The 72,089-nt window shown below is 42.2% G+C and overlaps 1 long non-coding RNA gene and 1 other non-coding gene across 2 annotated transcripts; one reads left to right on the top strand and one right to left on the bottom strand.

Moving 5' to 3' along the window:
* The first annotated feature begins 16,022 nt into the window (after window positions 1–16,022).
* LOC114812229 lies at window positions 16,023–36,286 on the top strand. The gene is made up of 4 exons (XR_003759877.2): window positions 16,023–16,180; window positions 27,903–28,020; window positions 34,524–34,638; window positions 36,270–36,286. It is a non-coding gene; the product is annotated as an uncharacterized LOC114812229 (long non-coding RNA).
* LOC114812304 lies at window positions 16,712–16,849 on the bottom strand. The gene has a single exon (XR_003759960.1). It is a non-coding gene; the product is annotated as a small nucleolar RNA SNORA7 (small nucleolar RNA).
* Window positions 36,287–72,089: the final 35,803 nt, after the last annotated feature.

The raw sequence follows: 72,089 nt of genomic DNA on the forward strand, positions 1-72,089 counted from the left end.
GGCTCTGGGAGGTGGAGCTTGGACAGTCAAAGGAAGTTCAATGATGTGCCACTGCATTTGGATGATGATAATCAGTGAATGACATTTACTGAGTGCTTACTGTGTGGCGGGTGTGTGCTCCACAATGTGGTTAGGATGAAGGGAGGGAGCACAGTGGCTGAGGGGAACATGGTGACTCAAGGAGTAGAAAGACAGTTCAGACATAGGGGCTAATTTTAGGAAGAGCCTCATCTGCATGGCATATGGAGAACAGCTCTGAGGTAGAAGTTGAAGGAAGATCTGGGTCTGATCAGTCCAGAACACCACAGGGAGACCTAAGGAGGGATAGGGATGATCCTAGACCGAAGAGGAAACAGGGAATCCAGGATCAGTGAGGAAGTGAGCATTCCTTCTAGCTGAATTTCCCACTATGGTGGTGTTCAGCTGTTTCAATCAATCGATGAATGGTATTCATCGAGCCCTTCCTTCCTGTGTGCAGACCTCTCTACTGCATCCTTGGGAGAGCAGACTACCAAAAAGTAGGTATAAACAGTCCCTACACACAAGGATCTTAGAGCTAGAGGGGACTAGGGCTTTTTATAATAACAACATTTATTTCTATTAACGTCTATCTCCCCTTCTAGTCAGTAAGATCACTGTGAGCAGGGAATGTGGCTATCAACTCTATTTATTGTACTCTACCAAAGAGTACAGTGCTCTGCATGTAGTAGGTGCTTAATAAATATCACTGCTGATGGTGGTAGTGGTAGTATTTATCAAGCTTCCACTTAGTATAGTGCACTGTGCTGGGCGTTTGGGGAGTTTGGAATGAAGATCCTCGGAGACTTCAACATCCATATGGATGTACCCGACGACTCCTCTACCGCCCACCTGCTATCCCTCCTCGACTCTGCCGAACTCCTCCTCCACCATACCGGACCCACTCACCGACTCGGTGACCTCTCGATCTCGTCATCTCCTACTGCTGCACTATCTCCTCCCTCACCAACTCTGAAATCCCTCTCTCTGACCATAACCTACTCACCTGCCTCATCTCTCACACTCCCTCCCCCTGCAAATCTTCACTACTGCCCCACAGAGACCTCCGCTCTCTCCATCCCATCCGTCTTTCCAATAGCATCTCTCCTCACCTTGCCGCCCTGTCCTCTCTTCCCACTCTCAATGATCAGGTCTCCGCTCTCAACTCCACCCTCTCTACTCATCTTGACTCTCTCGCCCCCCTTTCCCTCCGCCGCTCTCGCTCCACTAACCCACAGCCCTGGATCACCTCCTCTGTCTGCCTCCTACGCTCCTATGCTCGAGCTGCTGAGCGCTGCTGGCGAAAGTCCAAGCACCAAGCCGACCTCACACACTTCAAATTTATCCTTTCCTGCCTTCACTCTGCCCTCTCCTCCGCCAGGCAAAACTTCTTCTCCTCCCTCATCGACACCCATGCCCCGTCACCCCCGCCGATTGTTCCGGACCTTTAACTCTCTCCTTAGGCCCCCTGTTCCTCCCCCTCCCCCATCTCTCACCCCCAATGATCTGGCCACCTATTTCCTCACGAACATCAACACAATCAGGTCTGAGCTCCCCAAAGTCACCCCTCCGCCTCTCCCCTTCCCCCCACCAACCCTCTCCCCTACTTTCCCATCCTTCCCTGCAGTATCTTCAGAGGAGATCTCCTCCCTCCTCGCAAGTGCCACCCCCTCCACCTGCGCCTCGGACCCCATTCCCTCTCACCTTATTAAAACCATCGCCCCTGCCCTCCTACCTTCCTTAACTTCTATTTATAACCACTCAATCTCCAAGGGCTCCTTCCCCTCTGCCTTCAAACATGCCCACGTCTCCCCCATCCTAAAAAAACCCGCTCTTGACCCCACTTCCCCCTCCAGTTATCGCCCTATCTCCCTACTACCCTTCCTTTCCAAAATCCTAGAATGAGTCGTCTACACTCGATGCTTAGAATTCCTTAACTCCCATTCTCTCCTAGACCCCCTCCAATTTGGCTTCCGTCCCCTCCACTCTACCGAGACTGCTCTCTCTAAGGTCACCCACGACCTCCTTCTTGCAAAATCCAATGGCTCCTACTCCATTCCAATCCTCCTTGACCTCTCTGCTACCTTTGACCCTGTCGACCATCCCCTCCTCCTCCATACCTTATCTCACCTTGTCTTCACGGACTCTGTCCTCTCCTGGTTCTCCTCTTACCTCTCTGGCCGGTCATTCTCGGTCTCCTTCGCTGGAGCCTCCTCCCCCTCCCATCCTTTAACTGTTGGAGTTCCTCAAGGGTCAGTTCTTGGCCCTCTTCTGTTCTCCATTTACACTCACTCCCTTGGTGAACTCATTCGCTCTCACAGCTTTGACTACCATCTCTATGCAGATGACACGCAGATCTACATCTCTGCCCCTGTCCTCTCCCCCTCCCTTCAGGCTCGCATCTCCTCCCGCCTCCGGGACGTCTCCACCTGGATGTTGGCCCGCCACCTAAAACTCAACATGAGCAAGACTGAGCTTCTCATCTTCCCTCCCAAACCCGGTCCTCTCCCAGACTTCTCTATAACCGTGGATGGCACGACCATCCTTCCCGTCTCTCAGGCCCGCAATCTCGGTGTCATCCTTGACTCATCTCTCTCGTTCACCCCACACATCCTATCCGTTACCAAGACCTGCCGGTTTCACCTTTACAGTATCGCCAAGATCCGCCCTTTCCTCTCCACCCAAACGGCTACCTTACTGCTACAGGCTCTTGTTATATCCCGGCTAGACTACTGTGTCAGCCTTCTCTCTGACCTCCCTTCCTCCTCTCTCGCCCCACTCCAGTCTATTCTTCACTCCGCTGCCCGGCTCATCTTCCTGCAGAAACCATCTGGGCATGTCACTCCCCTTCTTAAACAACTCCAGTGGTTGCCTATCAACCTCCGCTCCAAACAAAAACTCCTCATTCTAGGCTTCAAGGCTCTCCATCACCTTGCCCCTTCCTACCTCTCCTCCCTTCTCTCATTCTAATACCCACCCCGCACGCTCCGCTCCTCTGCTGCCCACCTCCTCACCGTCCCTCGGTCTCACCTATCCCACCATCGACCCCTGGGCCACGTCCTCCTGAGGTCCTGGAACGCCCTCCCTCCTCACCTCCGCCAAACTGATTCTCTTTCCCTCTTCAAAACCCTACTTAAAACTCACCTCCTCCAAGAGGCGTTCCCAGACTGAGCTCCTCTTCTCCCTCTACTCCCTCTGCCAACCCCCTTTACCTCTCCGCAGCTAAACCCTCTTTTTCCCCTTTTCCCTCTGCTCCTCCACCTCTCCCTTCCCATCCCCACAGCACTGTACTAGTCCGCTCAACTGTATATATTTTCATTACCCTATTTATTTTGTTAATGAATTGTACATCGCCTTGATTCTATTTAGTTGCCATTGTTTTTACGAGATGTTCTTCCCCTTGACTCTATTTACTGCTATTGTTCTTGTCTGTCCATCTCCCCCGATTAGACTGTAAGCCCGTCAAACGGCAGGGACTGTCTCTATCTGTTGCCGACTTGTTCATCCCAAGCGCTTAGTACAGTGCTCTGCACATAGTAAGCGCTCAATAAATACTATTGAATGAATGAATGAATGAATGAATGAAGAACTGACATGTTCCCTGCTCATCACAAGTAATCTATACTCCAAAGGGACATTGCTTGTAGAATAATAATTATAATAATAATAATAGTATTTGTTAAGTGCTTACTATGTGCCGAGCACTGTCATAAGCTCTGGGGTAGATACAAGGTTATCAGGTTGTCCGATAACTACTCTGTGCCGCCTTGCCCAAAGTCACACATCTGACAAGTGGTGGAGTGGAGATTTGAACCCATGACTTCTGACTCCCAAGCCCATGCTCTTTCCAGTAAACCACACTGCTTCTCAATGTAAGCTCATCGTTTGCAGGGACTGCGCCTGTTATATTGTACTCTCCCAAGCTCTTAGTACAGTGCTCTGCACACAGTAAGCGCTCAATAAATATGATTGACTGACTGCCCACTAAAAAGTGAGGCCGAAAGAGCTTTGCAAAAGGTTTCATGACCCCTAGGTCAACCTTTCCCTTACTTGTTCTTAGTGGGGTGGGGCTGCTGGGGAAGGTTGAGAGTATTCGAATCATTAGGAACCCCCAGGCTGTCTTCCCCTCACCCCACAGTGTATTCAAGAAGCAGCCTGATCTAATGAATAGACCACAGGTCTGGAGTCAGAAGGACCTGGATTATAATCCTGGTTCCGCCATTTGTCTGCTGTGTGACGTTGGGCAAGTCACTTCTCTCCTGTGTGCTTTAATTACCTCATCTGTAATAAATGGGATTAAAACTGTGAGCCCCACTGGGGACATGGACTGTATCCAACCGCTCGTTGTGGGCAGGGAATGTGTCTGCTTATTGTTATTTCGTACTCTCCCAAGCGCTTGTACAGTGCTCTGCACATAGCACATGCTCAATAAATACAATGGAATGATTGCAATTGAATTATCTACCCCAGCACTTAGAACAGTGCCTGGCACATAGTAAGCACTTAACAGATACCATAAAAAATTTTAATCTTATTTATTTCCTGTAGACTGTAAATTTACTGTGGGCAGGGAACATATCTAAGAACCATTGTATTGCACTCTCCCAAGCACTTAGTATATTGCTCTGCACACTGTAGCACTCAATAAATACCACTAACTGATTGATTCCTTTTAACATAATGAGGGGGGTGAACCAGGGGAATGGAACATTCCAAACTAAGCCCTTAATCAACAGGTATAAAGAATGTCCGTATGTCCTGGGTGTCTGAATGTGCATGGAAATGGTGATTCTATTAAATTAATGAGTTTATCACCTCTCTTTACTCGCATGAGCAATGTTCGGAGACAGATTTAAAAGCTGACAGTCCAATGAAATATGTTCAGTGAAGCATAACTGGGACACTTAACTGGAAGCCAGGCCGGCTTTATTGCTGTTGATGGCAAAAGATGTTTATTGCTTTAATATTAATTCCCAATATAGTCAGCATTCTAGCACGAGAAGGATATCCAAGATGATTCTTTGAGATCATCATAATGCACTCATTATTCATTCATTCATTCATCCATTCATTCAATAGCATTTATTGAGTGCTTACTATGTGCAGAGCACTGTACTAAGCGCTTGGAATGAACAAGTCGGCAACAGATAGAGACAGTCCCTGCCATTTGACGGGCTTACAGTCTAATCGGGGGAGACAGACAGACAAGAACAATGGCAATAAATAGAGTCAAGGGGAAGAACATCTCGTAAAAACAATGGCAACTAAATAGAATCAAGGCGATGTACATTTCATTAACAAAATAAATAGGGTAATAAAAATATATACAGTTGAGCAGACGAGTACAGTGCTGAGGGGATGGGAAGGTAGAGGGGGAGGAGCAGAGGGGAATAGGGGGAAAAGAGGGTTAAGCTGCCGAGAGGTGAAGGGGGGGCAGTAGAGGGAGTAGAGGGAAAAGGGGAGCTCAGTCTGGGAAGGCTTCTTGGAGGAGGTGAGTTTTAAGCAGGGTTTTGAAGAGGGGAAGAGAATTAGTTTGGCGGAGGTGAGGAGGGAGGGCATTCCAGGACCACGGGAAGATGTGGCCCAGGGGTCGACAGTGGGATAGGCGAGACCGAGGGACGGTGAGGAGGGGCGGCAGGGGAGCAGAGCGTGCGGGGTGGGCAGTAGAAAGAGAGAAGGGAGGGGAGGTAGGAAGGGGCAAGGTGATGTAGAGCCTTGAAGCCTAGAGTGAGGAGTTTTTGTTTGGAGCGGAGGTTGATAGGCAACCACTGGAGGTGTTTAAGAAGGGGAGTGACATGCCCAGATCGTTTCTGCAGGAAGATGAGCCGGGCAGCAGAGTGAAGAATAGACTGGAGCGGGGCGAAAGAGGAGGAGGGGAGATCAGAGAGAAGGCTGACACAGTAGTCTAGCCGGGATATAACAAGATCCTGTAGCAGTAAGGTAGCCATTTGGGTGGAGAGGAAAGGGTCGATCTTGGCGATATTGTAATTCCTTAATTCCCATTCTCTCCTGGACCCCCTCCAATCTGGCTTCCGTCCCCTCCACTCTACCAAGACTGCTCTCTCTATGGTCACCCATGACCTCCTTCTTGCAAAATCCAATGGCTCCTACTCCATTCTAATCCTCCTTGACCTCTCTGCTGCCTTTGACACTGTCGACCATCTCCTCCTCCTCCATACCTTATCTCACCTTGGTTTCACGGACTCCGTTCTCTCCTGGTTCTCGTCTTACCTCTCTGGCCGGTCATTCTCGGTCTCCTTCGCTGGCGCCTCCTCCCCCTCCCATCCTTTAACTGTTGGAATTCCTCAAGGGTCAGTTCTTGGCCCTCTTCTGTTCTCCATTTACACTCACTCCCTTGGTGAACTCATTCGCTCTCACAGCTTTGACTACCATCTCTATGCAGATGACACGCAGATCTACATCTCTGCCCCTATCCTCTCCCCGTCCCTTCAGGTTCACATCTCCTCCTGCCTCCAGGATGTCTTCACCTGGATGTCGGCCCGCCACCTAAAACTCAACATGAGCAAGACTGAGCTCCTCATCTTCCCTCCCAAGCCCGGTCCTCTCCCAGACTTCCCTATCACCGTGGATGGCACGACCATCTTTCCCGTCTCTCAGGCCCGCAATCTCGGTGTCATCCTTGACTCGTCTCTTTCGTTCACCCCACACATCCTATCCGTTACCGAGACCTGCCAGTTTCACCTTTACTCATTATTCTACCACTCTTTCTTGTAGAGAGACATTCCCTAACTTTCAGTCTCAGTTCTTTTATTACTCTGCAAGCAGTGTGTCGGATAAATAACATTAATTGATTGATTGGGTGAATTTGTTCTTGTGTATTTTACAGATTGAAGAATACTACGGGAAGCCCAGCAATAGATTGAAATGACTTGTGTGACTAGCAAGGATGCTAAACTGTCCTTTGTCAATCTCTGCCCTGGGCAACCGTGACAAACATGGATGTTTTTTCAGGCTACTTTATTGTACTGTTCCTGCTGCTGTTATTGCTGTCAGTCTATGGTATTTATTGAGCACTTATGGTAATAAACACCTGGGAGAGTACAATATAACATTCCCTGCCCCCAAGGAGCTTATAGTCTAGAGGGAGAGACAAACCTTAATAAGTAAGTAAAATACAGCTATGTACATTTTTGCTTTGATGCTGGAAGTGGAAGGGGTGTTGGAGTCAAGTCAGGGAGACACAGAAGGGAGATGAAGGAATGGAAAAGAGGGCTTAGTCAGGGAAGACCTCTTGGAGGAGATGTGCTTTGATTACTTTGATTACCTTACGGCTTTGAAGAGGGACAGAGTTATTGTCTGCCAGTTATAAAGAGGGAAGCCATTCCAGGATGGCTGCTGTTGCTGCAAGTGACAGGAGTAGCATTCTTGCCCTTTCCTAACATGAAGCAGGTCAATCAATCAATGGCATTTATTGATTGATTTTTTTAAAAGTATTTCTTTAGTTCTTACTGTGTGCCAGGCATTGTACTAAGCACTGGGGTAGATAAAAAGAGAAGCAGGTTGGATACAGTTCCTGTCCCACCTGGTGCTCACAGTCTAAAATGTAAAGATGATGATTTAATCCCCATTTTACAGATGGGGTAAATGAGAGACAGAGAAGTTGAGTGACTCATCCAAGGTCACACAGCAGACCTCTGACTCCCACATCTATGCTCTTTCCACTAGGCCATTCTGTGTACAGCACTGTAATAAGTAGTTGGGAGAGTGTGGTACAGTCTGCAGACGTGATTTCTGCCCTCAAGGAGCTACCAACATAGTGAGAAGCAGAGTGGCCAAAGGAAGCATTTGGCCCTAGCGGTTATCAGGCCCTTTGATCGGGACCTAGGTTTTAATTCTAGCTCTGTCACTTACCTGCTGCATGATCTTGGGCATGTCATTTCATTCATTCATTCAATAGTATTTATTTCACTTAACTTCTCAGTGTCTCAGTTTTCTCATCTGTAAACTGGGGATTAAATTCCTGTTCTCACTACTGCTTAGACTGTGAGCCCCATGTGGGACAGGAGTTCTGTCCAACCTACTTATCTTTTAATTTACCACAGTGCTTAGTAGAGTGGCTGGCAATTCACCACCTACTTCTCACCCACATCCTACCTCTGGTCTGGAATGTTCTCTCTCCTGATATCAGGCAGATAATTGCTCTTCCCTGCTTCAAAATCTTATTGAAGGCTCATTTCCTCCAAGAAGCCTTCCCTGTCTAAGCCACCTTCTCCTCTTCTCCCACTCCCTTTTGCATCACCCTAACTTGCTCCCATCATCCATTCTCCCTCCCATCCCCATAGCACAATGTATATATCTGTAATTTATTTATTTATCTTTGTATATTAATGCCTGTCTCCCTCTCTAGACTGTGAACTCGCTGTGGGCAAGGAATGGGTCTGTTGTTGTATTGTACTCTCTCAAGCACATGGTACAGTGCTTTTCATACAGTAAGCACTCAGTAAATATGATTGAATTAAATGAAATTGAGTTGAATTGAAAAAAAATCATTCAATAAATGCCATCAATTGATTGATCCACCCCGTGTTGGGCAGGGGAGAGAATGACATTCCCGTCACTTGCAGCAGCAGCAACAGCACCAGAAACTAGTCTGAAAACCCAAGTGGGCCACCAGTCATCAAATTTCCTCCCAGTTACCCAGGGCTGAAAGTGACGAAGGACAGCTTAGCGTCCCTGCTAGTCACACAAGCCATAATATTCAATTGTTGGATTTTCCATGTTGTTCAGCAATCTGCCAAATGCCAAGAACAAATTTCCCCAATCAATCAATTGATTAATTTTATCTGTCGAACACTTACTGTTTGCAGAGCAATAAAAGCGCTGAAGTGAAGCTGAAACTCACTTAACTTCTCAGTGTCTCAATTTCCTCATCTGTAAAGTGGGGATTAATTTCCTACTCACTACTACTTACACTGTGAGCCCCATTTGGGACTAGGGCTGGGTCCTCCCTGATTATTGAGACTCTCTCCAAACTCTCTCCAAAACAGTGCTTGGCACATAGTGAGCACTTATCAAATATACTGATGATTATTTTTTAATGTTGGTGATTTTTACAATCTAGTGGAATTTACAATCTGTTGGTATTAAGCCCAAGTGCCTTGGGACAGTCACTGGCTCTGTTCTAAGCTACCTATTGGCTCTCCCAAGTGTTTAATACAGTGCTCTGGACACAGTAAGTGCTCAATAAATATGACTGACTGACTCCATTAGCCACAATGTTCCCCTTACCATTCTGACTGGGATGCCTCTCAAAGAGTTTGCAAGAAAATCATGGCCAATCTCCTCTATTTAGAAAATTTAGCCCCCTGAAAAGATACAAGAATCTTTCAAGATTCCACTGTCACCCAGGCATTCATCTAGAACTGAAGGTTGAGGAAGGCAGAGGTTGGGGGAGAAGGCTTTACTGAATCAATACTACTAATAATAATGCTAATTGTTAAATTCTTACTCTATGCCAGGCACTGGAGTAAGCACTGGGGTAGATACAAGTAAATCTGGTTGGCTCAGTTCCTGTCCCACCAGGGGCTCATGAACAGAGAAGGGAAGTGACTTGCTCAAGGTCACACAGCAGACAAGAGGTGGAACAGGGATTAAAATCCACATCCTTCTGACTCCCAGGCCCGTACCCTATCTACTAGGCTATACTGCTTCTAGAAGCAGCGTGGCTCAGTGGAAAGAACACGGGCTTTGGAGTCAGATGTCATGGGTTTGAATCCCGGCTCGGCCACTTGTCAGCTGTGTGACTTTGGGCAAGTCACTTAACTTCTCGGTGCCTCAGTTACCTCATCTGTAAAATGAGGATTAAGATTGTGAGCCCCACATGGGACAACCTGATTCCCCTGTGTCTACCCCAGCACTTAGAACAGTGCTCGGCCCATAGTAAGCACTTAACAAATACCAACATCATTATTATTATTATTAAAATGACTAAGGATGTGAGTTCCCAGAATAGAGCAACAGGCTTCCACACTGTATGCTCAAAAGAGGGAAAAGATATTTATTCAGTACATTCACTATGTCCTGATGTAATCCTTTATATGTTATTAGAGTCAGACAGGCTTATATGTCAACAATCACAATATTACATTGTACAAAGAACAGAAAAGTCAATTAGTATTTAAAATCCCAACTTTCCTTATATATTTTTCCCTTAACCCAGTCTGGGGTCCAGTTCCCTCCAAATGTTTTTGTAAATGACAAAAGGGATCACTCTGTTCTCAGCTTCTGTATTCTTCACTTCCATCAGCATAGGCTCAGCTATGCAGGCCACTTTGTCAGAGAACTCTCCCACATTGTCAGTCAATTAATCAAATAATGACATTTATTGAGACTTTATGGGTGCCGAGGATTAAACTAAATTCTTGATACTTACAAGCCTTATAAGCAGCATAGTGTAGTGGACAGAGCATGGGCCTGGAAGTCAGAAAGTCATGTGTTCTATTCCCGGTTTCACCACTTGTCTTCTGTGTGACCTTGTGCAAGTTACTTCCCTTCTCTGGGCCTCAGTTACCTCATATGTAAAATGGGGATTGAAACTGTAAGCCCCAAGTGAAGCTGGGACTGCGTCCAACCCAATTTGCTTGTATCCACTCCAGTGCTTAGTACAGCTACTGGCACATAGTAAGAACTTAACGAATACCGTAATTAGTATTATTATTATTAACCACCAGGGCTTTGAAAAACCATCCTCCTCATCCACAGCCCTAGTTCGTCTTCAACTGGCATTGGTTATACTCCCCATGATGTCAAAGGAAGACACCAGGGATGCAGAAACACCAATAGCCTCCCAACAGCCAGAACCAGGAATATCTGTAATATATTTATTCATATCAATGTCTGTCTTCCCCTCTAGACTGTAAGCTCATTTTGGACAGGGAATATGTCTGTTTATTGTTATATCATACTCTCCGAAGTGCTTAGTACAGTGTTTTGCACTCAGTAAGCAAATAAGACTGAATGAACCAGAAAACTCTGTGAGAGATTCCTTGGCCAAGAATACCACAGTTCCAATCTCCCCTTTCACATAATGTGGATGCACAGGGGCTAAGTGTGCTGGCTGGTAAGGACAGCATTTTCCTCCTCAGGTCTGGAACAAGGATCAGGAGGGTGATGAAGGGGGAGGTGGGGCTTGGCTGTCCCATGGCTCACCTTGCCCTTGGATGCAGGAGCCCCAGTGGTGTTGGAGGTGCTGTGGTCCCTGAGTCTGAGCGGTGGCCCACCCTGTCTCTGCTCCCATGTCCCTGACAACCACAGGAAGCCTTGGGACCCTCACGGATGTTGTTCTGAACAGCTCCGCTCCGAGACGGTTTCTCTTCAGTGAACTCCTAGAGAGCATTGCAGTCCAGAAAAGTGATTCAGACCATGTTTTCCAGCCATTTAAGACACAATAGCAGCGCAAGTGCAAAAGAGGCGACTTTAAGTGAAGCTGCTAAGAATCTGGGGGAGAAGCTCAATATCGTATTTGGAAGCTCTTTCAGTCTGTCACCTCTTTAACTCACCAACTTCTGTACACCCTGGTCTCCCTTACATCAGGTATCTCTAATGGCAGTAAAATAAAAATCTTCCCTTAAAAAGCTTTTTTTTTCCAAATATTCTTCCAATATCATTGCTGCCTATTCTCTTTTTCTAGCTCCTAAAGGTGCCAGAGAATAGAAGACCACTACCTCTTACCTGGCCCAAACCTTATTCCAGAAGGAAGCTGCATCTATACTCCCCTGCATGAAGAATTGGACAAATACTACATACTAACCTCCTTGAGGGCAAGCGTTTGGTAGGAACTCCATAAAGGTGAATGTTGTCGATGATGGCATTCAGCCCACATTTCCCCATTCCTCAAAAACCTCCAGTGGTTGCCCATCTACTTCCACACCACTCCAATGCCAACTTCCTCACTTTACCTTGATCTTGTCTATCTCACCACTGACCCCTTGCCAAGGTCCTGCGTCTGGTCTAAGTACAGTATTTGGCCTATTGGAAGCAAAATCTTGTGCTCAAAAGGAATGCAGCTTGAGCCTGTTAATCAGCTCATAATGACATGTATTATGCATCCCCAAAAACAAACAGAAACTCCTTACAATTGGCTTTAAAGCATTCACTCACCTGGCTCCCTCCTATATTACCTCACTCATATTCCTACTCCAGCGCAATCTGCACACTTCAATCCTCCATTGCCAACCTATTCACTATGATTCAATCTTTTCTACATCACCTCTGCCTCCTCACCTACATCCTGCCTCTGACCTGAAACTCCCTCCCGCTTCATATCCCACAGACTATCACTCTCCCTTGGCTTCAAAGCCTGATTGAGAGCATATCCCCTCCAGGAGATCTTCACAAAATGAACCCTAATTTCTTCTTTTCCCTCTACCACTCCCTTCTGCATCACCCTTGCACTTGTAGTTTCACCCTTTTTTTTTACCCCATCCTCCATCCCACAGTACTTATATCCTTATGCATAATTAGTTTATTTATATGAGTCAATCAGTCAATTGTATTTATTGAAGGCTTACTGTGTGCAGAGTACTGTCCTAAGTGCTTGGGAGAGTACAATATATCCATGAACAGACACATTCCCTGTCCACAATGAGATTAGAGTCCAGAGGGGGAGACAGACATTAATAGAAATAAAGAAATTACAGATATATACTTAAGTGCTGTGGGGCTGGGAGAGGGAATGAATAAAGGGAGCAGGTCACAGCAACCCAGAGGGAGTGGGTTTAGTCAGGGAAGGCCTCTCAGAGGAGATGTGCCTTCAATAAGACTTTGAAGCAGGCAATAGTAATTGTCTGTTAATTATCATGATGGAGGGTATTCCAAGCCAACGGCAGGATGTTTGTGAGAAGTCAGCAGTGAGATAGATGAGACCGAGGCACAGTGAGCAGGTTAGCACTCTGTTATATTGTACTCTTCCAGGAACATAGTTATAGTGCTCTGCACACAGTAATCACTCAATGAATATGATCAGTTGCTTGACTGATGGATGAATTCTCTGTTGTTGAGGAATTTCTGGAAGTGCCCACCTCAAATCTTATGCTAGAGGGTAGGAGCTTCCAGCACTTTGCAGAGAGTAAGAGCTGAATCCCTACCACATTCATTACCAGAGTAATTATGGCATTTTCATTCCCAGCTCAGCCAGCAGAGGAATGTCAACCAGGATATGGAGTGGCATAGGTTTCTCCTTCTTAGGTGAGAGAATGGTCTTTCCCATTAGAATAGTAGTGAAGTTTTAGAGGAACTGTATTTTATGCAGTTTTTTTTTTAATAAGAAGTAAATCTGTGCTTGGATGGAGGCTCAAACCAAACTTGTTTGATAGAGTAAAATTCAATCAATAAAGGATATCTGAGTGATTATTCTGTGCAGAGCACTGTACTGAGTGCTTGGGAGAGCACAACAGAACAGTGTTGGTGGACAAGTTCTCTGTTCACAAGGAGATTACAGCCCAGAGGAGTTCACAGACCAGAGGAGCTCCCATTAATGCACGCATGACCCCCACCAAACCAAAAAACTCATTCCCTGATAATAATAAAACACCAGAATAATGGGCAAGTGTCAAGATGATCTGAAAAGCCAACATCTAAGGAATCTTTCTATTATTAGTCACACCCGTCATCTTAGAAATGATTGCCTGTCGTCTGTTATTTCATTAAGTATTAAATCTTTGCCCTTCCAGCAGCAGTCAATTTGCCTTGTGACTTCAAAGAAAATTCATTTTCAATTCCTTTTTGAAGGATGTAATTGCCAAAATGGAGTGTTCCTTTTCATCCTGGATCAAAATAGAATATCTGCATGTGAAATCCACTGTAATCAAGATTGCCAAGTCATTAACTGGGTGGCAGGACCCCTCTTGGAAAGGCCACTCACATCTTTTAGATTGAATGATCACAGAGGATATCTACCTCTACCTTGCACCCCAAAGTTACTGTGGTAAATGGTTGCTTCCATATTGGCATTTGCATTGCTTTTGTTAAGGCTTAGTTACCATTGCCTTCAGAGAGATTTTTAATACATGAGTGATTTGTCGGCATAGCAGCCAAGTATATATGAGACTTTGGTTTCTTCCATCCTCACCATGGGGCATTTCAGCACCAAGACGTGCACTTTGTAAACCTTACAGAATAAGCAGTAGGCAAGATGACTTTGTAGCACAATTAAGAATAGAAAGCCTTAATATTATAAATACTTATAGCATTTGTTAAGGGCAAATTCTGTGTCTGTACTAAGAGAGGGAGACAATAGAACATACTCAAGTTGGACAAAGCCCATATGGGGCTCAGTCTAAGGGGGATGGAGAATAGATCTTTAATCCCTATTTTACAGACAAGGAAACTAAGGCCCAGAGAAATCAAGTGAATGGCCCAAGATCATACAGCAGATAGGTGGCAAAGTCAAAATTAGAACCCAGGACTCCTGATTCCCAGGCTTGTGTTCTCAATAAATCAATCAATCTATCTATTGAGAGCTTACTGGGTGCAGAGCACTTGAGAGAATACAATATATTAGGGTTGGTAGTCACGCTTCCTGCCCTCAACAAGTTTAGTGGGGGAGATGGACATTAATATAAGTAAAAAAAAATGATGGATATGTACATAAGTGCTGTGGGGCCAAGGGAGGGGTGAATAAAGGGTGCAAATTCTAGGGTACATGCTTTCAACTAGGCCATGCTGCTTCTCCTGATAGCTGAGGCTTATTGGCCACCTCTTTGTCCTGATAACCAACAGCAAAACCAAGGCCAGGAGCTGCAAGCACAGAGCTCCAAATGTGGAAGTACTAGGAAGGGAGGGAATTTCAGGGTTCAGGAAGATATGCTGGGGCCAGCCAATCCCAGCAGAAGCAGAAGCAGATCCTGCTTTGAGCTGGACTATGTTAAAGACAGCTTCTCTCTGTTCCCAATCTGGAGGTTTGAGAGAGACAGAGGGTCACATCTGAGACCCATAGTAGGGGAGCCAGGAAATTTCCCTGAATTCACACCAGGTGAGACATGGGAACCTATATTTCTTTCTTTCCCAGATGCCTTTGACTTGAATACAGATGATACTGATCAGCCTGGCTCTCTGAGAGAATGAGACAGGATCAGGAGGCAGAGAGGTATAAATGAAAATAATAGTGGTGAAGGCTGCAAGCAGGTGCTTTAATGCCCACCCCACCCCCACAGATCTTTATATACCTATTAAGTTATACTCTGTTGCTTTGCCTATTTGAAACTGAATTTAGGGACTGTCTTCTCCACTAGAGTATAAGCTTCTTAAGAGCAGGTTTACAGTCTACCAGGGCTACAGTCTATTGTGTCTACCAAGTGCTTAGTACAGCACAATACACATATTAAGCACTTAAAAAATACCACTAATTGAAATAACAAAGGGCATAGGCTGACAAAGGACTACCTTTTTAATACTAGGAATAATAACTGTAATGTTTGTTAAGCATGTACTCTGTGTCAGGTACTTTCCTGTGTGCTGTAGGAAATGCAATCAGATCAGACACTGTCTGTTCCACATAGGGTTTACAGTCTAACGGGGAGAGAGAACACATATTTAATCCTTGTTTTACAGATGAAGGACCTGAGGTGCAGAGGAGTTAAGTTGACTTGCCCGAAGTCACTGAGCAGGTAAGTGTCAGAGCCAGGATTAGAGGAGCAGTGTGGCTTAGTGAAAAAGAGCACGGGTTTGGGAGTCAAAGTTCATGGTTTCTAATCCCAGTTCCTCTACTTGTCAGCTGTGTGACTTTGGGCAAATCACTTAGCTTCCCTGTGCCTCAGTTACCTCATCTGTAAAAAGGGGATTAAGACTGTGGGGCAATCTCGTTACCTTGTATCTACCCCAGTTCTTAGAACAGTGCTTGGCACACAGTAAGTGCTTAACAAATGCCACCATCATAATCATCATCAGGATTAGAACCCTGGTCTTTGTGTGGGAGGGATGGTGGATCTCCGTGACACTCCCACCCATAGTTGACCCTCACTGTCAGTGGCCTCTTTCGATGATGAAGGGTAATTTCACCTGTGTATTGTAAAAGAGGAGTGGAAATTTCAGATGAAATTCTTACACTGCTATGTTCTGTTGCATCAAAGAGGTCTGTCAGTCCAGACAACTGGGGACCTTGTGAAGTGGTGATGGGATGACATCCAATGTGAAGCAGGCTTGGGTGAGTCTTGGGTTGGTCAGTCTGGCTGCAAAGGAGACAATCGTGACTTCAGGGTGCCAATATTTTGAAATGATTATAGTAACACCTCACTTATTTAGGCCAAAGGGAGGGGAGATTCAACTTTGATTACAGAAGGATTTTAAATGCATTTCAATACAATTCTGTTAATGAGCATTGCAGATTACATGCGTGAGTATGAGTTCAAGTGTATTGAGCTCCTCGGGGTGCAGTGTATCACGCTAACTGTTTAAGTAAGCATAAAAGAGAGAAGTAGCATGTTGCCCCTCTTGTCTTGTCTTATGCCATCAAGTCGTCTTTGACCCATTGTGATGCCGTAAACACATCTCTCTCAGAATGCTCCACCTCCACCTGCCATCACTTTGGTAGTGTATCCATAGAGTTTTCTTGGTAAAAATATGGAAGTATTAGTATTGGAAGCATTCCAAATATGGAAGTATTCCATGGAGTAAACTTGAGTCTTCACCTCTGATTCTCTTCCATGCTGCTGCTGCCCAGCACAGGTGAGTTTTGACTTGTAGCAGATTGCTTTCCACTCACTAGCCACTGCCCAAGCTAGGAATGGAATGGGTAGGCCTCTGCCTGACTCTCCCTCCTGTAGTTGAGACTGGTAGAGTACTGGGAACTCTCCAGGTGTAACCCTGAGAGGGGGCTTGCTCCTCTATAAGAAGCTTAAACTTCACTGGGGAAGAAAGACCTAAAAATATTTACAAAAAGATAAATCAAAGTAAATAACTGAATGTCTAAATTAACAACATCTATGCAAAGCACACAGGATGGTTACAACTATATGCATAAGCTCTTAGTAAATACCAATCCTACCAATCAAGGGTATTTATTAAGTGTTCATTCTATGCAGGGGACTTATACTAAGTGCTTGAGAGACTTAGATAATACCAAATTTGTAAGCGTGTTCGCCAGCCATAATGAGCTTACAATCTATAGGGACAGAAACACACACACATACACATGTATGGATGTGTATATTATTTTATACATGTATATCATGGATATGTACACAGATGCTGTAGGGCTGAGGTGGAGTGAACAGAAAGTGCTCAAAGAGTACAGATCCAAGTATTCATATTGCTATTACTACTACAATGAACAACATGATGTAGTGGATGGAGCCAGGGCCTGTGGATGGAGCCAGGGCCTGGAAGTCAGAAGGGGTTCTAATCCCGTGTCCTCCACTTGTCCGCTGTGTGACATTGGGCAAGTCACTTCACTTCTCCATGTCTCACTTACCTCATCTGTAAAATGGGGATTAAGTCTGTGACCCCTGTGTTGCAGGGACTGTGTCCAGCCCTATTAGCTTGTTTCCACCCCAGGGCTTAGTACAGTGCCTGGCACATAGTAAGTGCTTAACAAATACCATAATAAGAGAAGCAGTGTGTCTTAGTGGAAAAAGTACGGGCTTGGGAGTCAGAGGTTGTGGGTTCTAATCCCGGCTCCACCGCTTATTAGTGGTGTGACTTTAGGCAAGTCACTTCACTTCTCTGTGCCTCAGTTACCTCATCTGTAAAATGGAGATTAAGACTGTGAGCACCACGTGGGACAACTTGTTTACTTTGTATCTACCCCAGTGCTTAGAACAATCCTTGGCACATAATAAACACTTACTATTACTCTCCGCAAATAATCCTTACTGCAGCCTCCCACTCTACCACATTGCAGAAGGCTTGCATCTTAATTGCCACTTTATTTATCATGGAGTAGAACCAAAAAGACTCTTCCTTACTTTGTTAGGTGTGATGAGGTCGGGGAAGAAAAGGGAGATAGGGAATATGTCTAATTAATTAATTAATTAATTAATTGGGAACCAGCCCAATTAATAGGATTTTACTGTACTCAGGAAGGCATCAAGGCACCTACTGGTAGTGATGATTTTTGTGACTGCTCAGTAGTTACAGCTCATAGATTTTCATTTTGGCCACTTCAAAGCATTAATACCCCCAAATCCCTCCCGAAGCACACAGTAGCAACTTTTATCAAGATGTAATTATTTCTAAAAATAACAGAGAGCATGGAAAACAATAAAAATTTGTGAAGATGGTTTTAAAGAGAAATGAATGAGTCAGTAGCTGAGCAACAGGGAATTTATTTCAGAAAATTTGAGATCAGGAGGTGAACCCTAATGAGCACAGAACATAGGGGTTTCAGAGAACATGGAAAGGAGGAGAAAATAAAGGAAAAATCATATGAAGGATCAAATGTAAAGGGCCAATTTGATTGATATTCAATCAGGAGATGGAAAGTTTCTATTTTTCAAGTGACATAATCAATTCCCAGCTTTCTGGACCCCTGAGGTTGGAAGATTTTTATGACATAGTAATTGTTGAAAGGAAGATGGGAAATGATTAAAACATCAAAAAGAAAATCAGCATCGGCATAGAATAAGTAGGGTAAATCCTGGAATCTGAGGAAAATTAATTTATGGATAAGCAGTATCTTCACAGTATTGATATTGGGGACTCAAGAAAAGCACATGCTTGTTAGCAGCAAATTCAAGTGCAGGTGTTAATAACAAGATTCAGTCTTTAGTTGTAATAATAATAATAATTGTGGTATTTGTTAAGTGCTTACTATGTGCCAAGCACTGTTCTAAGCACTGGGGTGGATTCAAGATAATCAAGCTGTCCCACATAGGGTTCACAGTCATAATTCCCATTTTATAAAGTAATTGAGGCACAGAAAAGTGAAATGGCTTGCCCAAAGTCACACAACCAACAAGTGGTAGAACTGGAATTAGAACCCATGTCCTCTGATTCCCAAGCCCATATAAGTGGTAAGTGGTTCATTGGTATTTAGATATTTGGAGAAATACAGGTCTATGACAAGAAGGTCTATTAGGAATAATAATAATAATGTTGGTATTTGTTAAGCGCTTACTATGTGCTGAGCACTGTTCTAAGCGCTGGGGTAGATACAGGGTAATCAGATTTCCCACATGGGGCTCACATTTTTTAATCCCCATTTTTACAGATGAGGTAACTGAGGCACAGAGAAGTGAAGTGATGTGTTCAAGGTCACACAGCAGACAAGTGTCGGATCTGGGATTAGAACCCATGACCTTTGATTCCCAAGCCCAGGTCCTTTCCACTAAGCCACTCTGCTTCTTCTTCTAATAGCAGTAGAAGTAATAGTTGTACTACGGGCTTGGAAAGTACAGAATAACAGTGTCACATTCCCTGCCCACAGACAGCTTACATTCTAATCGGGGAAACAAATATAAAATATTTCCAACACTGCTAAGATAAAGAGTTGTAAATTTTTAAAAGAAGAGAACAAAAGAACTCCAGAGACCTGTAGAGCTGGAAGGAAAGCAAAATCCTCTTGAAAGAACTTCAGAAACAGTTAAATAGGTGAATCCCATCTAGGTTGTGGGTGGAAGGAGTTAGGCTGGGTGTCTCTTAGGCAAGATTGAGAGATAGACTACAGGTGGGATGTTTGACAGGATTCCCACTCCCTTGGGGGTCACCTCAGGATTGGGGATTTCATTTTTCTCTCCTCCTCATGGGCTTATTTCTCTCAAACTCTGGATTTGGGAGAAGAGGAGAAAGTCACCACAGCTTTGGGACAGTGGTACTTCTCTTTCTTACTTGCCCAAGATTGAGGAGTTCTGCTCACTGAGGTGACTCTGAGTATGGTAGCATGGCTTGCCTCTCCAAGACACATGCTCCTTTGTATATATTTTTATTACCTTATTTATTTTTTTAATGAAATGTACATCTGCTTGATTCTATTTATTGTTATTAAGTTGTCTTGTTTTTGTCCGTCTGTCTCCCCCGACTAGACTGTAAACCCATCAATGGGCAGGGATTGTCTCTATCTGTTGCCGAACTGTACATTCCAAGCATTTAGTGCAGTGCTCTGCACATAGTAAGCACTCAATAAGTACGAATGAATGAATGAATGAATGAATGAATGAATGAAACATTGCTTTCAGGAGTCCCAAGCATTGTGAAAGTCTTGGATTTCTTTTACCTCTGTAGACCTTCTTCTAGTCTGTAAGCTTCTTAATAATAATGATTATGGTATTTGTTAAGCGCTTACTATATACAAGCCACTGTACTAAGAACTGGAGTAGATACAAGCAAATCAAGTTGGACACAGTCCCTGTCTCAGGTAGGGCTCACCGTCTCCAACCACATTTTACAGATGAGGTAACTGAGGTCCAGAGAGGTGAAGTGACTTGCCCAAGATCACACAGCAGACAAGCTGCAGAGTCGGGATTTGAACCCATGACCTTCTGTCTCCCAGGCCTGTGTTCTATCCACTATGCCGTGCTGCTTCTCCTTGTGAGCAGGGATCGTGTCTACCTATTCTACTGTATTTCATTCTCCCAAGTTCTTGGTATAGTGCCAAAGTAAGTGCTCAATAAATACCATTAATTGATTGATTGATAGATTCAAGGTGCAAATGAACCAGACCCTGTATGATGGGACTCGGACCAGGAAAGCGCTCATCCTCTGTAGGTCATCTAGGCCTTGTTTCCCACCCCAGACTGCTCAACTCTACAGCCCTGGGCTGTGACAAAAGGCCAAGTGCTGTGAACAGGACTGTGATTCACTTGAAAAATGGACAGTTCCTAAAGCAGGTGGTGAGGGAGATTGGAAAAGGTCAACTTGTTCAGTAAAGGGTAACAGTGCACCACAAAATACCCAGTGGTCCATCTGTCTCTTTGCCTTATAATTCTGTTTTGATTTGGAAACAAGGAGCCATACACCCCTTTTAACCTGCAGCCTTACTAATAAGGATTTAAATTGTCTACGCAGTTCACATAAGGTAACTGCCAATTGGAAAATCAGTGAAGAAAACTTCCTTTTACATTTGAGGGTTGGAAAATCCGTTTCAATTAGTCAACATTAGTGAATAATACAGACTAGATAAGTACTCTGATTATTGCATTCTGTACTCTCACAGATAAAATAGGATGAGAATTGACTTGATTATGATTACCTGGAAAATTAAAGCAAAACAACCCCACGTGTTTCGGTTACCTGAGAATTTCAGTCAAGACTTAACTGTTTGAGTTGTGATAATGTCTGTCCTGATTTCACCACATAATTGTCTCAAGGACTAGTCCAGGGATAGGCATTCTGGGGTAATCAATGAATATCTTTGATTTTTCCACTTCTCCAAAATTTCTTTCTGCAAGTTTCATTTGTCATACTTTATTCTGAGAAAATTTTAAGCATATTTCATTCCTCATATTTTCTATCACATTTAAAAAGAAAGAGAATTGGGAGCATTGGGAAAATTGGGATTTCAGGAGATTGAGATTGGGGCCGCTTTGCTGTTTAACCTCAAACCAGGACTCAAATGAGGCATGCTCTTTTCAGAACTATCCAAGTGACAGGTCACGGATCTGGGAATCATAAGATCTGGGTTCTAATCATGACTCTTCCCCTTCTCTGCTCCGTGATGTTGGTCAAGTCACTTAACAGCTTTGTACTTCAGTTTCCTTATCTGAAATGAGGATTCAATATCTGCTCTCCCCTGTTCTTAGACTGTCAGTCCTAAGTGGGATAGGGACTATGTCTGACCTAACTATGTTGTATTTATCCCAGCACTTAGTACAGTCCTTGACACATAGTATGTACTTACTAAAACTTCTTAGTATTCATATTATTATTAGCAATGTAGCAATCAAAAATACAAGATTGAAGTTTACAGAATTATATTAAAGCCAGTGAAATTTAAAGTAATAAATGCAAAGCTTAATGGTCTTATTACCTGAAGCCACTCACCATTTGCTTAGTTACATGTCCCTCCTAAAGCTTTGCTTGAACAAAGTGAGTGGAAAATAGGTGTTTTGGTGACAAGACAGCAAATCAGCTCATCTTACCTTTCTTTTTACCATAGCAATAGCTAAAACAGAGAGAAATAGGTTAGCACATAGTGCTCCTTCTGTTGTGGTCTCAACCAGAAGTGGATCAGAAGCAAAAACAGCACAGCCATATGAGCTTAAGGCTTCCTTTCCATGATTTTCTGCAAAAAACTCCAAGCCCCCCAGAGATAGGGTTCTGCTCCTATTGGAAAAGAAGCAAAACTCCTTGCAGAATGCTCCAGTAGCTTTTGGGACGTGTAGGTGGAACCCATTCCTTTTGCACTATGGGATTTGTAGTTTAACTTATGCTTCTTTCTCAGCAGTTCTCCTGCCAGGCCTGGTTGAGTTTGAAAGCATGGCACGTTGATTGTGAACTTGTGTTCCAAGGAAAAATAGAAGACTCAGGATGCATTTTCTCCCACTGTTTTATATTGATGTGGGAGACCTCAGAATATTGGTTTTGAGTATGAATTTCGGGAGAACTGGAAATATATTTTATTTCTAGAGACCACTGTTCCATATTAATGGAAAATCTCTTTTTTTTTTTTTTTTTGAGGAACTGAAACTGTGCTCATTTGCCTTGTCTCTGTGCAAGAAGAGATTTTGTATGGACAGTAAATGCATCATAAGTACACATTTTTTAAAATCTTGCATTTGCGACCTCAACTCCAAAGGTAGAGAGCCCTGGAAAAATACAAATTTCATGCAGCTCAACTCGGTGAAAAATGTCCTACCAATGCCTGAGGCATAGAAATTATTGAAATTCTAAGGGGGCCTGTCCAAATGACCTTAAGAGCTATTCCGATATGAAAGTTCAATTGATTCTCATTGACTCCAATTAGCTGGGGTTGGAACCTCCAAGTTTCTCATCCTATTCTTTCCTCCCAGGTGAATATCTTTTGCCAGACTAATGGTGGGTTTTCCATATCTCTCTCTATTATCATTAGGAATTTTTTTAAATGAAATTAGCCACCCTCAAGAGTCAAGGTGCAAATTTTACTTTTCTGTCACGCCTTTTTCATAAATTGCTTAAGGGACATAATGTGCAGTGACCATGATTGTCCCTTTCACAGATCCTACAATTTCAATGCAAACTAGAGTACTGTCAGTCTCCCCTTCCTAATGGAGGTTTCTAGGCCCAGAGGGAAGAGGAACCTTTCTTCTTGGACCGGAAGGAAGAAACTTGGGGGAAGGAGGGTTTGCCCTTCATACTCCCAAGAGTAAGTTCCAGGAAAATAGCCTCCCGGCTGCAGGCTCTCTGTGGAGCTATTACTGACATAGCCTCAGGAGTGACAGTCAACAGTTCAGAATCTTTGCCCAAAAGGTGGGGGGGTGGGGGGAATCAGTAGTTTTCTATTAGCTGCAAAATCTGCATATAGATTAGCTTCTTCACTTTGTGAATCTAGATATCAATCATGCCCGTTCATCAGTGTCCCATGCATATTCATTAGGATAAACAGCTATGCTTGATTAAAGCTGCTGTAACTGACAATGCTGCTTTTTGGTTGCTTTCTACCCTAGATACACGGTGAAAATTCAGCTACCTTTATAGGTGCTCTACCAGTAGTTTTGTACATCCAATTAACTCTAGGTAAAGAAGTGTAAAAATATTCAAGAAATACCTAGAGCCAGTTCAGCTTCATTTACTTTGTATTATGTCGGTCCATTGTTGATTTCCCTATATAATAATAATAATAATAATAATAGCAATGATAGTGGTAGAGAAGCGGTGTGGCCTAAAAGATAAAGCATGAGCCTGGGAGTCAGAAGGACCTGGGTTCTAATCCTATATCCACCACTTATGTGCTGTGTGAACTTAGGTGAGTCACTTCACTTCTCGGCACCTCAGTTACCTCATCTGTAAAATGGGGGTTGAGACTAAATCTTATATGGAAAAGAGACTGTGTCCAACTCAATTACCTTGTATCTACCCCAGTGCTTAGCACATTACAAGTGCTTAACAAATACTTTCTTCCCTCTGGACTGTAAACTCATTGTGGGAAGGGAATATGATTGTTTATTTTTGTACTGTACTTCCCCAAGTGCTTAAGACAGTGCTCTGCACACAAATGCTCAATGAATAAGCTTGACTGATCAATTATTTAAATATTTATTATGTTCCTTGCCCTGTGCTAAGCATTAGGGGAGATTGGTACAGTGTTCTGCACACAGTAAGCACTCAAAAAATACGTTGATTGATTAACTGATGCCTTATTCAGAAAGCTTCAGCACTGCCTTCGCAGGTCCAGCAGGATCTTCCTCCCTGCAGAACCAGAACTATATCTCTGGTTTCAGAGTTCTGCCCTTTTCACTGGACCAAAAAGAAGGGGGCTTTCCCTGGATGAGAATGGGAAAATTGCATGGATTTGGATCAGAAGAGAAGCACCATGGTCTATTGGTTAGAGCACAGACCTGTGAGTCAGAAGGACCTGGGTTCTAATCCTATCTCTGCCACTCGTCTGCTGTGTGACCTTGGGCTTGTTAATTGACTCCTTTGTACCTCGATTACATCATCTGTAAAATGGGGACTAAGATCGTTCGTGAGCTCCATGGGGGACAGGGACTGTGTCCAACCGGGAATCGACCCTAACACCTGAAACATAGTAAATGCTCAACAAATACCATAAACAAAAATGAAGGACCAGGATGAGGCATTGCTGGTCCCTCTGTTATTGGTAGTGTTAGGAAGAAAACACTCAGAAGGGGCTTGAGAAAATGTTGGCGGGGCACAGCAGAAACGCAAACCACCGGGCTGGGAAAATGTCAGCAGAGGGAAAAGCACCATGGACTTCTATCTATTTCTATTTCATTTAAGTTTTGACTTCAAATAGGATCGTGGAGCTTCGGACACTTCAGACAATAGTATCATTTATCAAATGTGGGCAGTGTTCAAAGTAACTTTTAATATTAAGAATGATAAAACCACCACTTAATGCACCGTGATTTCTCCCTTCTTGAGTGCAGCCACAAAGCTCTGGTTAGTTGATAGAGTTGTGTAGGGAATGCAGGGAGGGAGTATGTCACTTTAGTTATATTAATGTCTGTTTGCCACTGTATACTGTAAGGCCATTGTGGGCAGGGAACATATCTGCCAACTCTGATGCAGTGTACTCTCCCAAGCAGTTAGTACAGTGCTCTGCCTACAGTGAGGGCTCAAAAATACGACTGACTCACTAAAACTATGTTATCCTTTTAGTACCACTATAGTAATCCACTTTGCCTACAGACAAATAATTATCTGGATTGAGAAAGTCTTCCTTCTGCCTGAAAATGAAGGAAATTGTAATGAAAATATAATAATAAGACTATTCTTTATGCCCAAACCTGGGAGCAGAAAAACATCTCATTTTAAATATACTTACAACTGTATGTGTGAACATCTATCTTTCAAGAAATTGATAGATATCTAGCTATCCTTTGGGATTGAAGATGACGCTACTGAAGGTGAGATTTTTTATCAGTGTGTTTGGGGCTGATAAGACCAATATGTAACAGACAATTCCTTCCAAATTGGGTTCATATAACAATTATCCCTTCCTTCTGTTGAATTTTGTACCTAAAATGCAGGCTGTATTTGTGCATTGTGATAACAGGTTTAACAGCAAGAAAGATGCTATCCGCTGGCATAATCTTTCCAAGGCTATTAGATGGTCATTCCACAACCAGAAGTGGAGTGGCTGTCTCCAAGCTGCTACTGCTATGCAAAATCATTTTTCCTTCATTGTTTTGAAAGCATTTCTTTTTGTCCATTAATCCACTTTAGCTCCCTCCTCAGCTCTGGTTTGAGTGTACATAACCATTCTTGTAATATGTGCCATTAAAGGAAGGTATGATGTTATGACCATTGCTTTGAAGCTGTAGGGTGATGTTCTGAGATCTATAGTTTGTGATCATGTGTTTTCACTGGAGTCATTCAATTAATCATATTTTTTGAACACTTACTGTGTGCAGAGCCCTGTACTATGCGCTTTGGGGAGGACAATAGAACAATAAGCAAACATTCCCTGCCCACGAAGAGCTTACAGTCTAGAGGGAGTCTCAATCCCCATTTTACAGATGGGCTAACTGAGGCACAGAGAAGTGAAGTGATTTACCCAAGGTCACTCAGCAGACAAGTGGTGGAGGTAGGATTAGAACCCAGGTCTTTCTGATTCCCAGGCTTTTGTTCTATCCACTACACCATGCTTGATGTTAGGCACTGCACATAAGGGTCTTGGAGGGATCTGTTTTAGGAATTAGATATCACGTCTCTGGATGGTTTAGATGTCTCAGTTCCAAGCATAGACAATATAGTTGCTTTATCCCAGCTCTGCCACTTATCAGCTGTGTGACTGTGGGCAAGTCACTTAACTTCTCTGTGCCTCAGTTACCTCATCTGTAAAATGGGGATTAAGACTGTGAGCCCCACGTGGGACAACCTGATTCTCCTGTGTCTACCCCAGCGCTTAGAACAGTGCTCTGGACATAGTAAGCACTTAACAAATAGCAACATTATTATTATTATTACAGAACTTCAGTAAGCTCTGCATTGTGATGTCATGGTGGTGTCTACTATATTATAGTGTCCCACAAGACTAACATTCTTGATTCAGTGTTCTACCTCCTCTGCTTTTCTCACATTTGTGTGGGAGTCCCTCAGGGTTCAGTTCAGTTCTATGCTCCATCTACAGCCACTCCCTTGGAGAACTTGCTCACTCTCAAGACTTCATTTATCATCTCTATGCTGATTCCCAAATTGCACTTTAACATTTCCACCTCCCTTAAAAACATCACTACTTGGATGTCCCACCGACACCTTAAACTTAATATTTCCAAATGAGAACTCCTCATCTTCCTATCCATACCCTGTGTTCCTATCTTCTCCATCACTGTAGATTGCACAACTATCTTCCTTATCTCCCAAGCCTATAACCTTAGCATTATCCTCAACTCACCTCTCTCATTCAACCCACATAGTCATTCTGTCACCAAATCCTGTCAGTTCTACCTTCACAACATCATTAAAATTTGTCCTTTCCACTTCATCTCAACTGCTACTATGCTGATTCAATCACTCAATCATATTTATTAAGTGCTTACTATGTGCAGAGCACTGTATTAAGCATTTGGGAGAGTCCAATATAACGGAATTAATAGACACATTCTCTGCCCACAGCAAACTTATTATATATTGCCTCAATTACTGCATCAGCCGCCTCACTGACTTCCCTGTAGTCTGTCTCTCCACACTCCACCCTTACTTCACTCTGATACCCAGGTCATTTTCTAAAAATAATTCAATCCAAGTCTCCTCACTCCTCAGGAATCTCCAGAGATTGTCCATCCACTTTCACATCAAACAGAATCTCCTTACCATCGGCTTTAAAGCATTCAGTCAACACTCCTACACCTACTTTACCTCACTGATTTCCTACTGTAACCCAGCCTTCACATTTCACTCCTCTAAAACCAACCCACTCACTGTATGTGTCCATGTCCTCCCATTGGCCTGGAACTCTCTCTCCCTTCATATATGCCAGGCCACTGTTCACCCCAAATTCATGTCTCCAGAAGGCCTTCCCCAACTCAGGCCTTATTTCCCCTGTTCCTTTTTCCTTCTATGTCACCTATGTGCTTGCATCTGTACCCTTTAAGCACTTGATATTTACCTCATACTTGGCCCCTCAGCATTTTTGCAGAGAGCCATATATTTCTTTTTTTAAGTTCTATCTCCACCTTGAGACTATGAACTCCTTTTGGGCAGTGAACATGTCTACCTACTCTTCTCCATTGTACTGCACTCAACCAAGCACTGTGCTCTGTACACATTAAATGCTTAGTAAATACTATCATCCAATCAATTGATTAATCTTTGTGTGGCACTCTTTCTAGGTAGCACACAATTCAGTGATGGTCTTCAGCTCTGGGTCGTCATCAGTGGAGACTTAGATATTTGAAGGATTCTCCAAGTGTGGATAGGTACATTGCCTCAGCCTTCTCCAGAATAAATGTAAGTATATAGCTCATTTTGAAGCTTCAATTTGCTAATTTAGGTGGTATATTTGACAGAATGCAGTATACGTGGCAGTATAAAGTAAGCCTGAGTTGAGAGAGGGGGAAACAGAATAAGCTGTGGGAGGAAGGGGGGGATAATTTTATACTTTATTTTGATTTATAGGATATGAAATTCACTATGGAATGCAGACGTATTGAAAATAAAAAAAAGAAAACCCTGAACCTTTCTCTCTGAGGGTGTGCAGACTCCAGTTTGAACAGCATCCTCCATATATAAATCAGTAAATCAATCAGTGGTATTTATTGACTGTTTACTGTATGCAGAACACTGAACTAGACTGTAAGCCCTTTGTGGGCTGGGATTGTCTCTCTTTATTGCTGTACTGTACTTTCCAAGTGCTTATTTCAGTGCTTTATACACAGTAAGTGCTCAATAAATATAATTGAATGAATGAATGAATAGACTAAACCTTTGGGAAAGAATAATAGAATGAACAGATAGGATCCATGCCCATTACAACCTTACAATCTAGAAAGAGTTTGCAATCTACAATAATCAACCCGGATTAATCAATCAATCAATCAATGATATATCTATGGTAATTATTGACTACTAATTGAGTGCCGAGTACTGTACTAAGCACTTGGGAGAATACCATACAACAGAGGTTCCCTGCCCACAACAAGCTTTCAGTCTTGAGGACAAGCTCACAGTCTAGAGTACCACATCTTGGGTCATCTCCCTGGAAAGGACACCCAGAAAGCTCAGAATTGTGTATTTCTCCTGGTGAATCAGAAATGTCTGCTTTATTTACGAGGAGTTCATCTGACACACTTTGAACAATGTTTCCTATGCATTCTTGCCTCTGGTTTTTTTTATTGAGAGCAGTAATAACATCAACAGTTTAGGAATTTGACTGCAAGGATTTCTGTAAAGGGTTTCAGTCCAGTGAGATAGGCTGACTTTCAGATGATGGGAACATTCAGGGTACAAGGTCCAGTTCCTTCTCTCATAACTAATAAATAAATGCATCACATAAAGCTGTATCTATTATGCACACCTGTTTCACACCATTAATGTTGAGAAATCCATGGCACAAGGTTCTGTATGAGGCTGAGCAAGCATTTAATCATAAATATGGTAAGTAGTGTGATCTCATGGTAACTGTTCAGTGTATTAGTTTTTATTTTTCCACTTTGGGCTGTGACAGAGACATCACTGAAATCTGTGGCATTTTCTCACTGCCGCAAATTTAGAGAAAATGAGAAATAGTGTTCAGTCCCTCCATTCAATCAATAAATCAAGTGTATTTATAGAGAACTTTCTCCATAAAGAGCACTAAAATAAGCACTTGAGAAAGTTCAATCGAGTTAGTAGACATGATCCCTGCCCTCAAGAAGTTTAGAATCAGAAGGAGATGATGAACACTAAAATCAATGGCAGGTAAAAGGAAGCAACTGAGCTTAAATATATGTATATGAGTGCTGCTGAGCAGTGTGAGTTCTGAAGTTCTCAAGTGACAGTTGGGGATGGGAGGGAATATTTAGAGATAGGGGGATAAGAGATTAATCAGGGAAAGTCTCTTGGAGATTTGATTTCAGAGGTCTTTGAAGATGGGGAGAGAAGTCACTGATGCTGCTGCTGATGACATTTGTTAAGCGCTTACTATGTGCAGAGCACTGTTCTAAGCACTGGGGGAGATACAGGTTCAGGCCAGATGTGAAGTGGGAGGGAGTTCCAGGCAGGAGGAAGGACATGAACAAAGGTCAGCAGCAGGAGAGATGACCAAGGCCAAGAGTAGTTTGGCACAGTGGGACAAATTGTGCAAGTTGGGATATTGTGAGAGAGTAGGGAGGGGAAGATGGGGGGAGATGGGTGATTGAGGGCCTTAAGTCTGGGGTTGTTTTTTTCTTTATGTAGAGGGAAATGGACAATCACTGGATGATTTTAAGGCAAGGGGAAGAGATGTGCAGAATGATGTTTTAGAAAAGGATCTGGACAGCAGTATGAAGTATGGATTGGAGAAGGGAGAGACTGGAGACAGGGGGGTCTGCAAGGAGGATAATGCAGTAGTTGATTAAGAATATTACAAATGCTTGGACTGGCCTCCATGGCAGTTTGTGTAAAGGGGAACATGAGGACCTCTGGAGAGGTGGAAGGAAGAACAGACAGGATTTGTTGACAAGCTTAATATGGAGGTTAACCGGAAAGATGGTAGTATTGCCAGCTACATGAATCTTCAGCACTAATGTACCCCTTCACACTCATCCTCAGAACTTTTGTATATATTTTATTTTAATTGTAATTGTCAAATTCCTATTTTGTGGTTCTCAAGGCCTTAATATAATGTACTGTTCCCAGTCAGTACTCCACAAGTATTTCTACTACTACTACCTAACTTTCTAGGTAGGCACTCTTTTATGTCTGTACTACAGACTCTGTTATCTAATGTGACAATCATGGTTTTACCTGTTGGTTCATATGTTACCCACAGAGCAAGCGTGGTTATGGGGAGAGATGGATTTCACACCACCCTCAAGGAATAGGGCCTATGGTTACATGCCCAACTAGCATTAGCAGTGCCTGAGCCAAGAAGATAAAACTCAAGTTTGATGGGATATAGCACTAGCTCCTCCACCGGGACTTAAATTTTGTGCCTTTCAAAATCTCACATATTCATGGTTCACCCCACAGGGTAATCCAATGGCTATCAGCCAGGAAACAGTCTGTCCTCGAGGAAAAATCATGGTCTTGGGAGTTTAATTCATTCAGTTGTATTTATTGAGCACTTACTGTGTGCAGAACACTTTACTAAGCACTTGGGAGAGTTCAATAGAACAATAAACAGATACAAGTCTAATCCCACACTGCCACATGCCTGCTGGGGGAGCTTGGGCAAGCTACTTAACTTCTCTAGAACTCACTTTCTTCACATGTCAAATGGAAACTCAATTCCAGTTCTCTCTCCTACGAGTGTGAGCCCAATGTGAGACGGGGACTAGGTCTGACCTGATTAACTGGTATTTACTCCAGGGCATAAAATAGTGCACGACACATAGTAAGTGCTTAAGGAATATTGTAATGATTGTTACTGTGAATGGAGACTGATCATTGATTATGGGACCTAATCCCAACTCTCACTTGCCTGTTGTGTGACCTTGGGCAAGTCACTTCACTTCTCTTTATGTCTCAGTTACCTCATCTGTAAAATGGGGGTTAAGATTGTGAGACCCATGTGGGACAGGGACTCTGTCTAACCTGATTAGTTTGTATCTGTCCCAACACTTAGAACAGTGCCTGGTAAGTGTTTAGCAAAATGCCATCATTATTAATAATATGACAGAAGTCATGGGTACATTGTTTCCCCACACATTTGTAAATGCCACATGGTGGTCACAGCAGGATAAATTCTCATTTAGTCCAAGTTCCTAAAATGTAAACCATTAAGATTGGGCTTCCTGCAATGAGTTACATTCCCCACAAAAGTTCCTAACCTAAATGATGTAATTGATGGAATTTTTACTCATGTTCATTCTACTGCTGCACAGCTGCTTGGCCAAATCCCTAAATTGCTTAGGCAGGAGACGAAGAGAGAGGAAGTGGAGAGGAAGGGAATATAGGGAGGAGGGGGGAGAAGGAAAAAAGAAGAGAAAGAGAAGAAGATAGGATGAGAAATCAAGCTTAATCAAGCTAGTTTCCCAGGTAAGCTAGCAGGCAAAGATAGAAGATCAAATCCTTGTCATAAGAATAGGAAAAACCCGCTTTATTATTTTTCTGGGTGGGTGGAAAAGAATGCTAGGCCACAGCAAGTAATGATTGCCATCAGAAACTAAATTATAATTACATGAAATATGCAGTGGTGGTGGTCACTTTGAAGCAATGTTCAAGACTCATGGAGAAAAAAATGATTAATTGGAACTGCTAACTTAATGAGTTGTATTTGGTGGCAATTACTGTCTGAACTATACTTGATGGATGATCCATTGATCAAAGGCTATTTAAGACTGAATCACAAGAAAACACAGTGGAAAATTCCATTGTATTTCCAATATATGAATGTGACAAGTAAAATTATTCTGCCCTTTGATGTGTTGCCTCAGAAAGTAAGTTTCTACTCCTCAGAAGCTTACATAAACTCCTTGATAAGAGTTCAGGGCAAACTGAGAATGCATTAATTCAGGAGGATAATAGCAGAAATTTATGTAAGGCCATCCGGGGCAATTTTAGAAACTATTCATAGGTTCTAGAATTAACACAGTCTTATCTACAGTGGTCAGTTGGCCTCGCCCTGACTTTTTTTTTTCTTAAAGGTATTTGTTAAGTGCTCACTATGTGCCAGGCACTATACTAAGGGCTGGGGTAGATAAGCTAATCAGGTTGACACTGTCCATGGACCACATGGGGATAACAGGCTTAATCCCCAATTTATATATGAGGCAACTGAGGCATCGAGAAGTTAGGTGACCTGCCCAAGATCACACAACAGACAAATGGTGGAGTCGATATTAGAAACCAGGTCCTTCTGATTCCCAGACCTGTGTTCTAGCCATTAGGCTATGCTGCCTCTTTTTCCTCTTGCTCATTGTAGCATCTTGAACTGTCCCTTATCATCAAGACTGTACTTCCCCACTAGACTGTAATAAACTCCCCTGTGAGACTATAAGCTTCTCCCACTAGACAGGCTGATTCTTGAGGTCAAGGATTGTGCCTACCAACTGTTTGTACTTTCCCAAGTGCTTGGTACAGTGTTCTGCGTACATAAAATTCTCAATAAATGCCACTGACTGATTAGTACAGTGTTTTGCACATAAGTACTCAATAAATATAATTGAATGAATTAATTGATTGAGGTCTGCTGCATTCTGGACTTGGAGAGTGAATGATCCTGAATGAAAAAGGATCTTAACCCCATGTCCTCACTCCTTCCTCTCACCCCTCAGGAGTCTGTTGGTCACTGTAGGAGAGCAGGGGGGAAGTGCCGGGGTGGGGAGGGTGAGAGAAGGAGGATGGAGGGTATTCCTTTAAATCCTTCCAAAAATATTTCTCCTCCAGAAGCTTTCTCTGACTAAGCTCACATTTCCCCTATTTGCCTTTCCTTCTTCATTGGATCTTTACCTTTAAAGTACTTGATATTCACCCTATCCATAGCAGTTATATACATACCTTTATACTCTTCCATTTACCCTATCTGTAATTGATTTTTAAGGTATTTATTTAGTGCTTACTATGTGTCAAGCACTGTTCTAAGCACTGGGATAGACACAGGATAATCAGGTTGGACACAGTTCCTGCCCCACATGGGACTTACAGTCTAAATTTAGGGAAGCAGTGTGGCTTAGTGGAAAGAGCCTGGGCTTGGGAGTCAGAGATCATGGATTCTAATCCCGGCTCTGCCACTTGTCTGTTGTGTGACCTTGGGCAAGTCACTTAACTTCTCTGTGCCTCGTGGCTCCGGGAAGCAGCGTGGCTCAGTGGAAAGAGCACGGGCTTTGGAGTCAGAGGTCATGGGTTCGAATCCCGGCTCGGCCACTTGTCAGCTGTGTGACTTTGGGCAAGTCACTTAACTTCTCGGTGCCTCAGTTCCCTCATCTGTAAAATGGGGATTAAGACTGTGAGCCCCACGTGGGACAATCTGATTCCCCTGTGTCTACCCCAGCGCTTAGAACAGTGCTCGGCACCTAGTAAGCGCTTAACAAATACCAACATTATTATTTCCTCTTCTGCAAAAATGGGGATTAAAAATGTGAGACCCACGTGGAACAATGTGATTATCCTGTATCTACCCCAGCACTTAGAACAGTGTTCTGTACAGAGTAAGTGCTTAACAAATACCATTATTATTATTATTAATAAATCAGAGGGAGGGAAGGAGGATTTCATCTCATTTATTCATTCATTCAATCATATTTGTTGAATGCTTACTGTGTGCAGATCAAAATACAGCACAGCAGACAAATAGCAGAGCTGGGATTAGAACCCAGGTCATCAGAATCCCAGGCCCAGGCTTTTTCCATTGGCCACACTGACTCTCTATCTCCCAGACTAGACTAGCTCCTTGTGGGCAGGTATCATGGCACCAACTCTATAGCACCATACTCTCCCAAGCACTTAGTTTGGTGCTCTGGAAAGAGTAAGTTTTCAGTAAATGCTATTGATTGATTGAGACAAAAGGAAAATATATGCATCCTGGTATTGGGACCTAATGTCCCAGTATTCATCAAAAATAATGTGGTCTACCTGATTAGAATTCAAGACTAAAATATAGTTAAAGAGGAATTCAGTCCAATGGCAAAAGAAGATATTCCTCATTGGGTTGAACTGATAACCTACATTTAATTTGGGTTAGCAATTAGCACTACCTAGGAGGTTCAAAAGCAAAAGGACTGCTAGTTTTGTGTGGAATATTGGAAATGAGGGAAGCAGATGGTGAGGGAAGCAATATGCTTTGATGGTTGCTTCTTGCCTTGAGTTTAGATTATGTGTATTGTCTCATTCAGAGAGGAAAATACTGTTAGATATCCAAAGGTCTGGGGCTGAGAAATTCGAAGCTTTCATTTCTATGAATCAAGGATGATTGCTGGGTGGAATCTGAAGAGAAACGATGATTTGCTGGTAAGATATTTCATTAAATCTATTTGCAGGCCAATCTGCTTCCCTATACTTGACATAGAGTAAATCTTAAATACCTCTTCTCTTCTTGCTCCTCCTTCTCCTTCAATTAATGTTTCTTCTACAATCATTAAAGCTACTATATCTGCTCCCATCATGACTATATGCTGAGTACCAGCATAGTACTAGGAACATGCTTAGGAAATAATGGGAACATTCTCTTATCTGTTCCTTTCTTCTAAACCCTACTTATCTAATGAGAAATGCCTGCTCCATCTACTCATCCCTAAAGTATTTAGGGAATTTATTGAGTATCTCTACAGTGTAATAGACTATATCAAGTGCTGGGAAGTATTACAGAAGCAAGAGATTCCTTACCAATGAGGAGCTTACACTCTAATGAAGAGGAAAGATATGTTTTCCCTCTGCAGGGACCTAATGAGGAAGAAAAAAGAGAATGGAAAGATGGGGAATTCACCAAAGGACTAAAAGTGAAAAAAAAAACCCATATACAAAAGCTAGATAATGGAGATTAGTTTCTAACTACCCCAGCAGTTAATAATAATAATAATGTTGGTATTTGTTAAGCGCTTACTATGTTCAGAGCACTGTTCTAAGCGCTGGGGTAGACACAGGGGAATCAGGTTGTCCCACGTGGGGCTCACAGTCTTCATCCCCATTTTACAGATGAGGGAACTGAGGCACAGAGAAGTTAAGTGACTTGCCCACAGTCACACAGCTGACAAGTGGCAGAGCTGGGATTCGAACTCACGAGCCCTGACTCCAAAGCCCGTGCTCTTTCCATTCCACTGCGCCACGCACTTAGTACAGTGCCTAGAGTATAATAGTAATAGTAATAATGATGGTATTTGTTAAAGTGCTTACTACATGCCAAGCATTGTTCTAAGCACTGGGATAGGTACAAAGTAATCAGAACATAAAGCTCACAGACTTAATACCCATTTTACCGATGAGGTAACTAAGGCACAGGGAAGTTCAGTGACTTGCCCAAGGTCACACAATTTACAAGTGGTGGAGCCGAGATTAGGACCCATGATCTCTGACTCCCAAGCCTGAGCTGTTTCCACTGTAAGCACTTAACAAATACCAAGATTATTATTGTTTGATTATTAATATTACTCCTACTTCTATTACTTAAGAAAGATTTCTCTTTGGGGAATGGCACTACATCTAAAGTCATCATTCAGTCCTAGCCTAATGAATTGGTGGTTCTTGGAAATTCTTTGTGAGCTAAAAGAAAAATTAAATCGGTAATTTTGCAACTGGAATGACAATAGAAATACAGAAATTTATCTCCTTAATTGATGTCTTTTTTCTCATCTGCATGATCTCCTCTTTTCTAAGTTTTAGAATGACAGTTCACATTTAATGGCCTAGAGCAAACTTTGAAAGGCATTGCATATCGTAGGTGGGCATGTATGTGAAAAACTTTAAAAGTTATCTTCAGGTATAAAAGCAGCTATTTCAAGATCCACTAAAAATTCTGCATAATTTGTGAGGGAAAATCAGAAGTATCTTTGCAACCATAACATCAATGAGTAGAGTATAAGGCTCTGCATCTGTCAGATTAGGCTCTGAAAACCTAATCTGTCTTTTTCTCTTCCCTCTTTTAGGAGTAAGATGGTGTGAGGTATGTCTCTGACTCTCTTTCTCTCTCTCTCTCTATGTATATATATATATAGTATTACTTTTAGTGTGATCTTAGAAAAAGAGAAAAACAAGCTCACCTCTCTGTGTGTATATATATATATCTATAGGTCAATGGTTTTGTCCCTTATAAAGACTTTCTCTTTTTGTTCTTTGGAATCCCTAACTTCACAAACATTTGCTCAGAGAGAGCAATCCTGCTCCTGATTGCTGCCTGCCTACCTGTCTAGTGCAGTTTTCTGCTAACAGCCTCTCACTCCCTTACATTGCTCAAGAATGCTCTTTATCTTTACCTCCTTTAGATGCCAGCTGAGGTATCTGGGACTAATCATTCTTCTCACAGGAGTTGTGTTGCTGGGAGTAATGTTCAATTCTGTTGTGGTGACTGAGTTCTAGGACCTCGGGAGCAAACTGATTCTACCATTCGATAATGACTGTGATTCTAGACTGTAAACTTGTTGTGGTCAGGGAATGTATCTGTTTATTCTTATATTGTACTTTCCCAAGCACTTAGAAAAGTGCTTTATGCACAGTAAGCACTCAATAAATAGGATTGAATCAGCAACTAAATAGACTTTCAACTTGGATCCTTTGCCTCATTGCTATCATACCCCTTCTTGCAGTCTGATGAAAGACATCCTGGAATTTTTGTCATTTATCAGTTAATCAATTGTATTTTTATGGTACTCTCCTAAGTTCTTAGTACAGTATTCTTGCACAGAGTAAGTATCCAATAAATACCATTAATGATGATGATGATTATGATATAATGTTAGGCACTGAGAGACTGAATTAATGACTAAGGCTGACAAGACCTGTCTAGAATTCTTTCTTCTCTATATGTGTTAATCATAGGTGCAGGGGATTATTTCTGTAAGACTTTTCCTTACTGTAGGAAGGGAACATGTCTGGCGACTCCTTTGTATTATACTCTCTCAAGCACTTAGTACAGAGTTCTGTGTACTGTAAAGCACTCAGTAAATACCATTGATGATTGCTGAAGTGCTTAATATGTGTCAACTGCTGCTCTAAGTGCTGGGGTAGATACAAACAAATCAGATCAAACACAGTTCCTATCCCAAGTGAGGCTCACAGTTTAAGTAGGAAAGAGAACAGGTATTCAATATCCATTTTACATTTGCTAAAACTGAGGCACAGAGAAGTTAAGTGACTTGTCAAGATCACACAGAAGGCAAGTGGCAGAGCTGGGATTAGAACCCAGATCATCTGACTCCCAAACTCATGCTCTTTCCACTAGGTTATGCTGCTTCTTGAGCTTACTGAGAGCATATGGTGTGCAAAACACTGATCTGAGTGCTTGGGAAAATAACAAAGGAGTAAACGTGATCCCTGCCTTCAACTAGCTTTATGCACCATCTGTCTACTTCCTAGGTACCAGACTTCCTAGTGTCATAATCATCCCCTTCAGAATCTGAATTACAAATGTTCAGTTTAATTCTATTTGATTTAAATTTTCTGTTTTTCTGAATAATAGCCATAGCTTCATTTGACTATTTCTTTCCTTCTCATTTTTTTTCATAGCATATTTTTCCTCATGTAAATGAAAGTCCTGCTTCTAGAAATGTAGGACGAGGAAAAGTGAATCAAAAAAATGAAAATTTGCACATGGTGAATCACAGCTTTGAACTTTGAGGAAATGGAATACTTCTTGAGCTGGCAATGTGAGGGAGGTCTTTTCTCTGGAGGTAGGAAAATGAAGACTAGCACTTGACTATGGTAAATAAATCCTCAGGGCACTTCATGATCTGAATTAAGATTTTCTCTGGACAGTGATGGCTGAGTCCTATTTTAGAGTTCAGAGTAAAGAAAAGATATCCCAAAAGTGTTGGGTTTCATATTCTTTCAGCATCCACCATACAAATCTTTCAATGTATTCCCCTATTATCAACTCTGCTGTGGACTAGGAGAGAATTCTCAGGATTGATTTGCAAATAAGAAAAACACGTAGGTCATTTCTTCTTGTGCTGCTTTAGAATCCAATTCTGCAAAGAGGAACCGACTACTAAAAGAGGCAGTGGAATAGAGAGAGAGAGAAATCCAGTAGTTAGAAAATGCAGGGCTTTATTTCAGTGTTTTAGCACAATTTTCAAGAGTTTTCTTAATCATTATGAGGTAGGTCTTTCACCTACGAGATGAAAGTAGTCGTCATGATACTGCTTAAACATAACTGTATTTTAATGCCTTGCTCCCACATACCTATCAATCAACGAATCAATCAAATTTATTGAGTGCTTACTGTGTGCAGAGCACTGTATTAAGCACTTGGGAGAGTAAAATATAACAATATAGCTGACACATTCCCTGCACACAGTGAGTTTATGGTCTAGAGAGGGAGACAGACATTAATATAAATTTTTAAAAATCCAGTTATGTATATAGGTGCTGTGGGGCTGGGAGGGAAGATAAATAAAGGGGGCATGTAAGGGTAATATAGAAGGGAAAGAAGAAAAGGTAAAAGGGGCCTAGTAAGAGAAGGCCTCTTGGAGGAGATGTGCCTTTGAATATAACTTTGAAGGGGTGGGGAGAGTAATAATAATAATAATAATGTTGGTATTTGTTAAGCACTTACTATGTGCAGAGCACTGTTCTAAGTGCTGGGGTAGATACAGGGTAATCAGGTTGTCCCACATGAGGCTCACAGTTAATCCCCATTTTACAGATGAGGTAACTGAGGCACAGAGAAGTTAAGTGACTTGCCCACAGTCACACAGCTGACAAGTGGCAGAGCCGGGAGTCGAACCCATGACCCCTGACTCCGAAGCCCAGGTTCTTTCCACTGAGCTACGCTGCTTCCCCAACAATTCCCAGAGTAATTGTCTGTAGGGGTGGGGAGCGTAATTGGCTGTAGGATATGAAGTGGGAGGCCATTCCAGGCTAGAAGCAGAATGTGGGAAAGAGGTCAGCAGTGAGATAGATGAGATCAAAGCACAGTGAGTAGGTTGGCATTAAAGGAGCAAATTGTGTAGCCTGGGTTGTAATAGGAGAGTAGTGAGGTGAAGTAGGAGGGGTCAAGGTGATTGAGTTATTTAAAGTCAATGGAAAGGAGTTTATGTTTGATGTGGCGGTGGATGGGCAATCAATGGCTTGAAGAGTGAGAAAACATGGACTGAACATTTTTATAGAAAAATAATCGGGGCAGAAGTGTGAAATGTGGCCTGGAGTGGGGAGAGACAGAAAGCAGGGATGTCAGCAAGGAGACTGATACAATAATTAAGGTAGATGGTAGACTGTAAGCTCCTTGTGTGTAGGAAACACATCTATTGACTCTATTAAATTGTGTTCTCCCAAGCACTTAATACAGTGCTCTGCACAAATAAAATATTCAATAGATATCATGAATTGATTGATTGATATAGATGTATAAAATTTTTCCAACATCTTTGATGAACTTTGAATCAAGGCAATATTGTAGATAAAAATTCACAATCAGAAATGAGAACTTTTGACATCATTTGGAATAGTTCCCTTTCTTGTATTTCTTCCCTTGCATGATCATACAAGAAACAGAAGGGCCTGGCATTACTTTGATGTTTAACTTGTGCTATGAGCCCTTCAATACAGTGAGGTTCTAGATCAGTCAGATACATGCATTGGCAGAGCTATTCCTGTAACTGGTAGCATGATGGTTTGAGGGCCAGGGAATTTAAGGGGACTCAGTGTCAACCTTGGAGAAACTCATAATCCTTAGTAGTGAACTCCAGGCAATCTCTCCAAAACCTCCCATACTCCCAGGTTCAGGATGGAACTCCCTAAGTGTGGGGGTCCCTCAAGGTTCAGTTCTGGGTCCCCTTTTATTCTCCACCTACACACACTCTCTTGGAGAACTCATTCACTCCCATGGCTTCAACTACCATCTCTGTGCATATGATTCCCAAATCTACATCTCCAGCTCCTATCCTCTCTGCCCTATCCTATCTTTTCCCACCTGGATCACTGCACCAGCCCGCTTATTGACCTCCCAGCCTCTTGTCTTTCCCAAATGCAGTCCATATTTCACTTGCTGCCTGGATCATTTTTCTACAGAAATGCTCAGGACATATTCTCCACTCTTGAAGAGACTCTAGTGGTTGCCCTTCCACCTCCGTATCAAACAAAAACTCCTCACGTTTGGCTTTAAAGCACTCAATAACCTTACGCCTCCTACCTCACTTTTCTATTCTCTTACTACAACCCAGACCGCACATTTTGTACCTCTAATGCTAAACTTCTTGCTATGTCTCTGTCTCATCTATTTTGCAGCCAACCTGTCACCCACGTCCTGCTTCTGGCCTGGAAAGCCCTCCCTCTTCAAATCTGACAGACAATTATTCTCCCCACTTCAAAACCTTACTGAGGACACATCTCTTCCAAGAGGCCTACCCTGAGTAAACCTCCCTTTCCTCTTCTCCCAATCCCTACTGTATCACTCTGGATTGCTCCCTTTGTTTATCCCAGCTCCCAACTCCACAGCACTTATGTAAAAATCTGTAATTTATTTATTTCTATTAATGTCTATTTATTGTTGGTTGTACTCTCCCAAGCATTTAGTACAATGCTCTGCACACAATAAGCACTAAAGAAATACAATTGAATGAATGAAGGATCCTCTCCCCACCTTCAAAGCTGTATTAAAATTCCATCTCCTCCAAGTGGCCTTATGGATTAAGGACTCATTTCCTCTTCTCCCGTTCCCTTCTCTTTTACCCTAGCACTGTGATTTACACCCATCCCTCAACCCCACAGTACTTATGTACATTGTTCTAATTTAATTGATTTATATTAATATCTCTTTCCCCATTTAGACCGTGGCTTAGTGAGAACAAGAAATGTTTCTACCAACTCTCTTATATTGTACTCTCTCAAGCACTTAGTCCAGTGCTTTGCAGTAAGCACTCAGTAAATAAGCACTCAATAAATATATTTGATGGATTGATTGATTGATTGTGTGGACCATTACATTGAGAGCCCAGATATCATGTGCCTAGCCTATGCTCAAGACTACATGTCCCAGGAGAACCTGGGGTATTAAACAACTCCTTCCTGTCCCCAACACTGCAACCTCATGTTGCCAGAGAGGGAAGAGTTCTTGACCAAGCCATTCATCATCTGGACTACAGATCCTACCCAAAAGTCCATTACGGAAAGATGATATTCATTCAATCATAATTATTGAGTGCTTACTCTGTGCGGAGCACTGTACTAAGCACAATAGAAAAAGTGGTGATGGAAAACAAGGCTTGAGTGATCATTATCACTGTGCTGCCTGACTCTTTACTGTCAGTTAAATCTTACTACTTGTTTGGCACCACTTTCTCAAACTTGTCCTTCGGGCAAAGAGGAAAATGGCACGCCTGTAATGATGCTGTCCCCTCCAAGATACTGCTGCTTTCTGGAGCATCTACAATTGGCAAACTTAAATTTCAGCTGGAAAAACATGGCCATCAGCAAGGGTAGCATTTATTGACCTATTACTCTGTTTTTCCTTCAGAAAAGCTAATTGCATTCCCCAGAGTTAACTCAAGCATTTGAAGTAATTCTATCCAACTCCCAACCCCCAATAAAAAACAAAAAATCAACTTAATGTTGTCCTGAACTGATGCTCATACTCCCAGAGCTTCAATTACTTTTTCCCTCCCAGAGGGCATATTTTATGCTCTTCCTTCAGCTTCACCCTCAAAATAAAATTCAATTGTCATTCTCCATTTTGCCTCTCCCTGAGCTCACCTGGTCTGACTCTATTCCTAGCACTTTCATCCAGGCACCTGGTTCTTCCAGCAGATCCTCACTGTACCTTATCTTCCTCAAGACAATACAAAGCTCTCCCTTGGGGACTCAGTGGAGATTTGCTCTTTAAGCTGTTACAGTGGATTCAGTTGCTTATCTCATCCTCTCCAGTTTTCCTGTTCTTCAGAGATTCAGTACCTCTCCTCATAGGAGAACCCCAGAGAGAAAATTATGGACCTAGGCAGCCCATGGGAAATTGCTGCAAATTCCGGGATTCTCCCACGAGAATCTTTAGTGGTACAGGCAACAGTGAAAGCAAGACATTCACTAGGAGCACCTGCAGGGGGAAATATAAGAGTTAATAGACACACACACACACACACACACACACACACACACACACAAACTCACACTTTTTTAAATTTTGAAGATACCACTAATGATAGTAAATTCTTGTCCATGTGGCATGGTGGATCAATTTTGAGTTTGGTGTGGGTTTTTTAGGGAATGTTTAGGAACTTTGCTTTCCTCACCCCATTTCAAGTGAGTAGTACATCCCTAAATTCACCTACCTAAAGCCCCAGGATGTCCCTAAGCTTTGCTGTCACCTTATCAACCAACAATTGTCAATACGCTTAGATTTTTGCTTTTGCAGGACACTTGTCCAGTGAATAGGACTTGGATTTGTGTTATTTTTCCAGTAGTGGTGATGACTTGCACAGAGCCATCCACATTCTCTCACCCTGTTCCCGCTGTAGTCAAGAGCAGACATTGAAAGGTGCTGATTTGGGGTTAGAGGTGAAGTCTATGGTTGCTGGACAGAATACCTCTGAGCATCCATTGTAGTCTTTTATACAGTTGGTGACTGTGGAATTCCCATCTGCTGGGCCAAATGTTGGGGTCTTTGTACATGTATTGTCTAGTGGAAAGAGTACAGGCCTGAGAGTCAGAGGACTTGGGTTCTAATCCCAGCTCTACTGCTTACCTGCTGCGTGACCTTGGGAAAGTCAGTTGACTTCTCTGTGCTTCTCCGTTCCCTCATCTGCAAAATGGGGATTCAAAACCTGTTCTCCATCTAACTTAAACTGTGAGCGCCATGTGGGTCCTGATTTTTTAAAAATAGTATTTATTAAGCACTTACTATGTGCCAAGCACTGTTCTAAATGCTTATCTTGTATCTACCCCAGCGCTTAGTACAGTACTTGTTACATAATACAGGCTTAACAATAAACATTATTCTTATTGTTGTTATTATTATTATTACTATTTTCTGCACATAATGGGTACTCTATAAATACTGCTGATTTTATGATTGACTACAATGATGAGGTATTGGTCACCCCTTTTCATTCATTCAATCATATTGATTGAGAGCTTATTGTGTGCAAAACACTGTTCTAAGCACATGGGAGAGTACAATATAGTAATAAATGGACACATTCCCTGCCCACATCGAGCTTACCTTTTCCAGCTTTCTTCTTCCTCCCCACATCACCCAAAATGATATTGCCTGCAATGCAAGAAAGAAATAGGAAGAAGTTTCATCAGGCTGATTTCTCTTATGTGAATGGGATATTGTGACCATTAATGGAAAAGCCTGAAAGGTGTTTTTTTCGCCCAATAAAATGTACTGCAGAAATGTCTGAGCAAAATCCAGCTGCTTTTGCATGTGCTTCCTCTATTGGATATGAGAAAATCATTTCATCTTCTTTTTTGATCTTTGCTTGCTTTTCATTCTCATCTCCGTTTTAAAATAGAATAAGGTAGCTGATAAATTGCCACATTTAGCAACTGCTATTGCATTTAACCAGGGTTGCACTCCCCAGTAAAGGAACAATTAGATGAACAAATGATAATTGCAGTATTTTTTCTACCTTCATGCTCCTCAATTGATTTAGTTTAGGGAGAGTTAATCATTGTCCTCCCATCCTTGACATGGCCCACAAGGTAAGGAAGGGTATTAGAAAAGCTCAATATATTCTTCTCCACCAACAAACTCTTGGGATCCTTTAGGCTTTTACTTTCTTAAGAGGAATTTTGATAAGCAGAGTAATAGCTTTTTCCATTTTGATGCCAAATGTAAAGATATGGAAAATTGGCAAAGATTATTGGTGGGGCCTAATAACTTTATTTTTACTTCTAAAAAATCACTAATGCACTGTATCCACATGTGAAATGGCGGTGTTGTGTGTGCTTCCAGTTATGTACTCGTGATCTACCATGCTGTACAGCAGCTACAGACTGTCATCCAGAAACCTACCTCAAGAAGCAGCATGGCCTAATGGAAAGAGTGTGAGTCTGGGAGTCAGAAGGATCAGCTTTCTAATCCACTACAAGTCTGCTGTGTGACCTTGGGCAAATCATTTCACTTGTCTGGGCCTCAGTTACCTCATCTTTAAAATATGGATTAAGATATTGAGCCCCATATGGGACAGGGACTGGGTCCAACATGATTGCCTTATATCCACCCCAGCCCTTAGAACAGTGCCTGGCACATAATGCACTTTATGAATACAATTATTATTATTATTATTGCACTTTATACACACCCAATAATAATAATTATGATTGTGCTATTTCAATCAGTGGTATTTATCAACTACTTTATGTTTATAGAACACTGTATTAAGTGCTTATTTGTACCAAGCCCTGGGATAGATACAAGATAATGAGGTCAGACACAATCCCTGTCCCGCATAGGGCTCACAGTCTGAAAAGGAGGGAGAACAGGTATATAATTCCCAGGAAGCTGAGGCTCAGATAATTTAGGTGACTTGCCCAAGGTCACACAGCAGACAAGTGGTATGACTGGGATAAGAACCAAAGTCCCCTGGCTGGTTCTGTGCCCTTTCCATTAAGCAACGCTGCTTTTCAGGAACTTTATGCACATCCACAAACAAGCTCTGAAAGAATATTAGTAATAATAATAATGATAATAATGGTATTTGTTAAATGCTTACTATGAGTAAGGCACTGTTCTAAGCAGTGCAGTAGATACAAGACAACTGCATGGGACACAGTCCCTGTCCTAAGTAGTGCTCACCGTCTTTATCCCCATTTCACTGATGAAGGAACTAAGACACAGAGAAGTTAAGTTATTTGCTCAAGGTCAGACAGTGACAGAGCAGGGATGAGAACCTAGGTCCTTCTGAATCCCAGGCCCATGCTCTATCCACTAGACCATGCTGCTTCTCAAGACTATGCATCACCTAATTGTTGTATACTCTCCCAGTACCCCCATTTTTCTTAACTCCTTATTTTGAAAACATTGAATAACCAAGAAATTAAAGAAGATCCATGACACTGGTATATAACTTTTTCTTAAAGTCCTTGTCAAACAGTTCAAATGGATGCATGATATCACTTGCTTTGCACCCAGTAATCACTCAGTAAATATGATTGAATGAAAGAATGTCATGTCCAGCAGCATGGCATAGTGGATAGACCATGGACCTGGGAGGCTGATGTTCATGGGTTCTAATCCTGGTGCTGCCACTTGCCTGCTGTGTGGCCTTGGGCAAGTCATTTCACTTCTCTGGGCCTCAGTTGTCTCATATGTAAAATGGGGAGTGAGACTGTGAACTCCACATGGGACAGGGACTGTGTCTAACCTGATTTCCTTGCATCCACCGCAGTGTTTAGTACAGTGCCTGGCACATAGTAAGCCCTTAACAAATACCACAATTATTAATCCCTTGTTTTCCTGAAAGGATGTTCTTGATCTTTGCCTATGGCAAAGGAGACGTATAAAACTGTTGCCATCTACAACTGTAGCTTCCTCCAGGTTGTTACTTGCAAGAGGGCAGTACACAGCGATTCAAATTTTAATAACTTAATAATAATGTTGGTATTTGTTAAGCGCTTACTATGTGCAGAGCACTGTTCTAAGCTCTGGGGTAAACACAGGGGAATCAGGTTGTCCCACGTGGGGCTCACAGTCTTAATCCCCATTTTACAGATGAGGGAACTGAGGCACAGAGAAGTTAAGTGACTTGCCCACAGTCACACAGCTGACAAGTGGCAGAGCTGGGATTCGAACTCATGAGCCCTGACTCCAAAGCCCGTGCTCTTTCCACTGCGCCACGCTGCTTCTCTAATAACTTCACTAATAATCACCATCGATGGTGGCTCCTTTAGTTTTTAAACATCAAAGGTGCCCTCAGAATGAAATTGTGGTGTGTCAATCACATTTAAGTAAAGACTCCCAACTTGACTTTCCCAGAATTGAGGCACATAAGTTGTTCTCATCAGGAGACTACCAACATCAGACTTCCTCAGGACCATAAGGAACTTGGTTAAATATCAAGAATCTCACCATATTTGAGCAAGGTGATATTGGTATTTGATTTTTCTTTCTACTCCTCTCTGGCTTCTCATTAGGAGATGGTCTTGGCCCTATTACAATGAAATCTTTTCCATGATAAATGTTTCCAAATAAAATGTTTTTTTTTCTCTTCTTCCTAGGAAGAGAGTAACTGCATCCCAGAAAATTCTGGGTAGTCTAGCTCAAGGGATCTCTTTCCCAACTCCCTGACCCTGCTGTCTTTTGGGTTTCTACAGTCAGTTTGCACTAGGAGACTAGGCAAATTTGGTAAATTTATGGAGAAACACCTCTGAAAAAGTCAGAATGCTGAACTTTTAAAATTTTTGTCTTCAGTAATTTGCTGTCTGAACCATAGCTTGAGAAAAATGATGTGCTTGAATGTATATTCGAGTGTAGTATGTGTGTGTGTATATTGTGTATTTCTGAGTATATATTTCTTTATAGAGAAAACTTTAATGTTTATAGAATGGAATATCTCCTTGTTACTGTCTCTCATGCTTTTCAAATTCTGAATGATTGCTGCATTAATATTGTTTGGATAACTATTATGGAGATGTGTGTATATGTATTATATATATATATGCTATATTACATCTATATATTATAGATCTATAATACACACTATATATAGTATTATATATACTATTATAGTACATACTATATTAATCTATATATTTCAGATATATAATTCACTCTCTCTCTTTCTCTCTCTATATATACTATACTCAGAAACACACTTTCTTTAACAATTGTACATTTTGTCCAATTACTCCATAGTAATTATCCATGCAGTATTAATGCAGCCATCATTTAGAATTTGAGGATCATGAAAGATAGTAGCAAGGAGATGTTCCATTCTATAAACATTAAAGTGTTCCCTATAATGGAACCAGTTCCACTATGGTAGATTGAATTTGCTGTTAAATGGGTGATAATGAAAATTCAATAGTACTTCTAAGTCTCAAAGAAATTCTCTGTGAATGTTCAATAAAATTGAGTTGTGGTTCAGAGGACAAGAGAGGCAGATCATGGGCCCTTGAAATTGTATATGCTTATGTTTAAAATTGCTATTTATCTATAGCTCTCATTTATGTTTCACTTCAAGTTAATGTTGTTTTAAAACCTAGAACAACTATCATTTCTAAGTGGCAAGGGACTTTTGAGGAAATTAATGGTTTTCTTTCTACTCTCTTAGGGGTGGCGGGAGGGGGCCGTTCAGAGTAGAAACAGGAAGAGGAATGTGAGACACACACAGACAGACAGACAGACACACACACACACACACACACACACACACACACAGAGTCAGAATGCTGTTACAGCAGAGGAGACAATCTATTTCTCTAAGCTCTCACCAGGAGGCACTGTGAGGAATGAGAAAGAAGGTTATGAGGTAAAGTCCGAAGGTTTGATAAACTCATTTCCTGTACTCTTTGATATTTATTTGTCAAGCTCCTTTGGCTACTAGAAATGAAATATTCTACAAAATTCCTTCTGCCAGTTGTTCAGATGCAGCTGCACAGCTCCAGCACTTTCCTGGCTTATTTTCCCGTTCACCTCCTGGAAAAGGGAGTATGCATTGAAATCTCAGGTTCCCAGGTAATTCCTAATTTGTCAGTCATTCATATTTATTGAGCATTTACTGTGTTCAGAGCACTGTACTATGTGCCTGGGAGAGTACAATACAACAATAAACAGAAACATTCCCTGCCCACACCAAGCTTACAGTCTAGAAGGGCTGTTACAGTCTGGGTACTGAAATGCCAGGTGAATATGGATTAGCTTCAGGAAGATTTTGCAAAGCTGAGAGAGTGTGAAACAATGTTGGTACCTAAGAATGTCAGCAGTGTCATCCTTGGATTTGACCAGAAGTCATCATCCATGGATTTTCTTTTGAAAAGTGCCATGAGGGCACTTGAAGGAATTGAGTGATTCACTGGGAGCAAATAATCTAAAGAACAGGTACAAAGTGATAAACTCTGAGGTATCATTCACCACTCAGAAAATACACCATCAAATGTTCCTTCAAATAATCAGTTCTTTTTGTGACATCTGTCAGAAACAAACAACACGATGTTGGTTATCATTATGATAAGTATAAGGAACACAGCAAAGGGCAGTTTGGTCACAAACCATGACACTGTCACAAAACGTCAGTGGTATTTATTGAGCATAACTATGTTCATAACACTATATAAAGTGCTTCAGAAAGTACAGTACAGTACAAGTGGTCATCATGATATTTGTCCCCATCACATGCATTTTGGTAACCCCATTTTAAGAAGGACATAATTCAGTTGGAGAAGGTACGAAGAAGAGCAACAGTGATGAACAAGGGGATGGAAAAAAACTGAAAATGGTTAGCACTCAACAGTTAGAAAAGATGAATGTAGAAGGGGGAGACTAATTGAAGTTCATAAAATTTGAATGTGCTTTGTACAGAAAAAAAAAATCCAGACTACACTGGATCTAGATAGTGCTCACTTCAGTCTGATAAGAAATAAAATATTGAATAGAAGGAACAAGAGAAACAAAGGGATTGCTTTTTCTCTAAGTAAGTGGTAGGAATATGGAATTTGTTACCATAGGAAGTTGTAAAGTCTATTAATATTGCAGGTCTGGAAGCTTACAACCTGCAAGAGAAGTTGCTTAGTCCCTATGCTATCAGGACTTCCTGACATCCATGAAGGGTGAAGAAACACAAGAAGGGTGAGACTCCTGACAGTCCTCTTTTCTTCCAGGCCTGGAGTCCAGGAGAGAGGGAAATCAGTGCCAAACCATCAGGAATTCTCATCAGTCCCTGCTCTAATAATAATAATAATAATAATTTTGGTATTTGTTAAGCACTTACTATGTGCAGAGCACTGTTCTAAGTGCTGGGGTAGATACAGGGTGATCAGGTTGTCCCACGTGGGACTCCCAGTCTTCATCCCCATTTTACAGGTGAGGTAACTGAGGCACAGAGAAGTGAAGTGACTTGCCCACAGTCACACAGCTGCCAAGTGGCAGAGCCGGGATTCGAACCCATGACCTCTGGCTCCCAAGCCCAGGCACTTTCCACTGAGTCATGCTGCTTCTCTAGGCCAGGAAGGATGAAGAAACACTAGTAGTGTGAGGCCCCTGTCACTTGAATGTTGCCAAATTAGTTGCCAAACTAGAGACCTGTAGCCCAGGAGAGAGGTTAACCAGTTCCTAGTTCTCAAGAGTTCTCATCAGTCCCTGCTCTAGCCCTGGAAGGGTGAAGAGACACTAGCCATATGAAGCCCCTGTTTAGTACAGGGTAAGTGCTTGATAGATATTATTATTATCAACTGAAAAGGAAGGAGTTAAAGATAATGCCAAGTTGACAGGTGGGGAAACAGCTGGTGTTGTCTACTGTGATGAAAAATTTAGATGGTGGGCAGAATTTGGAAGGGAAGGTGAGCCCAGTTTGGAAATGTTGAACTTGAGGCTTCTTTGGACATCTTTGTAGAAATATCCTGAAGGAAGGAGGAGAAATGAGATTGCAAAGGAGAGAAAGGTAAATTTGGGATCTGTCCACGTAGAGGTGACCATTTAAGCCATAGGAATGATGAGTTCCATAAGGGACTTAATGTAGATTGAGAGTGATGGAGATCCAGAGGGGTAGCTACAATTTTGGAGTGAGTGGCAGAAGAAGAGCTGGCAAAAGAAAATGAGAATTATTGATCAGAGACCTAGAAGGACAACCAAGAGAGAACTATCAGTGAAACAAAGGAAAGATTCTGTTTCCAGGAGAAGGGGAAAGTCCACCATTTTAAAGGCAACTAATCTGTCCAGAAAGATAAGGATAGCACGCAGTCTGTAAGATTTAGAAAGAAGATCATTAGTGAACTCGGGGAGAGAGGTTTCAATGGAATTAAGGGGGTGAAAGCCAGATTGAAGATGATTAGATTAAGGACAAAGTTGTAGGAGAGGAAATGGAGGCAATGGATTTAAATAACCAGTTCAAGTCATTTATATAAATGTTAAGGAAGGGATAGGGTAATCACTGTATGGTGCAATGAGGACAAGTTGTTTTTTGTTTTTTCTGAAGGATAGGGGAGACATGGGTTTGTTTGAAGGGAGAGGGGAAGGAGCCATCAGAGTATGAACAGTTGAAAATGTACAAGTTCAGGGCTTAATACAGTGCCTGGCACACAGTAAGTACTTAGCAATTGCCTTTTAAAAATTGATGGTAGTCAGGTAAGGAATAATAGTGGTTTCATAAAATGTGAAGAAACAGAATCAGAGGTACAAGTGGAGGAGGCAGATTTTGAAAATAGGCAGATCTTCTCTTGATAGCTAAAAGAAAGAGGGGAGTTGGGGTAGGAGAATGCTGGGGAGCTTTGGGGGAGATCCCATCCATTGATTTAGATTTTGTCAACAAAGTAGTTTCTACTGCGTCAATACTGGGTAAATGACATCCATTAGTGCCATTAGGGAAAAAGATAATGAGAGCTGGCATCTCATTATAGTTCATAGGTACTTTCATAGGCACTTTCTCAATCTGCAAGAGAAGTCAATCCAAAATTAAACATCTGTGACAGATATTGACAGCCATGTGTATTTCATTATTGATACCTCTGAAATCACTACCAATAACTACATTTAGGCTCCACGTGCCAGAAACCAGACAAATTGCTCTGCACAGCTACTTTAGAAAAGAACATGCAAAAGAGAGAAAGCCAATTAACGTTTTTTTTTTTTCCAACTAACAGTTGCCTCCTCCTCTTGCAGAGAAACTATTGCAGCAGAGGTGGCAGACAGAATTGACAACTGGGGTTACATACAGGTGATAGCAATACCTCCCCCAAATTAGGACAAGTAGTCTTTTACAAGAAATAATCCTGAGGACTGAGCAAAATGGCATCTTAAACTCTTTTATTAGTCAAAGAAGTTTATCTTAGTCCAGCCTCATATTGTGGATCTATTTCTCCAATTTTCATAACAGCAGTGGAAAATCAGCAGGAAAGGAACAAACTAAAATCTTAGATCTTCCTTCTTTTGGTCTTATCAATGTTTGCCTTGGAGAAAATATGAAAAAGTCTGGATTTACAAACCTACCACCCATTGTAAGGAAATTTTGGGTGAAGTGCCGCTCTCCAGCCCCCAATCAAAAAAAAAAATAATAATTTCTAAGCTAAAGAAAAAGTAATGAAAAATTCATCAAAGAATGAAAGCCATAGTCTTTATGGAGGAGGGGGGACTGTTTTTAAAGTATTTTTAAGCACTTACTCTGTGCCAGGCAATTAATTAGAGTGCTGGGGTGGATACAAGTTTATCAGTCTGGACACAGTCTATGTCCTGCATGGGGATCATGGTCGAATAGAAGGGAGAGCAGGTATCCCCATTTTACAGTTGAGGAAACTGAGGCCGAGATAAGTGAAGTAACTTGCCCAAGGTCACATAGAGAGTGGTGCAGCTGGGATTAGAACCCAGGTCCTTCTGATTCCTAGGCCCGTGCTCTATCCAATAGACCACACTGGTTCTCAAACAGATTAACAAATTAACTTGTACCTACCTCATTGCTTAAAACATTGTTTGACACATAGTAACTATGTGACATATACCATTAAAAAAGGAAGTGGGAGAGACCCAGACCAAGACCACTCTGCTGCCTGGATCACTTTTCTACAGAAACGTTCAGGACGTTCTCCCACTCCTCAAGAAACTCCAACAGTTGCTATTCACTTCAAAGCCCTCCATCACCTTGCCCCCTCCTACCTAACCTCACTACTCTCCTACTACAATCCAGCCTGCACACTTTACTCCCTTAGTGCTAACCTTCTTACTGGACTTCAATCTCACCTGTCTCTCCCTCCTTCCTCAAATCTGACAGACAATTACTCTCCCCCCCTTCAAAGTCTTATTGAAGGAACATCTCTGCCAAAAGGCTTTCCCTAAACCCTCCTTTCCTCTTCTCCTGCTCCCTTCTGTGTCATCCTGACTTGCTCCCTCTATTCACCCCTGCCTCAGTGCTTGAAAAAGTATTGCACTTTTCCAAGAACTAAGAACAGTGCTCTGAACCCAGTAAATGCTCAATAAATCCCACTGATTGATTGATTGGCATCAGGATGAATTAAAGAACCATGTGATCGTTATCCTGGAGATCCCTCTATGTGGTTAGAGATTAATGATCTAACAATGTGAACACAACCCTCTCAGACTCATTTAGTGTCCCAAGTTCACAAGTCATTCCCTGCCCCACACTGGCATTTTTCTGTCCTCCTAGGAATGTGATTCTGTGTGCAGAACAAACTCGAACAGTAGTATGAACCAGGTAAAGAGACTAGGGTTCAGTCCCTGCTCTGATATTATCCTGCTCTGTAACCTTGAGCAAATCACTTAACCTCTCTGGCCCTAGTGGACCTCATCTCTAAATCAGGGGAACAATTTCTACATCGCAGTTCTGGTCTGGGGATAAAAAAGATCTTTGGAATGAAAACAACAATAATAATAATAATAGTATTTGTTAAGTGCTTACTATGTGCCAATCACTGTTCTAAGCACTGGGGTAGATACAAGGTAATCAGGTTGTCCCACATGGGGCTCACAGTCTTAATCCCCATTTTACAGATGAGGGAACAGAGGCACAAAGAAGTTAAGTGACTTGCTCAAGGTCACACAGCAGATAAGTGATGGAGCAGGGATTGGAACTCATGACCTCTGACTCCCAAGCTTGTGATCTTTCCATTATGCCATGCTGCTTAATGGTAAAACAGAGCAAAGGTGTGCTACAAATGAGCTCCTCATACTGGAAATCATGGAATGAGCCTGCCTTCATCCATAAGAGGAGGAAGTAATCAGTCAAAATGAACCATCATCCCCCTGCCATGGGAGAGCCCAACCTCAAAAGAAATAAATTACTGGATCTGAGTGCCAAACCCTTCCTTTCATGAAGGTTGGGCAACATTCAGATATTCAGATATTAATCTATTAATCTGTGGTTCAAAGAAATTCATGAGTTCCCACCATCTTACTCTTCTGGGTACCTGTCCATCCAGGTACTGAGGCCCAGGAGGGAAAATCAATTTACACTACACCTTGAAGGCCCAAGGGACACACCACGATCAATGTGGGGTCAGGTCTCCTACTGAAAGAGAAGCATGAGCAGTGTGACCTAGTGGAAAGAGCACAACCCTAGCAATCAGCGGACCTGAGTTCTAATTCTGCCTCTGCCACTTGCCTGCTGTGAGATCTTAAGCAAGTCACTTAACTTCTCTGAGTCTTAGATATGCCATCTGTAAAATGGGGATTAAATATTCCTCCCTCCAGCATAGACTGTGAACCCTATGTGGGACTGGGACTGTGTCCAACCCGACTATCTTGTATCTACCCAAACATTTCCCATGTTTGTATCCATCCAAACACTTACAATGACTGTAAAGTCACTGTAAAGTCATTGTGTGCAGAGAACGTGTCTACTAACTCTGTTTTGTTGTACTCTTCCAAGCACTTAAAACAGGGCTCTAGGCACAGTAAGTGCTCAATAAATACAATCGACTGATTGATGAGTACAGTGACTGGCATATAGTAAGCAATTAATATAAGTACCATTAAAAGAGAGAGAAAGAGGGAAAGAGAAGGAGGAGGAGAATCACTGTGGCTTAGTGGAAAGAGCATGGCCCTGGGAATCGGAGGACCTGGAATTCTAATCTCAGTTCTGCCACTTGCTTGCTGTGTGACCTTGATTAAGTCACTTAGCTTCTTTATGTCTCACTTTCTTCATGTGTGAAACGGGGATTCAGTACTGTTCTCCCTTCTATTATGAACCCCAGGTTGAACACAGACTGCTTTTGACCTAGTTATCTAGTATCTGTCCCAGTGCTAGGCATATAGTAAGCACTCAACAGAAATCAAAGTAATAACAATTATATAATTAGGGCTCATTCCTATCCATTACATAGGATTTTTCTCTTGAAACATCCAATGCTATTTTCTGCCCCCTTCTCTAGAGACCTGATTTCTTTGCTAGCTAAATGTAACATGGAAGACATTTTTCTTAATATCTGATTAGTGCGTTTGCCCTTTCCCTTTGATAATTACCTTGAATAATTCACCTTCTCCTTGTTTTGGCAGCCCCCAAGATATTTCTACTTAGCTATCTTCCCTTATCTTTTCCACCTAGAGATGAAACCTCACCAAAAAAAGCCAGAGGTAGAACGTGGGCCGAGGTCAACTATGGGACAGGCGAGAACGAGGCACAGTGAGGAGGTTAGCAGCAGAGAAGAGGAGTGTGCAGGCTGGGCTGTAGAAGAAGAGAAGGGAGGTGAGGTAAGAGAGGGCAAGGTGATGGAAAGCCTGGAGAAGCAGCGAGTCTCGGTGGAAAAAGCATGGGCTTGGGAATCAGAGGTCATGGGTTCTAATGCCGGCTCTGCCCCTTGTCAGCTGTGTGACTTTGGGCAAGTCACTTAACTTCTCTGGGCCTCAGTTCCCTCATCTGTAAAATGGGGATTAAAACTGTGAGCTCCACATGGGACATCCTGATCACTTGTATCCCCCCAACAGCGCTTACACCAGTGCTTTGCACATAGTAAGTGCTTAACAAATACAATCATTATTATTATTATTATTATTAATAGTGAGGATTTTTTGCTTGATATGAAGGTTAATAGGCAACCACTGGAGATTTTTGAGAAGGGTGGGTGACATGCCCAGAGCATTTCTGTAGAAAGATAACCTGAGCAGCAGAGTGAAGTATAGACTGAAGAGGGGAGAGACAGGAAGTTGGGAGATCAGAAAGGATGCTGATGCAGTAATCCAGTCGGGATATGATGAGTGAATGTACCAACAAGGTAGCGGCTTGGATGGAGAGGAAAGGGTGGATTCTGGTGATGTTGTGAAGGTAAAACCGGCAGGATTTGGTGATGGATTGGATGTGTGGGGTGAATGAAAGGACAGAGTCAAAGATGACACCAGGGTGGCGGGCCTGTGAGACAGGAAGGATGGTAGTGCCTTCCACAGTGATAAGAAAGTCAGGGAGAGGACAGGGTTTGGGCGGGAAGAAAAGGAGCTCAGTCTTGGACATGTTGAGCTTTAGGTGGCTGGAGGACATCCAGGTGGAGATGTCCTGAAGGCAGGAGAAGATATGAGCCTGGAAGGAGGGAGAGAGAACAGGGGAGGAGATGTAGATTTGGGTATCATCTGTGTAGATGATAGTTGAAGCCGTAGGAGCTGACTGACTGCCTTCCAAAAGACCTTTACGAATTTTCAGCTAATGGCAGTTATTAGCTTCCCTCCCACCCCCAACTAGGATCCTTTTGTTCAATCATGAGGTTTCTGCTAAATGTTCTCAATTCACGTGGAGCTGCCTAATATCCTCTGTAGCCAATGAATTAAATCACGTATTTTACTGTGAAACCTATCCAATATTTGAGGTTTGAAGTGTTAGAGTCTCACTGGCAGAGATCCAGCTGGTCCAGTGACATCTAACACTTTAAAAGCTGAAAGTTCTGGGAGTTTGATTTGGTAGTAAACATTTTCCTGGGTCTCTAAATCTGGCTCCTGGAGAACACTGCTTTGCAAATATGTATTGGGAGGTCCCTCCAGGATTTGTGACCAACACAAATCAGACATTCTTTGAACCCTCAATCATAAAATTCCTAAAGTGTCACAACACACATTTCCCCTGCTCCTTTAAAGCTTTCCTGGGCTCCTTATGTCCTTCTGTCTCAGAAACTCCTCAAAATTGGCCCCAAGGCTGGCTCCCTCATTACTCCATCTTGCTTGCATTAATTCATTCAGTTGGATTTCTTGAGCTGTTATTGTGTACTTGGAAGAGTACAATACAACAATAAACATTCCCTGCCCACAGCAAACTTACAGTCTAGAAGATAAGTTTATCATCTAGAGCTCCTCAACCCCTACTCCTCAACCTGCTCGTTGCTTTCCTCTGAAGCCAATCTTCTAGCTGTACCTTGCTCTCAGACCTCCTGTCTACACTCCCCTCGCTCACACTATTCCTGCACTTGGAATTTTCTCCCCTATTAAATTCACCAACCCACAGTCCTCCCTATAGTCAAAGCCTTTATAACCCACTTCCTTCAACTTGCCTTCCCTGGTTGATTCTTACCATCCTAAGTCATATAAACCCCTCAGCCATCTCTAGAGTTATTACCTATGCATACCCCTCAGCACATATATATATATGTTAATTAAACTGTGCATTCTGTATTTATGTACTTTGAGAGATAGGAGTGCTTTCAGGGAGTGTGGCTTAGTGGAAAGAGCATGGGCCTGGGAGCCAGAGACTATGGGTTCTAATCCCAGCCCCACCACTTGTCAGCTGTGTATCTTTGGGCAAATCACTTAACTTCTCTGTGCCTCAGTTAACTTATCTGTAAAATGGGGATTAAGACTGTGAGCCCCACATGGGACAAGCTGATTACCTTTTATCTATCCAAGTCCTTAAAACATGCCTTGGCACATAGTGCTTAACAAATATCATCATCATTATTATTATTATTATTATTAGGGAGCCTAGGTTTCATCATCTTGGCAGAGGCAGAAGCAATGCTTGTCATGATCAAGCAGCTTCTTTCTAGGCTCCTTGACAAGGCAGATGTCTGCAGAGACCTCCTGGACATGGAAGCGCAGCAGCTGGAGCAGGTAACAAAAGTATTTCTGCCACTGCCGCTGTCTCCCAAAGCTTCATGCATCTGCTGGGAGCCCAGCATGATGTTGCTTCCCCAAACTCTGGAGACTTGGTGATAACAGAAGAAAACAGCAGCAGGAGCAACAACACCCATAATAACATTTTCTCCTCTTCTTGCTCCTACTGCTTCTCCGCGGTCTCAGCTCTATCTCCCCTAGTGGTGTAAATGGACAATGTGTGTATGGGCTGGATTTGGGGAGGGTTGGATATGAGAAGGGAGTGGATGGGCAGAAATCTGTTACACCTCAGGGCTCAATTTTCTTTTTTTGAAGAAAAATCCTCTTCTTTATACAATCTATATTTTTTTATATGTGATCATTCTCTTCAATCTGGGGAAAAGGTACTGCAGCAATTATGATTTATGCTAAATTTCTGGCAAATACATCACTATCAAACTGTGATATGCAGTTTGACAATGTCCTTCACATTTTGCCTAGCTCTATGGCTTAGCTGAGCAATTCTGATGCTGTAGTCCTTATCTGTTTACTCATGTTTCCCCTCTTCCTTATCTGTCTTGTCATGGGAATGGGATTCCTTTGCATAAATCTTTTCCCTCTTTCAGTCGATTGCAGTTCACACTTCATATCTCAGTGCTGTCGTATTTTTCATTGGCATGTCCTTTCCTGCCAATTCCTGGATTATTTATCATCCACAGAAGAAACATTTTTCGTTTTTCCGTTAATTATTTCATTGGACTAGGTTACCCAAGGTTTCTCATTACAAAAGTTATCAGTATTCACATTGTGGCTTCTTTGCCTTGTAAAATGCTTAATGGGTTGTGTAATGCTTTCTTTTGCCAAAAGGTATTACTCTCTCTGGCTATGGAAAGGATTGTACTGGAGCTTAGAGTCGAGTTTCTAGAATGTTTAACTTTCAGCGGACTCATTTCCTCACAGAAACATCAAGAGGAAAATATACAGCACTGTGATTATGGTTATTTCCTCTATTTCAATGGAAATTTATTCTTGGGAGCATAAAATAAGAGCCAAAGCCATGCTCCTTGCCCTTGAGGAACTTACAGTCTAATGTGTTCGGGCTTTTTCCACTTATACAGAACCCCAGAGTGTAAGCTCATTGAAGGCAGGGAACTAGTCTTCCAACTCTATTATATTGTATTCCCCCAATCTCTTAATACAGTCCTCTGCCCACGGTAAGTGCTCAATGAATACAATTCATTGATTAATCAAGGAAATGCAAAGTTCAAATCTATCAGATAAACCTGCATGTCTCAGAATGTGTGTATAATGATGTTAGGAGTTGAAAGCAAGCATTATTATTATTATTAACCATAACAACAATAATGAATTTTGTTAAGCATTTATGTGCCAAGTACTGTGCGAAGCACTGGTATAGAAAAAACACAATTTGATCAGGCACAGTGCCAGTCCCACAGCAGGTAATTTACTGTCTAAAGAGAAGGAAGAACAGGTGTTTAATCATCATTTTACAATGAGGAAAATGAAGCACAGAGAAGTTAAATGACTTCCCCAAGTAAAACAGCAGGCAAATGGCAGAATCAGGAGTCTCCTGACTCCCAGTTTTATGATCTTTCCACTAGGCAATGCTGCTTTCTGCAGCACAGATTTCTATAATTTGTTTTGAGGAAGCACTATTTGCTAGCTATCTATTAGCAGTGTGTAACCAGTGGCACTAATGCTACTTATTGGGATCTTCTAAATGTAAAGCCTTGTACTAAATGCTTGGGAGGGTACAATAGATAGAGTACACATACTCACTGTCCTCTAGGAGTTTATAATCTAAAGGGGTTGACAGATGGATAAAATTATCTCCAAAGAGAGGGAGCAAGGGAAAGACCAAGGATAATAATAATAATAATAATGGTATTTGTGAAAGGTTTATTACATGCCGTGCACTGTTCTAAGCACTGGGGTAGATAGAAGGTAATCAGATTGTTCCATGAGGGGCTCACAGCCTTAATCCCCATTTTACAAGTGAGGTAATTGAGGCACAGAGAAGTTAAGTATCTTGCCCAAGGTTATACAGCAGACAAGTGGCGGAGCCGGAATTTGAACCCGTGACTCTGACTCCCAAGCCCGTGCTCTTTCCACTGAGTTACACTGCTTCTCGATAGCACAGGAGGTAGAACAAATGATTCAGGATGGCTTCACCAAGTAAATTATTCAATATAATAATGAATGCCAATGTGGATATTGTTTACTTGTTGTTGTCTTATGCTGTCAAGTCACATCTGACCCATAGCGACGCCATGAACAGATCTCTCCCAGAACGTCCCACTTCCATCTGCAATCATTCTGGTAGTGGATCCATAGAGTTTTCTTGGTAAAAATACAAAAGCGGTTTACCATTGCCTCCTTCTGTGTAGTAAACCTGAGTTTCCGCCCTTGAGTCTCTCCCATGCCACTGTTGCCCAGCACGGGTGAGTTTTGACTTTTAGCAGATTGCCTTCAGCTCTCTAGCCACTGCCCAAGCTAGGAATGGAATGTGTATGTCTCTGCTTGACTTTCCCTTCCAATGTCAAGAATGGTAGAGTCCTGGAATCTCTCCAGGTGCGACCCTAAGAGGTGCATTCTTTACTTAGAAGCTGCAAATTTTCACAGTTAGCTGTTTTTAGACCTCACAAATGAAGGTAATGATAGTGAAATCTATGGAACTCATGAAGGTGAGGTTGAAATTGTGGCCCTAACCTCCTTCCATCCCATTATGGCCCTAACCTCCTTCCATCCTATTATGCCAGAATGTGAAAGGCTGGTTGTTCTTAGGTAGTCTCTCGTGTACACACAGGCCAACGAGTGTCTGTTGAGAGGTCTTGTACCTCCAATGCTGACTGTGCTACTGAGCTCTCTGTAGAGGCATAACCTGATTGAGTCAAGATAATATTTGGATGGGTAGCAATTTTCCCATCACCCCTGCTGAGAGAAAAGACACAAGTTTTGATGGAAGTAACGTTTCACCTCTTTAAAAAGTTGCAATAAAAGCAGGACATTTGGGCCAGGGGATGAGTCTTTTATCCTCTACACCCACCCATGTGTAGAAAGGAACATGGTTTCTGTTATGAAAAGCATCTATAGAGGGAGAGGGAGAAAGGTAGAGGGAGAAGAGGTGAGGAAGAAACAATGTGGCCTAATGGATAGACCACGGCCAGGGAGACAGAAGGATCTGAGTTCTAATCCCTGCTCCACCACTAGCCTGCTGTGTTAACGTGAGCAAGTCACTTTAGTAATAATAATAATAATAATGACATTTGTTAAGCACTTACTATATGCCAAGCACTGTCCTAAGTGCTGTGTCTCTGCACTTCTCTCTGCCTCAGTTACCCTGTCTATAAAATTGTAAGCCCCATGTGGGATAAGAAATATGTCCAACCTGTCACTTTATATCTACCCAGCACTTAATCGAGTTCTTGGCACAGAGTAAGCGTTTCACAAATACCTCAAAAAAGAAAAGGAGTAAGAAGAAGTGGAGAAAAGGTGAGAGAGAAATCAATCAATCAAACATATTTATTGAGTGCTTACTGCATGCAGAGCACTGTACAAAGAGGTTAGGAGAGTACAATATATCAGAGTTGTTCCCTGCCCACAATGCGCCTGTGGTCTAGAGGTAGAAATAGACATTAATATCAATCAATGAATTATCAAAATATACATATGTGCTGCGGGGTTGATGAAGAGACAAATAAAAGGTGCAAACCCTAGTGACACAAAAGGGAATGGGAGAAGAGGAAATGAAGGCTTAGTCAGGGAAGGTCTTGTGTAGGAGGTGTGCTTTTAATAAGGCTTTGAAGGTTGGGAGAGTGATCATCTGTCAGATATGAATAGAGAGGGTGTTACAAGCCAGAGGCAGGAAGTGGGTGAGAGGCTGGCAGAGAGATAGATGAGATTGATGTATGGTGAGTAGGTGAGTAGTTTGACATTAGAGGAGCAAATTGGGCTTGCTGGTTTATAGTAAGAGAGCAATGAGTTGAGCCAGGATAGGGCAAGGTGATAGAGTTCTTTAAAGCCAGTGGTAAAAAGTTTCTGCTTGATGCGGAAGTGGAAGGGCAACCACTGGAGATTCTCAAGGAGTAGAGAAACCTGGACTGAATGGTTTTGTAGAAAAATGATCTGGGAAGCAGAGTGAAGTATGGACTGGAATGCAGAGAGAAAGGAGGCAGAGAGGTCAGCAAGGAGGCTAATGCAGTAATCAAGGAGGGATAGATAAATGCTTGGATTAACATGGTAGCAGATGGAGAGGAAAGGTTGCATTTTATTAGTGATGTTATGAAAGTTGAATCAAAAGGATATGGTGACAGATTGAATATGTGGGTTGAATGAGAGATGAGTCTAGAATAAAGCTAGGATTATGGGCTTGGGAGATAGGGAAGTTGATGGTGCTATCTTCAGTAATGGGAAAGTGACAGGGAGGACAGGGTTTGAATGGTAATGAGAGGAGTTTTGTTTTAGTCATGCTATGTTTGAATTGTTACTGGGACAACCAAATAGAGAATTCCTGCAGGAAGGAGGAAATGTGAGCCAGCACAGTAGAAGAGAGATCACGCTGGAGATGTAGATTTGGGAATCATCTGCCTAGAGATGGTAATTGAAGTCCTCCCTTCCCAGTATCTTCCCTTGTCCCCCTCTGCCCACCCCCTTCCCACCCTTCACACTGTCCCCTCCCCGCCACACACACACCCCTTCCCCACAGCTTCAGCCAAATATCTTCTGTGGAACTCCCACTCCATTATGGGGAGGTTTCCTTTCATCCTTGACCTGTTCCTGACCCAATCACTGCTCCTCCTTGCCATCCCTGAAACCTGACTCTCCCTAGATGACCTGATCTTCCCTGCTGCTCTCTCCAGAGGGAGTTTTATCTTTTCTCACTCCCCCAGACACAATGAGAAATGAGAAGGACTCAGCTTCCTTCTCACTCCCCAGTGCCACTTTTACACCATTCCACCTCCTCCACCCCCCCTCTTTTCCTTCCTTTGGAGCCCATATCATCCTCTTCTCCCACCCACTGCAGGTACAGTCCTTGTAGAATGTAAACTCATCCCTCTAGACTGTAAACTCATTGTGGGCAGGGGCTGTGTTCACTGATGTAGTGTACCCTCCCAAGCTATTAATACAGTGCCCCGCACCCAGTAAGCATTCAAAAAATACAATTGAATGAATACCAGTCATGGTCATCTACTGTCCCTCAGGCCCCATTTCCAACTTTATGAACCATTTAGATGGTTTTTGTACATTCTTTATCTCCTTCACCAACCCTACATTCATCCTTAGGGACTTCAATATCTAGGTAGCTGTTCCTTATTACCCTTCCACTACCCATTTTTTATCACTCCTCAGCTCCACTGACCATCTGCTCCACCCCACCTCACCAATTCACCATCTTGAACACACACTCAATCTAATTATCTTTAGCCACTGTACAGTCTCTACCCTCACCAACTCTGAAATCCCTCTATCCAACAAAAATTTCCTCACCTACCTTCTCTTTTGCATATACCTTCCCTGCAAATCTGCACTGTTCCTCCACAGAGACCTTCAATGCAATCTTTTCAAGTCATCATGCCCCATTTAGTCTCCATACCCAAACTAATAATAATAATGTTGGTATTTGTTAAGCGCTTACTATGTGCCGAGCACTGTTCTAAGCGCTGGGGTAGACACAGGGCAATCAGGTTGTCCCACGTGGGGCTCACAGTCTTAATCCCCATTTTACAGATGAGGGAACTGAGGCACCGAGAAGTTAAGTGACTTGCCCAAAGTCACACAGCTGGCAAGTGGCAGAGCCGGGGTTCGAACCCATGACCTCTGACTCCAAACCTTCCCTCGGTGACAAAACTGATCCCCTCAACACCACCCTCTCTACTGAACTCAACTCACTCATTCCCCTATGCCTTCAATGTCTTGTACCGCTAACCCACAGCTTTGGATCCTTCCACAGTCTGCTTTCTTCACTCTTGTGAATGAATTGCAGAACACTGTTGTCAGAAACCCAGATACCAGGCTGACCTTGTCTACCTCAAATTCATCCTTGCCTGCTTAACTCTGCCATCTCCTCTTCCCAGAAACATTATTTCTCCATCATTGTTGATTCCCGTTCCTATTAAACTCATCAGTTGTTTCAGTCATTTAACTCCCTCCTTAAATACCTTTTCTTCCCGCCTTCCCCATGCCTGGTCCCTAAGGACCTGGCCACGTATTTCATTATTGAGAGAAAGAGAGAGAGAGAGGGAGAAAGAGAGAGGTTAAGGGAGAAAAGAGGGAGAGGTGAAAAGGGAGAAGAAGGAAGAGAGAGAAGGGGGGAGAGGGGTAGATACAACATAATCAGGTCTTACACAGTCCCTGTCCCACATTGGGCTCACAGTTTAATGGCTCTTAAGTAGGAGGAAGGACAAGCATTAAATACCCACAGTGTTTGTTCCATAGTAAGGGCTTAATGAACTATAATTATGTTGATAAACATCCTCTGTCATAATATGTGCAACCACCAGTAAACATTCTGTACATGGTCATGGGTTTGGTCATGAACTTAATAATAATAACTATGGTATTTGTTAAGCATTTACTATGTGCCAAACACTGTTCTAAGAGCTGGGGTAGATACAAGGTAATCAGGTTGTCCCACGTGAGGCTCACAGTCTTAATCCACATTTTACAGACGAGGTAACTGAGGCACAGAGAAGCTAAGTGACTTGCCCAAAGTCACACAGTGGACAAGTGGCAGAGCAGAGATTAGAACCCAAGACCTCTGACTCCCAAGCCCGGGCTCTTTCCACTAAGCCACGCTACTTCTGATGGTATGAAGTTTATGGTATGAACTTGATGGTATGGAAGGCGTTCTACACAAAGGCCAACCCCTTTCTTTCATCCTTGGAGTTCAGATGGCTTCTCACTTGCCCATCATTGTCAATTATAATGTCTAAAGGATGCAACAAGATCCAAAAGGAAAAGAAGCACTAACCAATTGCATCTGCTGCCTTAGCGGCAAAGCCCTACTGTCCTCCCGTATCCTTCCTGAGAGTAGCCCTTCCTCATCTACTACCGGGCTGACTCAGCAGTGACCTTTCTGGAGTGCCCATCAGGGAAACATTTCCATGACTGAGTTATCACATCTTTCTTCTGCTTTTGACACTTCTGACACTTTTATTTCTTTTAGAAATTTGTTCATTTTCAAATTGTTTTAGGTTGTATTTGTGTCAACATATAACATGTTCCTTTGAAATATCTTTATGTTTTCTTCCTGACTTGGCCCCAATTACTTCCAAGGGTCTTCCTGAGAGCTGTCTTTCTGCTGGTATCTGGTTTTCTGTTTATGCTTCCACTAGATAATGCTGGTAAATTATATGACAGTGCTTGCCTCAAATTCCCAGAGTCGCTAATGCAAAGTGAATTTTTCCTCTATCCTCAGGGTGGCCTCATCTCAAGTGCAGTGGTGATCATCTATAATGGACTAGAACGTCCTTTTCTGTGTTCTGTTATACACTTTTTTTTCTCCCCACCCCCCCCCCCCCGGAGGTACTGTGTTTTTTTAAATGGACTTTAAAATTCACTTTATGCTGCAATCTTTGCGTGATCTGGAAACACACTGTTCTCAATAAACAAACAAGGAGCTTCTTAGTAGAACAGATTTTCAGACACCTATATTAAGCTTTGCCAGTCTTTCATCTCTTCCCCTTCATTGTTTTGACATTCACAGTGAAACTGATAAATATACATTAAAAAATCTTTGTCAGAAGAACAGTGAGCCAAGGGTGGAATTTTGCTGATTTTTTTTCAGAATCTGATGTAAAAGACTCCTCAGCTAAGCTGAGGGCAGACTAGTTTCAGTCAATGAACAAATATTTTGAATTCATTCATTCAATCATATTTATTGAGTGTTTACTATGTGCAGAGCACTCTACTAAACACATGGGAGAGCACAATACAACAATAAACAGACACAATTGCTTCCCACAAGGATCTTACAGTCTAGAGAGAGGGAGACAGACATTAATAATAATAATAATAATGATGGTATTTGTGAAGCACTTACTATGTACAAATCACTGTTCTAAGCTCTGGGATAGGTACAAGGCAATCAGGTTGTCCCATTTGGGGCTCACAGTCGTAACTCCCATTTTACAGATGAGGGAACTGAGGCACAGAGAAATTAAGTGACTTGCCCAAAGTCACAGAGCTGACAAATGGAGGGGCCAGTATTAAATAAATTATAGTTATAGATAGCTACATAAGTGCTGTGGGGCTGGGAGGGGAGATAAACAAAGGGAGCATTTATATCTAGTCTCATACATGGTAACATCTCCTAAATCAATCAATATTTATTGAACACTTACTTTATGCATTGAGCGCTTCAGAAAGTAGAATATAGTAGAGTTGGTAGACACGATCCCTGCCCCTAAGGAGTTTATGTGGAAGAGACAAAGGATGAGGTAGAAGGGAATTAAGATGTGGAATATTGAAGTGTGAACCAATATAGATCAAGTTTACCCTAGCATATTCACCTGTTGTTTTAGGGCCTGAAATGCATTTAGGGATTGATTCTCTGGATATTTTAAGGAAATAAAACCCTTACCCTGAAATATTTGGATAACTGGAGCCAAAGCACCTCAGTTTTCCTAATATTACAGATTTAAATGGAGGGATGGGTAATAATAATGATGGCATTTGTTAAGCACTTACTATGTGCCAAACACTGTTCTAAGTACTGGGGTAGATACAAGGTAATTAGGTTGTCCCATGTGGGGCTCATAGTCTTAATCCTCATTTTACAGTTGAGGTAATTGAGGCACAGAGAAGTTAACTCACTTGCCCAAAGTCACACAGCTGATAAGTGGCAGAGCAGGGATTAGAACCCACAACCTCTGACTCCCAAACTGATTATCTTTCCACTAAGCATTGAGAGATAAGACTGTTTAATGCTATCCCAGTACATTGCTCTCGGTGTATGTGTACTGCTATATCCCATGTAGTGACAGAAACTCACTCCATGAAAATAGAGTTATTACCCCTTGACTTCCTTGGGCTCAAGCCTGGGGGTAAACAAGTGAGACCCAAGTCTTTCCCACCCTGGAGTTGATACAGATGCTCCTGACCCCCATTTTGATCCCTGTGGCCTGGGGTGAGCTCCACAGCACAGAGGAGGAGTTAGGAGCTGCTTCCATCATGGAGCCAACATCACTCTCTTCCATCTCCCTTCATTCACAGTGTCGACCAAGGGCTCCACACCTGGAGCCATGGTTACTATGCAGAATCCACACAGTGGATTCCAGTGACTCCATGCCTACACAAAATCCCACCATGCCACAAGTCCCCGCAGTCTGACTCTGCTGTCAGACTAGCTCCAGTGACCCAGAACCACTTATCTCTTCTCACATACACATATACCCCCAGCACCAAAGTAAATAGAGCATCTCCCAGCCCTGTTTCCAAACGCAGCCCCTCAGCATCTCCCGGAGCCACCACCTCCATGGGACTCCTCCAGTCCCCTCCCCAAAACAGCTTAGCATCCACTCTTATGCCTCTTATTGCCCCTAAACATGGATACTGGGGAAGGAAGGGGGAGTGGAAGGGGGGGGTTGTCACGTGGCACCAAGATGGCCATGTGGTGGAGATCAAAAACCCAGCTTTGGAGATGACCAAAAAGGTCCTGTGGAGTTTGTGTGGGAGTGGAAAAGTTGGTGGAGGAACCGAGTGACAAACAGAGACTGAGAGGAGCAAACTTCCTGCTCAACCAATAGTGAGAAGCTATAGAATCTGACTAATATCACTAGGAGTAATGACTGTAAACTCTTTGTGGGCAGGGACTGGGTCTGCTATATTGTTATGTTATGTTCACACCTGGAGAGTTTCCAGTACTCTACCAGTCTCGATTATGGGTGGGAGAGTCAAGCAGAGGCATACCGATTCCATTCCTAGCTTGGTCAGTGGCTAGTAAGTGGAAGGCAATGTGCTACAACTCAAAACTCACCTGTGCTGGGCAGCAGAGGCATGGGAGAGAGTCATGGGTGGAGACTTAATTGTACTGTGCAGAAGGAGGCACTGGTAAACCGCTTCCGTATTTTTACCAATAAAACTTTATGGATGCATTACCAGAATGATTGCAGATGAAGGTGGGGCATTCTGGGAGATATGTGTCCATGGCATCCCTATGGGTAGGAGAAAACTCGACAAACTAAGACAAGACTATCCCAAGCACTTAATACAGTGTTCAGTACACAGTAAGCACTCAGTAAATACAACTGAGTGACTAGTGATATTCATGCCACTGGGATCATCCAGGGGAGGGCCAAGGAGAGCTGACTCCATCAGCTAGCGTTGGGCTTATGTAAATGCATGTATGTGTTGAAACCCAACATATGTAAGTGGTCCACAGTCACTGCCTGGAAGAGTGGCCACATGCTTATACTTCCTGGGAAGGACTGGGATTAAAGGTGCCTGAATTGGAGCAAGCAGTTGTCCCCTTCTTTTCTAGGCTACACCTCTCTGGGAGTGATAGTGAGAGTATTATGCAAAAGAGAACCAAAACAGTATGTTTTTCCTTAGGCCATAGTGGAAGTGCATTAATGTATTCCCAATATTCCAAAAGAACTGACCAAGGCCACTTAAAAATATTCAAAACCCAGTCATTTTAAAAAGATATAATCAAGTAGAAAGGTGAATATGGTCCAATAACAAAAATTTTAATTCTACTTTTTGTGTGTATAAGGTTCCTTGTACAACTTGCTCTATGGTGTCTATATACTCCATTGTATTCTCCCAAATGTTTAGTAAGGTATTCAGCACACTGTAGACAATCAATAAATACCATTGAGGATGATGATGAAGAGTACCTCATTTTCACAGTTTTATCTTTTATTTTTGTCAGCAAAAAGGCAACTTTATTCTAACATCTGCCATTATCTACATTTAGAGGATGGCATTATCTATTAATTGAAATTTCCTTCATTCCCTCTATCATCTTACTTAAGATTCTTCAAGAGATTGAGAGGGAAATTCATAAGCCAAAGTAAACTTTGCAACTTTTATGTGGTAAGTAATACTAGGAATAAAATTTAATGGTGCTATTACAAAAGACTGCTAAAACATTTATGTTATAGCTAAGGGGATGATTGCACCTAGTAATAAGACTCAAATATTCAAGTCAAACTAATTCCCTTCCCACAATGAGCTTATGGTCTACAGGTTTGAATACAATCAGAAGGAAGTGAAAGTCTTAGCTCAGTACCTTAGTAGTGATTAACTAGAATTTAGAACTGGTGGAGCAGTCAATCATGGCTGCCCTTAGCATGGAAGAAAGATTTCAGGTTAAAGAAATTTAGAAATTGGAGGCAGTAGTCAATTTGTCTGTTAGAACAATGTATTTATGTATATCAATTCAGTGAAAGATAAGAGTTAGAGTTCATTATTAAGAAACTACCCTAATACAGTTTTATTGAAATACAATAAGGCTGAAAGATCCTTGTTTATTTTGATTGTTCTTCCCAGAAAAATCCCTTTAGGTGGAGAAGTTGCTCATGAAACAGCTCCTTCCAAACAGGAGATGTTAATTAACCTGATGCATCAATCTTTCCTCTACTGGCTACTCCTGGATTGATGTGGGAAGACCAATCAGAGAGGAGATAGCAAGGAAGGGGTATAATCTACATAAGAGAAAGAAGGTTTAACTTTGTTATTGAAGTGATAAGAGTGTAAGTTCAAGATGTCCTAGTTTGAAAGAGAAGGGAGAGTTGAAATTATGGAGGGAGTCAGTTTTCCTCAGGGAGTTCTCAAGAAAAGGAATCAGGTTATAGTACCCCAAAGTTGCTCATTTCCAGAAAGCTGTCAGATGCAGAAGTGGACTTTTCAAAGAAAGCACTGGATGTTATATACCTAAGCCTGGAAAGGTACATACAGAGGGGGAGGGAAGACTTAGCTGGATCAAGCTATGGCTAGGGTGTTTGAACTCTGCTTCTTTTCATAACTGTTCTCTAATCAGTAGTTGTTATATGGTTTGTTTGCTATATATTAAGAAGTTGTTATTGGTAATGAATGAATTCAGGATGAGAAAAAGGACCCAGGTTCCTATAGAGGAAGCCCTACTTTAGGAAAAATAAGAGTAAATAATCTTACTTGCTGACTGAATCTTTAATGACCCATTTTTGTGAGATTGGAAGATGGGGGGTAACTGAGCAAGTCAAGTAACAATGACACTGATTTGAGGATGGAGCCTTTAGGGGTACTTATTGAGAAGACTACTAAAATATGACCTTCTCCACATAGGAGAAATCCCTGAGAGTCAGGAAGGTGTGTGGAGCCCCTGTCCCCAAGCACTTAGTACAGAGCTCTGAACAATGAATGCTCAAATACTATTGAAGATGATTGCCACATCTAAGTATCTGAGTGATTCTGGGCTTTTCTAACTGGGAGACGGCCTGGGAAGGGTGAGGATAACCCCACCCCATTATACAAGGTGGACATCCACCATGACTAGAGTTTTAACTGGAAAAATATTTGCTATCCAAGTAGTGTGGCTTAGTGGATAGAGCACAGGCCCGGGAGTTAGGACATGGGTTCTAATCCCAGCTCCACCACATGTCTGCTTTGTGACCATGGGTAAGTCATTTCACTTCTCTGGGCCTCAATTACCTTATCTGTAAAATGGGTTTTAAGAATATAAGCCCTTTTTGGCGCAGGGACTGTGTCCAACCTGACTAACTTGCATCTACCCCAGCTTGGCCTACACATCCTTAGGATTGGAATCATTTCCAAATGTAGAAAGTAAACAAAACAACTGTAGAAGATAGCCTTCTAGACTTAATCTGCTCTGAAATTTGAAAATTAGTTGATTTAAGAATGGCCTGATACCTCAAAGGATGTGGTCACCTGAGCATCAATTGCAAAATCTTAAGGGAAGGAAAGAATGGCATCAGTAGAAAAAATTTAAGGAGTCACACTTTAATTGGCTTAGGGTATTGGGTGATCGAAATGATCTGATTGAAGAAAAAAAGAGTCAAAGGAATCTAAAATTGGGAGCTCTTTCATAAAGACAGTTTTGTAGGCTCAGGAACAAACTATCAGAAGGGGAACCTTGTGAAAAGTTGAACTATTATTCACTAACTCTTGAGAGGCCTTAATGGCAAAAGAGATAAACAAAATATAAGATTGGGGCAGATTTCCAAAGAAGGATGAAGGAAATTGGCTAATATGAAGGGTGGGTTTAAAAAAGTGGAGTGTCAAAGGAGACAACACTAGTCAAAGGCATAAAAATCCTTAAAAGGAAAAAGGAGGACCAGAGAAGATGTCAGCTCCTCCCTTAGTAGACAGGATGGGACTGCAGGTAACATATTTCTTTTAAAGCAAGGACTTTTATTTATTTATTTGCTTTTAACTCAGATCTTCATGAAAAGATCGAAGGCAAACTGCAAGATCAATGTGACTGTTCTAGAGAGAAAAAGTTAAATGGGTATTTATTTTTAAAAAAAGTTTAAAGTGACTGCAATTAAATCAGCAAGATCTGATCTGATTGCACACTTAAAACAGTTGAAAACTTTCTGAGAGTGGGAAAGACCCTGCAAGAGGATCAAATTCTATGATGAATTTTGAAATGTGGAAAACTGAGTCCCTGGTAATTACCAGAAAGTCAGCTTAGAGTGAATACCTCAGAATCCTCTGAAACAAATGATCAAGCAATCTTGCAATTGCTTCTGCTCCCATAAGCAAAATGTACTGGGCAGAAACCAGTGTTTTATGAAGACCAAATCATTCCAAATGAATATAATCCTCTCCTATGTTAGAGGCAGAAAGATTCTGCCTCCACATGACAATTTCCTGGATAGGTTGCAAGGTATGCTCTAGCCTACCTTATGTTCAATCAATCAGTCAATCATATTTGAGTGGTTAATGTGTGCAGAGCACTGTACTTGGGAGAGTACAATTTAACAGAGATAGTAGACATGCTCTCTGTCTACAGGGAGCTTACGAGCTGGAGGGGAGAGATAGAAAATTAAATTATGGATATGCACCAAGAGCTGTGGGGTTGATGGTGGGATGAATAAAGGGTACAAATTCAACTGCAAAGGTGACACAAGAGAAAGGAAGTAGGGGAAATAAGAGCTTAGTAAAGTAAGACTTTTTTGAGGAGATGTGATTTTTAATAAGGCTTTAAATGTTGGGAGCATGATGGTCTATTGGACATTAAGGGTGAAGGAGTTGCAGGCCAAAGACAGGATTTGGGTGGTAAATAATATGCTCATTGTGGGCAGGGAATGTGTCTGTTATATTGTCTTCTTGTACTTCCCCAAATGCTTAGTACAGTACTCTACACACAGAAAGCACACAGGGAATATGATTGATTGGTTGAGTCAGATACAGGATGGATGATATCAAGATACCATGAGTAGGATGTCAGGATAGGGGTGAAATGAACTTGCTGGGTTGTAGTAGTAAATCAACAAGGTAAGGTCAAAAGGGGGAAAGGTGATGAAGTGCTTTGAAGCCAATGGTAAGGAGTTTCTGTTTGACGTAGAGGTGGTGGGCAGCCACTGGAAGTTCTGGAGGAATGGGGAAATATGGACTGAATGGCTTTGTGGGAAAAAATGATTCAGGCAGCACAGTGAAGTATGAACTGGAGTGGTAAGAGACAGGAGGCAGGAGGTCAACAAAGAGGCTGATACAGTCATCAAGGTGGAGTCAAGCAATTGTTGATTTATTGGCAGCCCTGCACTAAGCACTTTGAAGAGTGCAATGCAACAGAGTTGTCATGTTCCCTGCCCAGAACGAGTTTATAGTCTAGAGAGGATAGATACGAGTTTAGATCAACATTGTAACAGTTTGGATGGAGAAGAAAGGGCACAATTTAGCAATGTTGTGAAGGTAGAACCAAATGATTTGGTGACAGATTGAATATGTGGGTTGATTGAGAAAGATGAGTTGAGAATACTGCTAAGGTTACTGGCTTATGAGAAAGGGAGGTTGGTGTTTTCTACAGAGATGAAAAAGTCTGGAGGAAGCCAGGGTTTGGATGGTAAAAGGAGTTAACCTTTGGACATGTTAAACTCGAGGTGTCAGTGGGTCATCTAAGTAGGGATGTTCTGAAGGCAGGAGGAAATATGAGGCTGCATATAAAGAGAAAGACCCGGGT

The sequence above is a fragment of the Ornithorhynchus anatinus genome, chromosome 5, assembly GCF_004115215.2.
Source record: "Ornithorhynchus anatinus isolate Pmale09 chromosome 5, mOrnAna1.pri.v4, whole genome shotgun sequence".
Taxonomy (NCBI): domain Eukaryota; kingdom Metazoa; phylum Chordata; class Mammalia; order Monotremata; family Ornithorhynchidae; genus Ornithorhynchus; species Ornithorhynchus anatinus.